The sequence below is a fragment of the Liolophura sinensis genome, chromosome 6 (genome assembly GCF_032854445.1).
Source record: "Liolophura sinensis isolate JHLJ2023 chromosome 6, CUHK_Ljap_v2, whole genome shotgun sequence".
NCBI lineage: Eukaryota > Metazoa > Mollusca > Polyplacophora > Chitonida > Chitonidae > Liolophura > Liolophura sinensis.
The window spans coordinates 24,674,921-24,747,009 of record NC_088300.1 but is presented as its reverse complement, the minus strand read 5'-3'; the positions used below and the strand labels follow the sequence as shown (position 1 = coordinate 24,747,009).

At 39.1% G+C, this 72,089-nt stretch overlaps 4 protein-coding genes across 5 annotated transcripts; 2 read left to right on the top strand and 2 right to left on the bottom strand.

Moving 5' to 3' along the window:
- The first annotated feature begins 28,908 nt into the window (after positions 1–28,908).
- LOC135468245 (ankyrin repeat and EF-hand domain-containing protein 1-like) lies at positions 28,909–37,249 on the top strand. Of its 2 annotated transcripts, XM_064746391.1 has the most exons (9): positions 28,909–29,064; positions 29,478–29,876; positions 30,205–30,404; positions 30,627–30,897; positions 31,517–32,324; positions 33,456–33,682; positions 34,416–34,597; positions 35,005–35,038; positions 36,364–36,469. In XM_064746391.1, exons 2-8 carry the CDS (start codon positions 29,531–29,533, stop codon positions 35,026–35,028), a joined length of 2,058 nt encoding a protein of 685 aa, XP_064602461.1. In that variant the 5' UTR covers positions 28,909–29,064; positions 29,478–29,530; the 3' UTR covers positions 35,029–35,038; positions 36,364–36,469. The 2 variants fall into 2 exon arrangements, with proteins under 2 accessions (XP_064602461.1, XP_064602460.1); XM_064746390.1 differs by lacking the exon at positions 35,005–35,038 and having other exon boundaries at positions 36,364–37,249.
- A 1,167-nt stretch (positions 37,250–38,416) lies between these two features.
- LOC135467031 (5-hydroxymethyl-dUMP N-hydrolase-like) lies at positions 38,417–41,367 on the bottom strand. The gene is made up of 5 exons (XM_064744788.1): positions 41,337–41,367; positions 40,313–40,471; positions 39,833–39,901; positions 39,130–39,240; positions 38,417–38,574 (listed from the first exon to the last, which is right to left on the bottom strand). Exons 2-5 carry the CDS (start codon positions 40,446–40,448, stop codon positions 38,417–38,419), a joined length of 474 nt encoding a protein of 157 aa, XP_064600858.1. The 5' UTR covers positions 40,449–40,471; positions 41,337–41,367.
- Positions 41,368–46,345: 4,978 nt separating this feature from the next.
- LOC135467030 (free fatty acid receptor 4-like) lies at positions 46,346–47,476 on the top strand. Its single transcript, XM_064744787.1, has one exon. The coding sequence runs from the start codon at positions 46,346–46,348 to the stop codon at positions 47,474–47,476; it is 1,131 nt and encodes a 376-aa protein (XP_064600857.1).
- A 2,330-nt stretch (positions 47,477–49,806) lies between these two features.
- LOC135467029 (uncharacterized) lies at positions 49,807–65,794 on the bottom strand. Its single transcript, XM_064744784.1, has 11 exons — positions 65,777–65,794; positions 65,528–65,585; positions 63,868–64,047; positions 59,713–59,875; positions 58,190–58,283; positions 56,155–56,279; positions 55,346–55,472; positions 53,765–53,950; positions 53,180–53,302; positions 51,281–52,682; positions 49,807–50,006 (listed from the first exon to the last, which is right to left on the bottom strand). Exons 1-11 carry the CDS (start codon positions 65,792–65,794, stop codon positions 49,807–49,809), a joined length of 2,676 nt encoding a protein of 891 aa, XP_064600854.1.
- Between the last annotated feature and the right edge of the window lie 6,295 nt (positions 65,795–72,089).

Sequence of the window (72,089 nt, the reverse complement as noted above, 5' to 3'; positions counted from 1 at the left end):
TTAAAGTTTTTACCTGTATATTTTAGTTAAATATTTTCCTATTCAGCGTGAGAATTATACGTTAAATGATCTTTATCCGTTGTTACTTAGCACTGATCAAAGAGATACAAGTCGCCGAATCATCAGATAACATGCCATGTGTCATCAAGCGTTCTAAATATTCACCATAACACACGTTTTAAGATGTGCTTAAAGGGTCTTTACAGCCTGTATACGGAATTGATTTGATCAGTTATTGCTAAGTTTTCCTTTGATCTTCGTCGGTCGAGGAAGCTACTCAGGAGAGATAAGACGTTTCACGAATTTCTCTATATAATTTACATATTTCTGTGTAGGTATGTTCTGTGATAGGTGGAACGTGACTAATTCTGTCATCTGGTAAGACTCGAACAAAAGACAGGGGCGTGAATTTTTACGCTGTCTTACATGAGATATTTATAAGCAGAGGGCATGTGTTTTCAATAAAAATGCTACCCATAAAAAATGCAAATCTAAAACACTTCTGCTATACGCTTTATAATTATAGCACGAGATTGTAAAAAATACAAAAATTTAGCGTTAATAAAATCCCAATCAATATATATATATATATATATATATATATATATATATATATATATACAGAAATATATATATATCATGCAAAAATAACTCATGTAGTTTGAACCTGGAACATATTTTAATTATAGGCTTTTTAGTAACTGCCTAATTTTACAGTCTTTTTCTCTTGTTCCAGTGGAAATAAAGCAGAGCTAACTTAAAGAGAACTAGAATTAATAATCTTAATGCATATAGGTTAACACTACATATAACTTTTTGTTTACGGCAAGAGATAAGATCGAGTTATATCCTAACCTAGTGGTAACTCTTTCTGGCGCATTTAGAATGCATGCACAAAGCTCTGCACGAAAAACCAAACGAAGTGTTACACAAATGTTTAACTTCGTTTGCTTTGTAGTCAAATTGGAAGCAAATGATCTCGCGACAAACCCAGTTAAAACGAATGAAAAGAATGAATCAACAGGAAGACGATTGAAAACTTCAGAAGAGAGGCCTACTATACAGAGGATATAATTTTGAATTAAGAGACTTTCTGAGTGATGATGGTATTATATTAAAGGGAAAGGATACCATAATGACGGTATTATATTATAGGGAAAAAATACCGTAATGACGGCATTATATTAAAGGGAAAGAATACCATAATGACGGTATTATACTATGGGGAAAGAAAACATATAAATTAAGTTAGCATCAGTAGAAAACCTGCAGCGTCTTCTAACTTTTTTAGATTCTTTACTAAATTAAATGCATTCAGTTGTTTGGATTATAAAATGCGCTTTATGGAGCATATTATAATATAATTTGTCGCCACTGACAACATACTACATTTTCTGCGCCTTCATATGTGCAGGTTTCAATAAAAGTCTTGTAAATTGTACATATATGATGTGTGTATGTGTAAAGGTACCTTCAAATACAGTGTTAAATGGTCTTTCTAATGGTGCTTACTTAACATACACATTCCCCCCTTTCCCTTTGGCTTTCTCCAGAAGGCGTGTTCCAATTCAATTTCCCCAAGTTTGCCTGCAGGAGGTTTATCGGAGACTTGGTGTGGTTTCCACATGCTTTTGTCCTGTAAGGAAAACATCGTAAATGGATCAAACGCTGGAGAGCTTTTCAGGGTGATCCAAGAAGTATACCTGGTCAGTCTCAATCTAACTTGCCGTCATTGTTGTGGTTCAATGGTAAGATGATGAAGCCCACGATAACAACAACAGCACCATTACTGCTCATAACGTGCTGTGGTTTTCCCTGTTCGGAATTCAGTGCGATCTTATCGACCAACAAACACGAATTACCTGTTCCATAGGGTGACATCTCCGGGGCTCTCATTCTTCTGGGCATGTCATTGTGTGAACTGAGACCAAGAGCCTCTGAAAAGATAGAGCAGTGGGATATCTAGGATCATAGACAATATAGGGGGACTTTTGGTTATACGATTTTCTCTGAACAATGCATAAACAGAAAAGTAGATCATGTACTATTAAATATTCTGAAAAACTATGACAGGAAAAGTTCGTGGACAGTGTTATATTGAAAATTGTTAATGATTATTTCAGTTAAATTAAACTAGATGTTGGAGGGTTGGGAGGCATAGGAAAATTCTTTAGTATGGTTTGATCTGGCACTGACTATTGCAAAGATATAGGCGAAGAAATTAGATTTAAAAAAAATAGTTAACTATATAACAGTTCATGTCCTATCGACTGATGTGGTAAACAGCCAATAAGGCGTCATAGACAGCAGGGAGCTTAAATCACCTATACCCACCAACCAGGGTAAGGAATACACTAAGGAGAATTGTGTATTAGACGAAATTAAATACTGGTCGTAAAATAGTCCGATTTATTTTTTTGTAAGTTTTCAAACTTTGTCAAATGCATATGAGAGTTCTACGGTTGCCTTTTCTGACTTTATTAGTACCAATGACTTCAGAATCACTTTTTTTGCAACACAACACACAAACTACTAGATTTCATCATTACAATATGCATGTACGTATATATCTATGAATGCACACGGCGAACGGACCTTGAATCTATCTATTCAAGCAAAAAAATATACAAATGACGTCACTGATACCCCTGGGACACTGCAGACGACCGTAAAATCTGATGTTTTTAAAACCATTTTACCTTGAAATAGTTTCCTGAACAGTGTTTCATGGTCTCTCATCTGATATTATTCACCATTTTAGTGTCTTCTTTGTCTTAAACACCTCTCAACACACTAGAGTTTAACAATTGTCATAACTTGTATGACGGCTGTGCCCAGGCCTTTGCCGGCTGCCTGAAATCACCCGTCGGATCATCCAATCAAAGTAGGATTTGAACGAATGAATGATTAGCGTATAATAACACTGCATAGGCCACTTTTTAGGTCAAGCTTGCCTATTTAGAGGGTGAGCTGGATTCGAGCCTGCTACCTCAACATAATGGTTAACTGTCAATGAGGTGCGTTCCATAGTCGATTGAACCATCGAAAACGTTCGTGTTGGGCAATAAGACTTATGATAGGATTTCATAAATGCGGTAAAAAGTTTATAAATACCTTAAATCTATCTTAAAGACTTTTATGAGTAAATGTGGATGAAGTGTCCAGGGTACGATGCCACAAAATCAATTCTGACTTCAAAGCTGCTTACGATGCGTAGTTTTTGGTAAGGGAACTTAAAATTTGGACACATTTGCCTTAAAATAAAATAAAAATAATTTGTAAAGCTCTAAAAATATGGATTAAGATTATATTTAAAATTTTGACTTAAGTCAGAAATGGCTTTGTGGAACTAATCCCAGAGTGTAGCGCTCAGCTTCATCACAAACGCTTTGCTTTAATTTAGGGCTAGGGACTGTATATGCATCGTGTACTTTCTTCTTTTATGTCGAACGATGTTCTTGGAAATTGGATTAATTTCCCAGGGCGTGCATTGTGGTAGACTACTGGTATATGAATGTGAGATGCAATGCAAATATATGATTGAACATTATGTCAATTATGGGATTATACAACAGCTGTGATACCAGAGCACCAGTCATCTTTCTGCTCAACATAAAAACTCCGATGAGCCGGCAAAAAGTGGGTTTGAACCTGTTCCGGTTTCTCATCGGTTAGAAGTCTGGATTCGAAGAAGTCTGGACTCGACCAGGACAGCCTTCTAAAATAAAACTCCGTGATTTCTTGAGGTGTGTGTCAGCTATTTCACCAGACATTTATGAACGCTGGGGTTTTACAGTCAATGAATGACGACAGACATTCGTTTTGTATATCTGGCGTACATAAACATTCCTGAAGGCGATAAAGTAAACAAAACAGCCCAAAACTTAATCTCCGCGGGTAGAATAGATGTGAAATTACTCTGGCGATTCGCGAGCCAAACGTCGCAACCTTAACCCGACCTTCGCACGACATTGGTAGATCATAAAAGTTTAGTGAATGGAAACAGAAGCGTACGACTTTGTACCGCATTCTGCTTAAAGAAACGTGTTGAACAGGACCATATAGTGTTACCTGTAAATATATAGTTTTATTTTGCCCTTAGATTTGCTGATACATGGATGAATCAAGCCTGTCAGCCTTAAGACCATATAGAATTGCTAGGATCAATGGGCCTACAAGCGTCACGACGTGTAGCGTTTTATTGAGGTACAAATGATGTACTATCTAGGCGTTCGTACATAATCAACACTGTTACATAAAATAGGTAAAGCTAGACACTGTTGACTCAGATACTTTTGTCTGGAGTTGATAGCTTCTGGGTTTTGAAGGTAAGCAGAAAGAACGGAAAGTTTAGCTCCATAGTTGAACTTTAAAGATTTAAGCGATGCTATAAATCATAGAAACAAATGACGCCTTCTGTGCGACAAATTCAATATACCGGCGACAATATGAGGCATCAGTTTCAGAAAAAAAAAGTCATACATGGTAACACGATTTGCCCTAAGAAAGCATTCCGCCAATGATTGAGTTTTAAACCTGATTAATTGACCGGTTGGATATTTGAGTTCAAAATTATTAGCTTAGATAAGGGCATTGATGAAAGCGTATCGTCCTCTAGCTCGAATCATGATGTCGATTGCTCGCTTATATGTTAAAATTAAGGGCCCTAAATCTTATTCCACTATGGCAACTCATGTTAAAAACACAGTCAACTTATTCTACAACTGATATGCGGAATCAACAGTGCCTTGTAATATAACTGCTAAGTCTCGACGGGATGATTTCAAAACATACAGTCTGTTCCACGAAACATAGGAAAGAAATAAAGGAAATCGATGCAATCCCGAGAATGAGATACAGTATATATATATATATATATATATATATATATATATATATATATATATATATATATATATATATATATATATATATATATATATATATATATATATATATTATATATATATATATATATAAATGATTAAACCACTGTGTGTAACATTATGTATAATAATTATGTACATAATATTGCAGTTAATAATGGCTGACGATTATCTTATAATAGACAAAGTCCTATTGTACATCTTGTCGTGCAAGCTTTGTCAATGTATGCCCTGCCCTGTATGGTTTTTCCTGATATATATTATCCTGTATGCCCTGTCCTGTATGCTTTTTCCTGATATATACTGTCCTGTATGCATTGTCATGATATACGCCTGGTTCTGTATGCTGTGTTCAGATGTACGCCCTGTCGTGTGTGCTCTGTCCTGATACATGCTCTGTTCTGATGCATGCCTTGTGTGTTCTGTCCTGTATGCTCTCTTCTGAATTATGCTCTATTTTGTATGCTGTCTTGATGCCCTGTGCTGTACACAATGTTCTGATGTATGCCCTTTGTTGTATGCACTTTTCTGACGTATGCCCTGTGCTGTATGCACTGTTCTGACGTATGCCCTATGCTGTATACACTGTCATGATGTATGCCATGTGCTGTATACATTGTCATGATGCATGCCCAGTGCTGTATGCACTGTTCTGATGTATGCCATGTGCTGTATGCAGTGTTCTGATTATGCCATGTGCTGTATACAATGTGTTCTGATGTATGCCCTGTGCCGCACACTCTGTTCTGATGTACGCCGTGTGCTGTATTCACTGCTCTGATGTATGTCCTATCAGTAAGCTCTGCATTGATGTATGCTGTCCTAATGTGTGCTTTGTGCTGATATATGCTCTCTCATGAAAATTCTACTTTGATGTATGCCCTGCCCCTGTATGCGCTGACGTATACCTTGTCCTCTCCCCTGAGGGAGCATACAAGAGAACCATGAGAGAGTGGAACGGGAGAACGATTCACACGATGGAGGTACTGTGGACAGTAGGTCATAAGGACACAGTTCAAATCTGTTGAGCGCTGCTTTTTTTTTTTTTTGCTTTTTTTGTTAAAGTGGTAATTCAAAGTTGGCTTTGAAAGAATTAAACGTTTCTTTAAAATGCATTGAAATGGGTTTTTAAAGATATCCCTGTTTGTAATCTTATAATATTCAAGTATGAAATATAACCACTGTGGATAGATTCAACTTTACTGAAATGTGTGTTTATTGGCTTATTCCTTGAGATAGATGCGGATTTCATTTCATCCTTGTAGCATGAACGTGTTTCACCACATACTTATTTCCATCGGGGATAATGAGATTGTTTCATTAAAAATGTACAGCATTGCTGTAAAATATGTATCTGTTTACAAATGCCTCCGTAAACATCCATTCATTTCTGACAGTATTGCTACACCGGCACACTTCCTGTAAACTAGGGTTGGCAAAAGGTAAGTCAGAAATATCCTTATCCACATGGCATGTGATGGAGCTGCCGAGCATGGGAATTATATATAACTCTCTAAACCCGCACCAGTAAAGCAGATACCAGGTTAACAGAAGGGGCCGGTATCAACATCACGCAGGTCTAGATTAAAAATTGTAACCAAATGATAATATGATGGGAAATGCTTGTCGCGTCTAGCCAGCAGAAATCATTAAGAGAGGCAATTCCTTAAATCGCTCTGACACTATTCCATGGACAATAAATCGAACTGGTTTTTTCTTAATGGTTTCCCACGCCGATTGAATTTGTGTATTTTTTTTTCACACGCTACTTTCTTGTTTTTGTAGGTAGGTTTATAGATTAACGTCCAAATCCCCTTGTCGAGCCCATGTATTTACGGTGAATGAGCCTTTAGCTAGGGTGATGAATGGCGTAGCAACATGGAAATGACAGACAACAAGGCAAATCCGTTTTGGGCAGCGCTATCGCAGTCTAATCTCGTTTTAACCGGCTGATCAAACGACAGCGGGGTTTGACTGGCATAGCGCTATATGTTTGTTAATGTATCTATACTCCCAAAACTGAGGTCTCGCTCATCCTCTAGATAGATAAGTAGGCGTGCCCGCGGGCACACACAACTACTCGATCTCATTATTACAGCTCACCCGAGAACTAAAGACTCTTCATTTAGATAAGAGAAAAAGGTGTGAAGTTCTGCTTTGATCTACATGTCAACGTAAGGTGCGGTCTAGATTGGAGGCTGGGAGGAGGCGCTGTGCAGGTGTGAATGGCCGGCGGGGTTATGTACGTAAACGCGGCCAGAGCTTCCCCCGGGATATAGCTCTGTCTGTTCAAATATTTCACCGAGATTGGCTCAAAGTATTGCCATGGCTTATCTTCAGTGGCAAAGCAAGCCAGTCATTTGGAATGTAAACCTACTTCACAAGCAACCATGCTTACAAAACACCCATAAATCATAGTACATCACAAACTTAGCGTATAATCAAATCGCTACTGGCAAAACACATTTGTTGTTGCTTAATGCATTATTTCACACCACTTACTTTTTTATTTATCTTAAATGCGAAATCGTGTTTGTAAATAATTGTGCCTGATGACGCCATTGGAGCGTTTGATGCGGTGCTTAACTTTGCTGGATGCCTACTCGATTTGGCGACTAAACACGTTTCAAAATATTAACCATTTCCGAGAACAGGTCAAAGTAACAGAGTTCTCCATTAACCAATCATAATGGTCAATATGGATCAGAATAAGAAAAAAACTCAGTTTGCTGTATGAACATCCCGTTCAGCACAATTTCTCCTACTGATGTGTGATTCAAAGCTGAAACATTTCACTATTCGGGTATTTCCGATTCACGCCGGACAACATAAAAACAAATCACGGAAACCCCGCGGTGAAGAATATATAGGTTAATGTCAATGAATGAGCCAGGCCAAAGGAATTGAAATGAGCCAGGCCAAAGGAATTGAAATAAGCAAAAGACGCATATCTGTCTATATTTATCTACTCCAATTAAAAGTATATTAAAATAGTTTACATTCCTTAAAACCGATAATTTTTGAATATACGAATAAATACATAATTGTACCCAACTATTAATCAATTAACCAACGATTTTAGCAGCAAATAAAATGTCATTTATTTATAGATATATAGTAATTCATGTATTTTTACAATACTAGTATATATGCTTATTTTAGAGCACATACTGACGTAAAAGCTAGTCACGCACCTTCCTCATATATTGTTCTTGTTTTCCACGTAAATTCGAATTCACACACACCGGATTATTTAATATACTTACTTCTTGTTTTAGCCCACCGTTCAACATGCACAGGACAAGCTTAAGACAAGTCACTGCACTAATGTCAAAACGATTATATACAAATAGCAGTAGAATATATAGAAAGATTAATTGGGCGGATAATTAGAGCTTACACTGGGGCTTTTTAATCAGGATAATCTTATTTAACCTGTTAAAAACAAACGCTTTCTCTCTGAAATAGAAATATAATTACCATAATTTAGACCACATGAGTTGAGATTTGCACGTGGTTCAGTAAAGGCCAAACCTTTTGCTTTTAGACAGGAGTTTTTGTCAAAGAGAAACGCGGCAAATTTCAGAAGGAAAAGATAAAAAAACCCATGTTGCAAGAAATCAAGCGTAAGGATGATGTATGCTAAAACCTTGAGACAGGTAAATCAGTCATCCGTTTGGTCGTTTATTCGCCCCTTACATCTGTATCCCTGTGTTCTTTTACTAGAGTCGCTAATGAAACGTGAGAGATAGCACTAAGGAACATCTAAATATTGTGTATCATATACTAGTATCTCAATTCACACAGGTGTAAAACTGTCGATAAAGATAATGACAGTATACCTATATAGCCCACGTCGTACTCTTAAACAGAAAAGCTAATTATGTATGCAAATATCTATTTAAAATGCAAATGTGAAGATAAAAAGGCCTTTGATGAGGCCATAAGTAATTAGGATCTTGGTGAAGGGCTAGGGTTAATTTAGCTGGAGTTATGTGTCCGTACAAGCGTGAGACAGAGGGTTCAACTGAGCCTTGCTTAATATATCTTCAAAAGTAGACTGACGACATTGAAGACAGTAGCATATAGGGTGTACTGTACTTACTCGTATCAGTCTTTTAGTTAAACTTTTATCTGTTCTTTTCTTCTTTGTTATTCACGTAACGAATATACTGGACATACGAAAAGAAGAAAAGTCTATTTTATTCACTGAATTGTATCTAGTGCATTACATTCGTAACAAATATGTAACGTGAGGGCAATGAATTTGTATATAACGAGAAGCAGAGTGATTATAGAACCTTGCGAGACAGGTATATGTTCAGTTCCCAGTGAAGATATATCTTCGACCTAACTTTGGGTAACAATGGCACTTAATTTAAGTTGACATAATAAGGCTTGTATATTGTGGAGCTTCGTGTGTGTTGTATTGGGCAGGTTGGTCTAGTGAGGAAGCATTTTGCATGTACGCAGCCAGACCTAGAGACTGGCCCACCATTTAAGGAAACACTATACACGCGTAGTGCTATGGCTGAAATAGTGTCGAAAGTGACGACAAACCACTGAGAAATAAATTTAGCTTAAACCGATGACTCCTTGACGAATATCTGCAGAGTTTGCTTCATCTGGGTTTGAACCCATTATGGTGGCTATAAGAAAAAAAAAAGGAAAAGAAGTTCAACGATGTAGACAAACGTATATATTATACCGCTGTAGAAGAACAAAAACGTTACATCATTTATAACGCCAAGTTTTAATTTTTACCTTTCATTTGTCCATGCAGGGCTTTAGAAGATCATCCCTTGAAATCACTGATACCTAATATACTCATCCTCATGTCAGTTCCATGTGCATAGACAACGATTACTTCGGTTTAATTACACTCTTAAGAAGCCTTCATTGCTGTATGAGAGGAGATCTAAAGGCAGAACTATTTACCGGCGTTTACTTTGTGATATACCGAGGCTGCATTATTGGCATTAATATTTCAGTAGATAAGAGAGATGAGGCCGAAGAAGACAAGCTGGAGAGTTTAGATGAAATAATGCGTGTAGAATTTCTTGTAATAGGATTACACCATGGCATGAATTCCAGGCCTATCTTTGTTTATGCCTTAGCCATAAATTATTGCACGATGAGCTGGAAGACGTACATGGATTCCGAAGGATAGAGATCAGGCGAGAGACCAAGAGTGTGACAGGAACAAGATATTATTTCAGTCACTATTGTGTTTTATAAGCATTCCTGCAGTTCACTTAGCGTATTATACTGTCAATTCATTTTGTACTTTTCATCCGATATTTGTATTTATTCATTCATTTGATTGGTGTATTGCACCGTACTCAAGAATATTTCACTTATACGACGGCGGTCAGCATTATGGTGGGAGAAAAACCGGGCAGAGTCCGGAAGAAACCCACGGCCATCCACGGGTTCCGATATTTGTATCACATTCATATATGCATACAAATAATTTGAATTCGTTTAGATCATTATCTCTACGTCCATTTGTTTATTTTTTTCAATTGTGTTAAAACCATGTAAATGCGCTTGCTTTCATGTGGGGGAGTTAACAAGGATTTGTTCTATTTCATTTTCAGCAAATTACATTTCAGCGTCTTTCTATCACGCAATGTTTACTTAATGGATTTTTTTCCAGAAGAAAGGTTCCAGATATTAAAGAGAAGTGCTTAATTCATTTAGTGAAGTGGAATAAAGTTTTACAGTTACATCCTTACATTCTCCATAAACTACACGCTGTGATGGTTGACATTTCATCCATGGACAACTTGAATCATCCAACGTTGCCGAAGATGAGCCGTAAGTAGGCCTTGTAATGAGTTGAATTAGGCCGGAAAGCGCACCAATATTACCTCCTACACAAATCACAGATAGATTCATCACAATCTCTCGGTTTGTTTTAACTGTCCTCTGACAATCTTATCAGATGTTGGAATTGTCACAAACCATCAATCTCACCTGGCTCACGTGATCATCTCAATCAGGCTGGCGCATGCGTAAAACTTACCCTATGCCATGATTCGTGCTATAATGTATTGTCATTCTGTACAGCCTTGTTTGATATTATTGTTCTACTTAAAATTTTCTGCCAGCAACACAACAGTGACTGATTCCTTTCTGTAAGTTCCATCTTCTGGGTTCTTTGGAGTCGTCTTGTCCATTAGATATGAAGTATATAGTTTTGTTTTGTAGTTAACTTTCTCTTAATCAGAAAAGGAAGCGTGTTTTGAAGATCAAACGGGTTTGCGAGACACTGAAAACACCTAGTAATTGAAGCCTTTAGCTGTGTACACGATAATCAAAATGTTTGCGAATACTGAGTCAGATATCACAAGCATCGCTTACGTCGTCACTGGGTAAAACTATATATTGTCAATGTCCAGAACCCAAACCTATACTCTCCTGACGAGATATATACGGCGGAGAATTTAACTGTTCACTGTTATGTCCAAGAGAGGATGTTGAGGATATATTGAGATAACTTTTTCAGCACCATTGAATCACTCCAACCCAGACTTGTGATAAATACGTACTGTATGTGTTACCAGTTTACCCGTTACTTGATAGACAGGCATTTTACAATAGACTATTTACATGCAGCATGGGCAGTGAAAAAGGTTCCCGATTATGTATGTCTGAATAGCAAAAAGACCATGTGAAAACCGTATGTATATTCCATAGCAAACCTGCATGGTATCGAATACATTGCCCTGCCCGTCGATGTACTATGTGGTGGTTATGAAGTTCTAAAGTATTCGCTTCATGAGCATAGGGGAAACTAATACCAGACCTCATCGGGTCATGCCATGGTAATTTCCTTATTCAATGGCGTTCAGCAGGAAAGGATTGGCCATCTGTTGGTCGGCCTGGCCCCGGGATCACAAAGCGATTTTAGACTTAAGTGAAAAGTTTCAATCATTAAAGTTGGTATAATCCTTTCCTTTGTTTTAGCTGAAATTTGTTGTACAATAACTGATCGAGAATTTATGTTGTTAAGGAATATTTTGACTTTGTTGCATAAGAAATAACATTTTTAAAAGTGATTTGAAACTTTGACTTAAGTCTAAGATCGTTTCGTGATATCGGGGCCTGATATCAGAATACAGTGATTAATCAGGACATGGGGCGTCTGTTTCATGTCTTTGGAATGGCATTCCATTGAGGTAGAACTAAATCTATGTCTGATACAACATCGGCCTGATACACCTGATACATAAAACTGAAAAAATGATTAACCTCAACCAAACGTGGTTACGATATGATCGGGTTTTACTGTTTTGTTACTGTTTCGTGGACGACATCAGTAAGAACATACATGGTCAAAGGGTTCTTCCAACATATTTGTCAGATAACACCCAAACATTTTGCCATATTGTCACTGTGTCAATTCCATTGATTGAAATTATTTTAAACCTCTTTTAATTAACCGTACATGGAAAGGTCTGTCAGCAACCTGCGGATAGTCGTGTGTTTCTCAAGGGCTCTGCCCGGTTTCCTCCCATCATAATGCTGGCCGATATTGTGTAAGTGAAATATTGTTGCGTACAAGGGGGAAAAACACCAATCAAATAAATATTTATTTATTTATTTGATTGGTGTTTTACGCCGTACTCAAGAATATTTTACTTATACGACGGCGGGCAGCATGGTGGGAGGAAACCGGGCAGAGACCGGGGGACACCCATGACCATCCGCAGGTTGTTGATTTATTATTGGTTTCTATAAATATTTGTATCGATCCGTGAATGTGATTATTAAATTTGATTCTTAATAATGTGCAAAACATGCATAGATGAAATATCCGTAAACCTCTACACGAACACATTACTCTAAAATATACATTGCAGTACACTGGTTGCATTAAGAATATGGTTCACCTCTGCAGTTAAATACTCTGAGCGTGAAATCTACTTACTTACGGCGAGCAAAAACAGCTGAAGCACATAATCTCAACGTAGGAAAGCACATTTTAAATTGCTAATCTTTTTTCATGTTGATCTTAACAAAGGATATACGCCTTGGAAACAATTGCTGCTAACCAAGCGAATTAATGTTGTCACGTCAGGATTAACACGAACTATATGACCCGAATGAGATTAGATGTTTGATGCCAGCTCGAACCACCCAAAATACGAGATTTACACATCGCGCGGTTTCATCTTCACAGCTATACAAACCAATGGGGACAGCCATCAGACACATTATTTGTCTGACAGATTGAACAGATCATTTACAGATCACAATTAAAAACAATGGAATAGTTATCAAAACTGTATAGTACCTGCTTGTAATCTGAACAACTGATGTATATGTCAGCTTTCAGAGGCTGAAATGTTATGTGTACAATATTACTATAGGCATTTGCTGCCTGTTTTAATTGGTGAGTATTAACACATTTAGAGTGCTTGTTTGACGATAATTTAGGTTCTTTATAATGAATACTGTGTATAAAATTCCAGCAAGTTGAACACATCAGTTCTTCTACAGAAGTACGTTGTAAAGGTTCTGTGGAAGAGTTCTTGTGGAGACAACAGCCCTTTGCTGTCTTTGATTTTGGTGAGTACCATTAAACTTTGGACTATATTACATTTTTATTATTATTATTATACAGTCAATCAACGAAAATCCAACGAGCTTTGTTGCGCACACTATAGTTCTTCTATAGAAAGTTCTTGTAAATATACTGGGTAAATTTCTATTCGTGGCGAATTTGTATGTCAACAATATTACGTAAGCTATGTAAATGCTAAATGAACGGGAGTAATTTGTAGCTGTGCGTGAAGAAGCATGCATTCTCTTATGTCACGCCAGCGAAGGAAAAAAGTTGGGTAATAAAAGTACCTAATGGTTGCGTAAGACGTCCTTAGCTATAGAATAAAAGAGAATGAGAGAATTACTGCCAGTGAGAACCTGATCACCGGAGTCAGGGATAAGACAAGGCATGAAAGCCCATTACGCTCATGTGATTCAATGGATGTTCCTCCAATAAAGCGATTACCTCTCCCCCTGTACGGACATCAATCAGGGTCTGGCTCTACGTTAACATCCAGGGGATAAGTTCACAAAGTCTAGACAAAAAGAGTACCCGATTCGTTGCGGATAAAAAGCAATCTAAGACAATAGGAAGTCTTGGTATAGGATTGCAAGACTTTACAAGTCATATGGGATGAGTTGAGAAAGATAGAGGAGTCCTTTGGGCAACAATTAAGATCTTTAGACAAGTGAGAAGATGTTAATGCACAGATTCGCTACAAAATGCAGCATTAAATATTTAGCCGAGTGACTTTTGCGGTTCCGTTAGATTTACGCTAATGAGACGTGCCTTCCGCTGTAAATTCACCGTATAAAACCTCCATTACGCGTGGGACGTCAAAATAATCATAAAAATAAAGGACGTCCAAGAGGACATTTCACCAAGCACGTAGAACTTACCTGTAATGCATTTTGCATGGCATCACCCCCATCATTATAGGCTGTTATTTTTCCGGGTATCTTTATTCCACCGATATTTCACGTTGTTTATTCTTTTTATATAAACGTGACGTCAGAACACGACACTATGTGTGAAATCACCAACAAAGGTCTAGCCATCAACTCTATCAAGCTTGTGTTCCCGTGACATAAAACCAAATGCACGCAGAGCATTACAAAAGTTCTAGCAGCTTCATACAGAACAGCGTTGAGACGAATGATGACATAGTTCAAATCCAAGGTACATAAGCGAGAAAAAGGACATATGTATCAACCCCACTTTAGCATATACAAGAATGTGAACCACTCTCACTGCGGTATAAATACAGTGACTTTAAGTCGGTAATTGCATTTAATTATTTATTGCTTTACACTGTTCCCACGACTATCTACAGGCTGTTGTCTGACTTTTCCACGTGTTACTTGAGCCGAAAGGGATCATGCTGTTAAAAAGGCTATGGACTACGCTATAACCATTTGGGGGGCCTCCGTGGATCAGTCGGTTAGCGCGCTAGCGCAGCGTAATGACCCAGGAGCCTCTCACCAACGCGGTTGCTGTGAGTTCAAGTCCAGCTCATGCTGGCTTCCTCTCCGGCCGTAAGTGGGAAGGTCTGCCAGCAACCTGCGGATGGTCGTTGGTTTCCCCCGGGCTGTGCCCGGTTTCCACCCACCATAATGCTGGCCGCCGTCGTATAAGTGAAATATTGTTGAGTACGGCGTAAAACACCAATCAAAAAAAAAAAAAAAAAAAAATAACCATTTGGCCATACGCGGAAGATCCCAAGAAGTTTGCCAGGTACCTGTCGAAGCGCTTTGGTTTATCATTGCTGTATTTTTTTGGCAATTAGCACTTTCATCAAATAGGTCACTTAACGTTTCTGCGATGTCACTGTGCATGTCTTTCAAATTCCATCATTTGGAATTATTTTTACTAATTATTTTTCTGGTACGTAAGGAAAGAGTACTTGTGAATGATGAGCATTTTCTTTATTTTAGCATTTACAAAATCTGTTGTCCGCCTCGAAGTCGGGGATCAATCCCGGGTAGGGTCATACCTAAGACTAAAAATGGTACTTGTTACTGCCTCGCTTGGCGCTCAGCACTGAGAGGTTAGAGCCAGCAAGCATGGCTGGTTGGCTCGTTGTCAGTATAATGTGACTTTGTGCGGTGTCATGTCTGGTGTCTTCGGCATAATACTTTAGTTGCTGCAGCACTGGCGGCATGGATTAGCCCTACCACAAGAAGACATAGTATATGCACACATAGCTAATGACTCCTCGTCGTCATACGACTAAAAATGGATAAGTACGACGTTAAAACTCAAGCATACATACATAAATACAAAATCTGTTCATACAATGTTTGTACTAAACGGAGTATTTACAGGATGTGAAGACATATATTTCATTAAATATTTCACGTTTCTGTGCATTATAGGTACATTTAAAATATGCACGGTTCGTCCCTCCAGTTATCAATTTACAACGTTATGTATTGATTTATTGATGATATCTTAGCTATGGATGTAATCTGAATGCCACCTCAGCATACGAAAATAATTAAATGCCAGCACGACGGGTTAACCCAGGAGCCTCCCACCAATGCGGTCGCTTTGAGTTCAAGTCCAGCTCATGCTGGCTTCCTCTTCGGCGTACGTGGGAAGGTCTGTCAGCAACGTGGGCTTCCTCCAGGCTCTGCCCGGTTTCCTCCCACCATACTGCTGGCCGCCGTTCTTTAAGTGAAATATTCTTGAGTACGGCGTAAAACACCAATGAAATAAATAAATATGTGATTAGCTTTCACTGGTTGAACTACGGCTTTAAGGGGGTTGTCTTGTGCCTGCACGTTGGAGCTTTACTCCACCCAGAAACCTGACAGAGAAGAATGAAATCGTAAGATTTATTTTGACAATTAGAAGTCGACATTCAGCAAGAAGTCTATTTATGTAACATCAAAACAAGAATAAAATATATTAAATACACTGCGTGAATTTTAAGTGATGTTTATACCATTTTTGATTATTAAAATTTTGTTGTATAATCTAATATATTTTGTCTATTAGATGGAGACTCCATGGAAGAAAATAAAACAAGTGTTTAATTTATTGCGTTATGCTTTTTTATTGTTCGCTTAAGTATCCACCTGTAAATTATATTGTAGACGACTCGTGTTAATAATTCTCCACACTTACAATATTTCCAGCAATGAAGAACATGGCGGCTAATGATATATAGACAGTGGAGGTGTGGCCTAGCTGATTGACATGTGATGAATATTCACGAAGAATGCTAATAAGCGCTTCCGCTTTTCAAATGATTAATGACAAAGCATGTGGAATATTACCGACAGGAGAAAAAAGGGAACCTTTGTTTGGCTTACTGAGATAATGCGAAAAACATTATGAGTTTGTGTTTTGTGTTTAGAAAGGTGTGAAACATGAAAGACTTCAGTAAAGAGCTTTTTCTCATAAAACAAGTTAAACTGCCGCGGGCTGGCATATATCTGTTCTGTCTGTAACAATGTGGTTATTGGTGTAGAGAGAGCAGTCGGACCTGGTCTTAGCAAAGGTCTCTGTATACACACACACTTACGGAGATCAATACGCGCTATAAAACCGTGCTGGGGGCTCTTTAAACAACCAATCCGCGAATAGTGTTATTGTGTCTTTTTTTCCCGCTTCGAGACAACAGGCAGGCTATCGCATTCAATACCACAAAACGTGTTTTTCAGCCAAGAGTGTCTGGCTATTTTATAGCCGGGAATATAACATCAGTGCCATGACAGAAAATTCAACCTATTACGCTCCTATATAACAAAGGAGCGAAAATATAATTCATCACCGAGAACAATGCGAGTGATCAGCCACTATTACGCATATACATACATCATTCGGATGCAAGCAGGGATTTTCACCACTAGCCCTAACCCATTATTGTATACATATACATGTGTAACGTTTTGGAAATCTGTGCTAATTTTGCATGCATATGTAAGATCTCAAATGCGAACCGAATCAACCTTCATTCAATTTCATGCGTATTATTTGCATCAGCTGTCATATTTCAATCTGAGATATTGGGTTAATTTAAGGATTATCAACTCAAATACTCATCCCACAAGTTTTATTGCGGATTCCCATGCATTCGAGTGTGGAAAACTCGCATAATTAAAAGCAAGAGCTGAGATCAGATATAAATTTTAGACAGACAGAAAGAATGGCCGACAGAAGATACTGTCACTGGATTGAAGAAATTAAAAACACATAGGACTTAAAATACCGAGAAGAGCCAGTGGTTGAAAATAGCAGAAAATAACATCTTCGACGGAACCTAATACTCACCGATTTTTTTACATGCATTTGATGGTCAAGGCCATTTAAAGTTGATACAGTTACATGACAATCTGCATGGAATGAACATTTTCGAAGATCACATAACATCTGGTAGTTTGACAAAAGTTTACAGCTATATGTATGTATATTACATGTATAAAAATGAAGTCAGTTCTGGATTAGTATGCTCGTGTGAAGAGACTGGAGTAACGGAAATATTGACCTCAATATACGGTCTGAACGAAAGCCTGTATAAGTACATTACATGTACATGTAATACTGAAAAATCCGCAGAATCTTTCTCATTATTCGTTCATTAGTTCGTTGACAATTCAAGCAGTCTTTTCAACGCGTCTATATCTTACACTGTATCTCAATACCATGGGACCGTATATCACAAGTTAAAGTATAGGCCTACTTAAATTCGGATGTTGGTTTACTAGGTTTGTAAAACAAGGCCCACTTCAGCTGAGTTGGGCTGGTTGTGTTCTTAATTGGACATGTGGGAATGAGTGGATCGGAATTCAAAATGCTTGCGAATTTTCTTCAGGATTTTTTTTTTATCATTCTATCATTTGTCTTTTACACTTCTATATATATTAAAAATATAAGATTTAACGACCATATTGCTATGACGTGGCATATCAGTATGTATGGGTTCTGGGGAAAATGTACATGCTTTTCAATATTTTCTGAATTACTTTATACTGATGAGAAGACTAAGTATTCAATATTTAATTAGCAGTAAAATCTCACATTTTCTCAATGAAAAAAATCAAGATAATATCAACACATACCGATATATTATATTATAGTATTATTTTCGGTGCATAGAATAAAAAGATGTCATTATATGCTGCTTCTATCGAAACATTTAGAACACGGTACAATTCGTTGGAAAAAAAGTGTATAATAGATTGAAAATATGACAATTCCGCGATTCGCATCGTGTCAGTAAGACTTACGAAACGGAGATTGTGCTATTTTCCTTCGACCAGTCAAATTCGACGAATCAGTACGACATATCATGCGACTTAACACTGAGTAATTCAGTAAAGATTATAATTCAATAGTTTGTAAAAATCTTGCATAACATATGCACATATTTGTAGTAAAAGATGTAGGGATGAGTTTAGTTCAACTTAATACCATCTACAGTCTTTTACACGTGGCCTACATTTCTACTCCGCAAATGTGCATTACACGCATTGCCTGTTTTGGCCAGCATTCATGATGACAGTAAAAACCATATATTTCAGAGTCCGAACAAATCAATCAATCGATATCACAGGAAAGATCGATTTCTAACAAAACTTGTCCACCCCGTAGTTTTCAGTAGGCCTATATAGCTGAAGAAGGGGCGACGATAGCAATGAAGGTTGGCCTATTTAAGTCTAATCACCTCCAAGCCCACACTTTACGCATACGGCGCAAAAGAAATGGTCCATATTTCGCTTAATGATCTTATAGCTGTTTGCCTTGGGTAAGAGATCCGACAGCCGATTGCGAGTTTGACACGGAAGTTGATGATATCTTTACGACTGATCGCCTCATTCCAGCGACACTTTCCAGTCATTTTCGCCCCATCAACTGGTTTGACCACATGTCCCATTCTTCTCAACTTTGAGGAGATCACCTGTATGAGTCCGAGTAATGGCTTCTGGAACTTCTCAGCCGCCGTCCTATGACACCGGAACAATACGGTCGGCCACTAATAACATGCGGCTTGTGTCACTGACAATACCGCCCCAAGCTGGCCGCCAGCGCTCAGCCATATTGTCACAACCGTCCGGAAACAATGAAGTTGTTTGGGATGTGGCAGGGAAGTAAATGATCTCTGCTATAATGATATGAAGGAACAACGAAAGTGTATATATATACACAGAACAGGGTTCTACGCAATATTTTTTTTCCATCTTACCTTTTTTGTTTTGTTCCCCTCATTTCGTTTCGTCGCATCTTTCCTACTTTAGTGTCCGAGTAGTTTACCAACAAATGTCTTCTTTATCTGTTCTCCCTTGCTTTTCATCAGTTCGCATGTGCCAATTTGCCTTATTTATCTTTTGAAATTTATTGTTTTTCTGAACTGTTCTCATTTCTCCTTTTCTTTTTCTGTTTTTAATCCCCCTTCTTACGTCAACGTTAATTTCTTTCTCTGTCTCGACTGCAGCAACCGCCTTTTACACCTATAATTTCCCCAGTTGTTTCTTTCCGTAGCCTATGATGTCATTTCTCAACATTCTCTCTATATGAAGATAGCTCCAGACACATACCGGACCGACACATCATCTGACGCCATGCCAGTATAGTGAAGTAGACACGAATATCTGCAACATTCTTGATAGAAACGTATCGTTGCATGAAAATACTAACATTAACATCGATATTTAAACACTGTGGTCAAATATGCACCTGTGCTACTTTTTACAGGTGTTGGAACGTTAGGAATGTGTATGTAAATCCCACCTTTTCCGTGAATGTGCCAACATACCTTGCACTTTTTACCGACATCTCTCAAGGCAGTGTCAAAATTAAGTCCCCTACCACGTAATATGATCCCGCGGGCGCAAACCTATCTGGTCATCAAAAGGCATTCTTTACACCTCTCTTTGTTCACATGTTGAGTAACGGCACTGTAGGCATATTGCAAGTCTGTGGCATGAGTGTGAGTTATGACCCCGGGTGAATCGTGTTTAACTGGTCACTGTCACCAGCGAATCCTTTGACCAACTGACCCGTCTATTGTGCTCGGGTGACGGAGCACACATCCATCTGGCACTTCGATCACCTACAAAGATGCTATCAACCTACATGTGTTATGCAAATCTCTCCAGGCAAGCATTTTAAGGCGAGAAATTCTCGTTTTTTAATGATTTCTTGCAAACAGCTACAAATACTTGCAATACTGCCAAAGGCTATGGAGTCTATCAACATGAAAACTGCGTACAGCTACATGGCTTAAATGCTATAACACATGAATATACATAGCTACAGAAAAAAATTATTCAATACTAGGGTGCATTAAAGTATTAAAGAATGATAATTGCCACTTGCATAAAAAGGGCACTTCGATCACCTACAGAAATCCTGTCATCTAATATGTGTTATGCGAACCTCTTCAGACAGGCAAACATTTTCAGGATAAGAAATTGTAATACTGTAATACTGTAATACTGCCAAAGGTTATGGACTCCATCATGAAAACTTCAGCTACTTGGTTAAAATTCTCTGCATATATATCAAAGAATTATTCAATACGTGCAGTAAGGCATTAAAGAATAAATATTAGTTATTTGCATAGAAAGTCTAAAAGAGTGAAAACAGCTGGATTTAAAACTTGCAGTTCGGGCCAGAGGCTATATTCTCCATTAACCCTGTAGTGTGTATTGATAATGTATATAGAGCCAGACTACTCGACTGCTTTCGAGTTACATAGCGCCACAATATATAAATGAATATTTAGGTGGTATTATAATGGCGATTCAGTCCCTTGAGATTGATAAATAACTTATTTTGAGTAACAAGTTAACGACAACGTTTTGTTCAGATAGCCTGCTCAGGTCAGTATACATTAAAATGATGTGGTTACATGCAGTTATATCATAAGTGCATGTACATGACAATGCACCACAAAAACGGCGCCGATTTGAAACAATATTAATATTAATGACCTATGCAGATCCATGCATTGTATATCCATTATTTCCAGTCAAACAACCATGGCAACTTTCCCTTTTATATTACACGCAATAATAACCCAAAGAGAGGTTTGGGTAACGGTCTTGCATAAGCCAGGTATAAAGAGTTTTAAACCACGTGTTTAATGATTTATGACGTCCTCACGTGCATTAAACGTTTGGCAGATTTGGGGTTAAGCTGTTCGTATTACGTAGCGCAAAACAACCGTGAAAACGATAAAGTAGGTTTCCCAAGAATGGATTTCGTCTATAATGCACAAAATGTGAGGCAGAAGTCTGTATCAACGGATTAATTCTCATTTCCCCCACGGCAAATGAAGATTGCTCCGCGCGTGCATGTCCGAGTAAATATAAGTTTGTTGAAACTTTAAAAACAACATACATAATATATACATACAGAGATTACAAGACACAAATTACACAGACTTACATGGTAAACATGTCTATAACACTGGCAAAAACACATAATGTAAACAGCATACATGCGAAGAATTATGTGCAACAAGCACACATAGTAAACAGTATACATACAGAGAACATCAAGTACACATTGTAGGCAGTACATAAATTAACTAAAATTCTGGTACACATTGGTGACAAAATACACATAAATAGAACTGCAGTCCTCAAACACACACTGTGGACAACATACACAAGAGAATTATGGTCGTCAAATACGCATTGTAGACATCATACACAATTATAATTCTGGTAGTCAAGCACACATTGTAGACAACATACTCAACAAGAATCCTGGTAGTCAAACGCACATTGTAGACAACATACACAACAAGAATTCTGGTCGTCAAGCACGCATTGTAGACAACATACACAACAAGAACTCTGGTAGTCAAGCGCACATTGTAGACAATATACTCAACAAGAATTCTGGTAGTCAAGCGCACATTGTAGACAACATACTCAACAAGAATTCTGGTCGTCAAGCACACATCGTAGACAATATACTCAACAAGAATTCTGGTAGTCAAGCACGTATTGTAGACAACATACACAACAAGAAATTCTGGTAGTCAAACGCACATTGTAGACAACATACACAACAAGAATTCTGGTAGTCAAGCGCACATTGTAGACAACATACACAACAAGAAGTCTGGCAGTCAAGCACGCATTGTAGACAACATACTCAACAAGAACTCTGGTAGTCAAGCGCACGTTGTAGACAACATACACAACAAGAATTCTGGTCATCAAGCGCACATTGTATACATTTTACATTAAGAGAATACTGGACACTGGGCACAGATTCTACACTCTGCATACAGGCAATACTAGATATTTGGTGTACACAGTATGTGCGTACATGTAAAAGTGCTTCGCATCGACTACACGTTGCACAGCTGGCATGCTGCGGTTTTCATATACATACCAAGGATACTGGGAACCAACCACACATTGTGCATAGGGCGTCATCAGAGAACACTTGATACCATCTACACTTGTACATCTACGGAGAATATTGGGCACCAAACCACATTTTGGACATAGTACACATACAGAAAATACTGGGCACCAACTGCACTTTGTACATGGTATGCAAATTGTTCATGGTAGCCATGCGAAAAATGCTGGTCATCAACTACACATTGTAGGTAGTATGCATTCGGGTAATGCAAGGCATCAACCATACATTGTACATAGTGTGGATGCAGGGAATACAGTGCATCAACCATACGCCATGCAAAATATGCATGCGAAAAATGCAGGGCACCAGCTAACATTATGAAGAGAATACAAGCTCATAATTCTGGGCACCAACCACATATTGTGGATAGTATATACCGTATGCATGCCGAGGATATTGGGCATATAAAACTATTTATTTATGTCATTAGTGCTTAACACATACCAGGTATATGATGACGGACAGATTTATAGGTGGAAGACCTGGGTAACTAAAAAACTTCCTGAGTTAAAGCCGCAGCCGAAACAACAAGCGCTGGATTCGAACATGCCACCTCACTGGCCAAATGCCTGATAGTCGCGGTGAGCCAGTGCTTTAATCATCGGATCCGTCGATACCAAGCAGTGTAGGCTACGTTGTATGATTGCAGAGAATGTACCCGGTACACCGTTTGCATGAGTGTGTCTGCAGAGAGCCTACATACGGAAAATTATGTGCATCAGTAATGTATATACGTACCACTAGTAGGCATATGTATATGCTGCAATGCACACGTCGCATTAGATGCTTACGACAACTTTCGGCGTTGGCCAAACTGAGTGAGACTACCTTCACAGAAAGAGGAAATTTTAAAATGTTGGGAAGCTTTAGACCTAATACATGTGCCTATCTTAGGTCTACATTAATTTGCTTGTTTCGCAGAATGATCATATACACTAGTATTAGCCCATAAAAATAAATTCAATCACCGACCTCGGGTAAATAATGTCAAAAACACAAACGAATATTTGGTATTAAAGCATATTTCAAAACCATGGCACATGTAGGCCTACAGAAGGTTGGCGATTGAAAAACTTGCAGACATTTGTTATAATCACCAAGCAGCATATGCTCACTGCAACTCGCTGTCTATTATTATAAGCTTACGATTAACACATTTCCCGTCAATAAGAACAAATGACCTGCAAAATTATTCAACTGAAGTCGCACCATATTTAGGCTACATGCCCATGAACCGATAAGTTGTAACCGATTTATTGCATTGAGAGGTATACCTATATCAATGCTGAATTTTATCCGATAGCTGTGTTAGCGAGCCCTAATATTATAATTATAACACATTGAGATTTATTATGTTCACTGTTCTGTGATATCACGACTTTCGTATGTAATGCTCGAATTGCGTTCGTAGTTGTTTTGGTCAGGGCACGGGGCGTTACAGTGCAAGGGGAGATAACCCCACAGTGTGGGTGCAATGTGTAAGATTTGTCCCCCCTAATTTTGTGCAAAATATCAAATTAGGGGAACATAAATCAGTATATCTACCTATTTATGTGTTTGATTTGTGTTTTACGTTATGGCGGGACGAAACTTTGTCTACATATACAGGCATGAAGATGGTATAGCATAACTCAAATAAAGCTGTGTCCAGCGCTAAAAAAAAAAAAAGGAAAAAAAAAAAAAAAAAAGAAATAAGTAATGTTTATCTTTAGTGTATAAAATTACGGTGTTTAGGTGGTTTCCATCCAGTGACTGAATTGAGGGTCAGACGTGGCCTAGCAAATTTATAGACCAAACTTTGACAATCTTAGACAAAACTAATTTCATTTTGTGTTTTATGGAGGAGTCAACACTAAAAAAGAATCCCAAAAAGGAAAAAAATTAAATTCCAAATTCACCCTTCTATTTTGTCCGATATTAACTGAATGGTTTAAACTAAAATACGCCCTGAACATGGGGCCTTTGTCATCGGTTGATGTGTATCCATGATTGCATGGGGACCTTCGTGGTCGATGGGGTTCGCAATGACCCAAGAGCCTCTCACAAATGCGATCGCTGTGACTTCAAGTCCAGCTCATACTCTCCGCTCATACAGGTCTTCCACCGACCTGTGGATGGTCGTGGGTATCTCCTGGGGTCTGCTCGGTTTCCTCTCACCGTAATGCTGGCCGCCGTCGTATAAGTGAAATATTCTAGGGCGTAAAACACCATTAAATAAATAGATAAATGATGGCATGCCCCAGAAGTGGGTACTGAGTTAATTCCCCTTGTACTGGAGCTCTTTATCTTTAATTCGAAAATCTGCACGTCCGCACGACCTACAGATCCGGAACAATCGGGACAACTGAAATCCAGACATGCAGGTAAACGTGATATCAATCAAAATGTTGAAAAGAGTTATGTTTCCACTGACAGTACGTAAACAGAGGCGTTGTACTATTTCTTGCTTTGCAGACATTGCATCAAAATTACATCCAAAACAACAACGACACGTTGCTTTGAGAAGTTGAGTGACGATGAAAACGAGGGGTACGAAGTGGTAATATTCACTAAGGCAAAGACGCTGTGGGGAATAGTGACGTTGAGGGATCCTAGAAAATATTCCACATCATCTGACAGTCACTTTAAACAATTTAAAAGGACCACCGTTCAGCCATTTGTTCATTGAATTAAGTTCCATCTCCTCTCCTCTTCATTAGGCCAGATTGCTAAACTGTTGCGATACCGCACCCTCTTAACCATCTTCCATATCATGTTCTGTCATCCACCTTTAGTTTTTATCTATTATGAAAGCCTGACTGAATAATCACATGTTACTAGTCCATCTAGATGGAGCAATTTCTGCTGCTGAAGATGTCCGATCACCAACTCGATGGCACTGTTGTCACCAACATTCGTGATTGTGACACATTCTTGTTCTGTCCTCGGTTGAATTATGGTTGTTTTAAATGCCATAGCTCGGTTGCATTTCAAAAAACCAAATGTAGGTCACGACTTTTAAAAGTGGCTGTCAACAGCGAGCAGTTTATATCTTCGAAGCTCTCACATTGAATGTAACCACAAGACGGCAAGTTTACACCTTGACATCTGTATGCATGACCTCACTTCAACACGTGGTGTCAGGTCATCAACACCATTATCATATACCTTTTATCCACAGGTTACTATCTCCATATGTGGCAGATTATTGTTGCAATAAGCATGCAGCTTCCATTAAAAGAATTATCTTGCACCTAGCATATGAATTGTGTATCAACAGAGTTAATTGAATTACAGAAATTGGAGCAATGTCCAGGAGGGGTTTTAAGCAAGAAAAAATGCCTGACACATAGCACTTTAATGCCTTCTGATTTTCAACTTACAGAGCTGCAAGGTTTTGGTCCGAGGTCTGAGTAGGTCGGCAGCCAGGCCAGCTACCAAGAGACTTACATTTGAAAACACATCTCACCTTGCAGAGGTTCCAAGTGCCCAAGGGTACAAGAAAGTTATGGATTTACAGAAACTGATGTGTGTAAGTACATGTCAGTGGAAGCTGATGACTGACGAGTTCATACAGAACACGTGACATTGGTGTGCTAATATTGTAAAGCTACATTTGTAGGCTTACATGAAGTTTGCATTCCACTGAGGCAGCATTCTATGTACAAGCCATTTTAGCATGCTTGCTTTAATGAAATCCTTATTGTGATATGACCTATTTGATGTTAAAATCAGAAGAACTCTGTGTGGAATACGGTGTTCATTCAAGTGTCTGTTTTATTATTTCAATTTAGTACAGTAGACGAAGGGAATAATATTTAAAATTTTAACACCAGATAGGTATCACCCCTTTTATTTAAACTGTACAAAATGTACATGTATGTTTGGTTATTAAATATTAACATACCTATGCTTTGCACATATCAGCGTTACTTGAATGTGTACGTAGGGCATTTTTTTCTTTTCAGGCTGACGATGGCTTATTGGTATGGCAAAAGCGAGGCATGCGCGACCTCATGGGCTACTACGGCACCATGCTTCTCATGACTGGAGGCTTGGGCCTGGCACTCTATAAAGTATATGTTTTGTCCATGCCCAAGAAATAGAGTTAGAGACCTTATGAGCTCCTTGTGCTTTGTTTGTGATAGTGCTTTTTTAGTGACACTTCCATACTCAAGAAATTCTTAAGCTGTGTCCTGAGTTGAGCAGTGCTACTGTTTTCATTATGCTGGGCCTCTCCAGCCTACCATGCCACTCATGTGAAAAGTTCCCAGTGTTTCTGTTGATAAAAGTGAAAAGTCATATCTCTATCATGTCAGCAAGAGCAAAAAATTCATGAAAAATGAAAATGGAAATGATTTGTTTTCATATGTAGTTGCCCAAAGGTGTTAATATTGAATAATAAAAGAATGACATTTATAGACTCTCATTTTCTGACTTTGAGTTGACTCTCTAGTTTGTAATTACTCTAATATGTTTTATCCCTACCAATCCAACATTGCATGTGGGGCCTTTGTAAATAGTCTGTGTTGCATGTGTGATCTTTTGTACAGTCTTTGTTAAAACACAGCTTGTCTTCCACCAATATAGTGTTCATATCTGTATGTTACTTGTGGGAAAGTTAATTTGCAAAAGGTTGGTGGTTTTACTCCAGGCTTTTCAGTTTTCTCTCCAGGCTTTTCAGTTTTCTCCACTCACAAACAGTCTTTTAAGTGAACCATGACAATGGCTTCAGTATAGCATTAAACATCAGACATGTACATGTATATCAACACATTTACAATTTTGTTTATTGGTTTATTTATTTAACTGTTTGTTCTTTAATGTGATGCTGAAGAAAATAAGCCAGTCTTATGGTTGGGGGAAATCAGGGTGCCTCATGTAAGTCATCAATTTTTGGCAAATTACTGACAGCTTCCTCTTTGAGACATAGAGATATGTTCATCAGGTGAACTTAAAAGAGCCACACCAAGGCGGTTGACCATTACCAAGGCCCCACATGTAGAGAAAGTGTGAGAATCTACAAATCCCTTGACCATGGTCTGGTTTGAACCTACATGTTGTGTGACCTAATAATTGAAAGGCTAGCACCTCTAACCACTTCACCCTGGCTGGCTCCCCAATTATTCGTGTATGGTGTTGGACCCACTAGAACATAGAACATTGCTGGTTTGGCTTGATTTGATACATTGTTCTATTGTTTTATGCCACTGGCCCATACCAAAAAGATTTTCACATTGTGGTGATGGTCAAGTGCCTGTGGTAAACGAATGGCCTTTGGCAAGTTGTATAAACTTTCCCATGTGTTACGTACACTTTTGCATTGGCAGAAGGAGAGTGTTTGGTTAACTTTGGTATGTGGGATACGGACATCAATCAAATACATGCATATAAATAAATATTATGTGTATAGATTTGTACATGTACCTATGAGAAGATATCCAGTGGCTGGTTAGGATTGAATTTATTTTTATTGTTGCTTAACGGATCACTGAAGAAGTTTTCACCTTCTTCCATGAATGATGACGTTCAAGCTTTATTGCCTCAGTACCAGTATCGATGCGTTTAATACATAACATTATATGTCGAGACATTAGCCTGAAATAACTGACGGATTTTCAGACCCTTAGTTTACTGTTGAAGGAAACGAGTATGCCAAGGATAAACCAGATAACAATACAATATCCTTTTCGCAATTTCGCACTAACCAATTTACAACTTCTGAACTTCACTATTTTAGCAGACGAAAGAAAATAAAACAGTTTTCCAAAAGCTTGACGAAATATGAAATCAAACGTCGCGCAAACTGAAAGCTTGGTTGCCAAGCCGGCAGGACAGACTTTTAGCATACGGTAATAAAGACCTTTAATGATTTTAATGGTGACTGAGAAAAATAGGACTAGATAAGATGAATATTAAAAATTGAACACGGTATAGACTATTGAATGAGTCTCTCGTCGGCATTGGCCAAGGAACGATTGCCAGGGTTGTGTCCCTTACCCATATGATAGACACGTAGGCAGTTATACATTTCGCCGACAGAGGTCAGTCGGGCATGTCGCCGCGCGCTGCAAACAGCGCGATACAACACCATGGATACGTTTCACAACATTCGAGCCGGAGAAGCCAGTGTCAAACACGTTTTAGTTGCGATAGTGTTGGATAATTGAAGTTGATATGTTTCCCGGTGCTAAAAACAACTGTGGTGGAAGTGAAATGAGCATCACCCAAAGAAAACACTGTGTGGAATAGGTATGTTTGTTAGAGTCAATCGGAGAGGGATGGATTTCTTAGGCCGGCAATTAGCCCGAGGAATGGTGGCTTATATACGTGTATATTTGTGTGCAAACAAAAAGGACTTTATGGAGATTGAAGAACAATGAGAATATTTAACTGAGTACAGCATGTCGTCAGTGTTGTGAGATTACTCTGTAAACAAGTTAGTATCATTTTTAAAAAGTGTTCGTACCTTTGCTTTTGCTATTACCGATACAATGTTACCGGTAAGGTTGTTTCTATCTAATATGTTTCTGTGCATACTACTTCACGTCATCCGCTTATTGCGCGTCTAAACTGCAAAATCTAAACATACTACAGCATCATATGTGCAAATAAATTCTTAACTTAATGACCATATCTTATACATCAGCATCATTCTTTTACAGTTATGCAGTGAAAAGTCATTTGTGAAGTGTGAAGAAAATTTCACTGCCTCAAAATGCCTTTCGCTCAAACCCGGCTCGAGAGTCTTCAGGTCTGCAAACTGCTTCAGTGTGTGAGAGAGCAGGACAGAGTCCAAATAGAGAAGTTAACAACAAGTGGGATACCTCACCTGGTCAATTATAATGACCCGAATGACGGAGACACTGCCCTGAGTGTGGCAGCGTGTGCTAACAATGATGACATGATTGAATTCTTACTGGGTCTGGGGGCTCATCCAGACGTGATGGACCTGAAGGGACGGACGGCTGCAATGAGGGCAGCTGAGTACGGCCATGTTCAGTGTCTGGAAAAACTGGTCAAGGCTGGAGCTAACATGCAACTGACTGACCTTCAGGGAAAAGGTAAAAACGGTGCATATTGTCTGCATCAAGCCAAACTATCATTGTTAACTTTAATAGTGAACTTAAATATTTCACAAATGTAAGCATCTTCAGTACAGGATGAAACTCCTAAACCAAAGCCATCATAATGAGAAAAGCTTTCAAATTCGCTCTATGTACATACTAATATGACGTGAAAATATGATATTTGTAAACAAATATTTTGAGCCTGTAATTTTCAGACTGCTCACTGAGTCTTCTAATACATATTAATAATGCAGAATAACAGTAGTGTGTATTGTAAACTAGTATTATTAACTTACAGCCTGCCTGTTTCTCTCTCGTTTAGGTATCCTATTTTACTGTATATCGCCAACCCAACGTCACGAGAAGTGTTTTGAGATAGCACTTGCTCATGGGGCTGATGTCAACAATAAAGCCAAAGATGGAACACATGTGTTCTTATATGCATGTCTAACCGCTGTTGAAAATGCAGACATGTGCTGCCTCATGCTGAAGAAAGGAGCAGAACCAAATGCCAAAAATGATGTTAGTAATGACTTCTTGTCACTTTTACATATAGATGTAGCTTTCATTCATTGTAGGAAAACCTTTCAACATGGTACTGTAGTTGCAATTTTGCTTTCACCACCATGTAATTACATTTGAAAATGTCATATAATGCACAAATTACTACCAGTACTATCACATTTTCAAAAATGGAAGCTTTTATATGTGATTAATTTTTTTTTTTACTCTTTTGTTTCACAGAAAGGAATGACAGCTCTAATGGCTGCTGCAAACAGTGGTAGTTTGGCAGTGACCAAGGCTATCCTGGATAAAGGTGCCAATGTGAATGCATTAGATGGCAAGAAAAACCATGCTGCTCATTTTGCTGCCAAGGGAGGGTTTTTACCAGTTTTATGCTGCCTGTCAGCCTACAGTGCTAACTTTAACTTTACCAACAACGAAGGGAATAATGCTATTCATGTAGCAGCGAAAGAGGGATTTGGTGCTTGTTGTCGATTCCTAGCTCAAAGAGGTGAGACATCTGTACATTTGTTTAGAATATGGACAACATTTTGCGTTTTTAATTGTGTATTCATTGATTTTCAATCTACTAAATTACCCTAATTCTTCAACCTTTTCATCTGCCTGAGAAACCTTTCCCCGATATATTGGAACATTCTGAGAGAACCATGGGGTATAGAGAAATAATCTGCACAGTTTTATCCTTTATAGCATGTTTTTCATAATATTTGTATGCCAGAATTCCACTGAAAAAAAGGACTGTGGTGGTTAAAAATGTTGAAGATTTAGAGTAAGTGATATTTCCTGAAAGTCAGAAAGTATTAGTGTTGTACATGCAGCAGCATGCTACTTTGGACTCCAGAATGCCCATGTGTTAAGTGTTTAAACCATTATCCTAAATGATCTAAAATTGCATCCACAGCAGTGCATTTTTAGAGGCAAATAAATGTCACAAAATATTATTTTAACACAGAAATTTACAATTTTCCAGTTGAATATCATCCCATGTAAATTCTAGCAAAATAAACTGATCAGAGATTTCATCAATGAGCTAAGTTTGATTGCTTGTTTGATATTATTATGATCAAGGCAGGATAAAGGCATGACTGTTTAATTTCTGTGCTCTTTAGGTTGCAATCCGAAGATCAAAAATAATGAAGGTGAAACAGCTAAATCTCTAGCAAAGGAGAATGGCAGCAAGGAATCAATGAAAGAAGTTAAAAAAGCAGAGAAAATGTTTGGGAAAACAGGGAAGAACAATGACCCTTGGGTGTTATTATTGTATGACTGGGTGTATGAGCGGCAGCAGAAAATCATGGACATGTTTACAAAGTTTGACCCCGACGCAAAGGGCACGATTAACACGGACGACTTCATCGACAGTTTACAGGGATTGAACGCTCCGGTGGAGGAAGAAGAGCTCAAAAAGATTGCCATTCTGCATGACAAGAATAAGGATGGCACTGTGAACTATAGTGACTTTATCGCGGGCAAGAAATATGTCAATAAAAACTATCTTATGAGCTCATTTGAAGGGAAAAAGAAGAAGAAAAAAAAGGGAGGTAAAAAGGGCAAGAAAGGCAAATTTAAACTGGCAATGCCCATCTGCACGCTCCCTGAGGGGGAGAGGACGGCGGGTGGGGGACCACCCGAGATGTTCATAGAAAGGCATTTACATATGACGGACACAGGGCGCTTCAACCGTGACCAGCCCCCGTCACACCCACTACAGGATGACTCTGCCTGGTACATGCATCAGCCACAGAAATCCTACATGAACTTAAACGAAGCTGCTAAAATGGGAGATTTTGATTCACTGAAGGGCGCCCTCCAGCGGGGCACCCCGATAGACACCAGGGACAAGTACTACAAGACACCTCTGATGGTGGCAGCAAGCTCTGGCAACCTGGATATGGTCAAATTCCTACTAGAGAATGGGTAAGTCATCACCTAACCAAAACATTGACGAAGCTGCAGTTGAACACCTATGGTTAGTATATCAGTGTTAACTTACATGCATTGATGGATGATAGACAAATTGGTCATTTGTAAACAGGGGTATTTGATCTTACTTTACTGTTCTTATATAGTTTCTGTTTTCCGTCTTATATTTTTGGTACATGTAAGTGAAGTGTTTGACGTCCTATCTTTTAACATGGAACAGTCAGTCAGGTTTTTGACATGGGCTGGTCGGCCTAGATTTAGCCTCTCCCATGTTAATTTTGTCACCCCACTGGCTAACCCTATGCTGATCGGTCAAATTTTTGACATCCTATCTTTGAGCACTGGCTGGTCGGTCAAATTTTCGATGTCTTATCTTTTAACATAGAAGAGTTGGTCAAATTTATTACATGGGCTGGTCGACATAGATTTACCCTCTCACATGTTAATTTTGTCATCCAACTTGCTAACCCTATGCTGATCGGTCAAATTTTTTACATCCTATCTTTTAGCATTGGCTGGTCGATCAAATTTTTTACATCCTATCTTTTAACATTGGCTGATTGGTCAAATTTTTGACACCCGATCTTTTAACATGGAACGATTAGTCAGGTTTTTGACATAGGCTGGTCGGCCTAGATTTAGCCTCTTTCATGTTAATTTTGTCATCCAACTTGCTAACCCTATGCTGATCGGTCCAATTTTTGACGTCGTATCTTTTAGCACTGGTTTGTCCATCAAATTTTGACATCCTATCTTTTAACATGGAAAGGTCATTCAGCTTGTTGACATGGGCTGGTCGGCATAGATTTAGCCTCTCCTATGTTAATTTTGTCACCCCACTGGCTAACCCTATGCTTGTCAGTCAAATTTTTGACATCCAATCTTTTAACATTGGCTGGTCGGTCAAATTTTTGACATCTATCTTTTAACATGAGCTTGTTGGTAAAAATTTTAATATCCTGTCTTTTAACATGAACCGGCCAGTGAAATTTTTAATGTCCAATTTTCATAGGCCATTCACAGTGAGTACAGTCAGTTTTTTTTTGGAGGATGTCATATGTATTGTAAATTCCCTTGTCCTTACATGTGTGATGTACAGCATTTAACCTTTCTCTCCTCTTGTAGTGCCAAAGTTAACACGAGGGATAACTTCAAATGGACGCCACTGCACCATGGCTGTCATGGAGGCCAGCTGGATGTTGTGCAGCTGCTACTGGACAATGGCGCTGAGATGGATGCGACAACGATGAATGGCGGTACACCAATCATGAGGGCTATAGAGAGCTCCAAGCTGGATGTTGTCCAGTACCTCATTCAGAAAGGAGCCAAGCTACAAGTAGAAAACAAGAAAGGTGAGAACATAAATACTAGAGGCTGTATAGCTTAAATATTACTTGAAATTTTTGAAAATAAAAAAAATGTTAGTACCGGACAAAATGAAAAAACATTCTCAAGCAATGAGAACTTGTCAGATGGCCAGCAGCAGGCCTTGATGTCATTTTATTGATGTCAAATGTTTCTTTCCCAGCTCATCATGATGACGTCACAATAAAGACAGTACATTACAATGGAAACTGATACATTGTAATGGTGTAGACGTTACCCTTCAATCCATTCCTGACGTAACATTGGCTCGAGGTCCTGCTTCACACTAGCGCCACCTCACGGGATTAAAAAATATGTCCTCTCTCCATTGAATAGTGAAATTAGTGAGTCAGAGTTTATATGTATATGAAGACTCGTTATATTTTTTGGCTGAAAAGTTCTGCAGCAATTACATTTGGACTACTCACTTTCTGACAGTTGCATGAACTAGTGGTCTGCTGGCTCATTCATCTAAAGCACTGTTCCCACCACATCCAGTGTGCTCCAGACCAGTGAGGTCACAGGATCAAATCCAGCTCTTGATGCTTTGGATGTTACATTAATGAGATCAGGAGGTGCCTATGATACCTTGTGATAGAGCTGTGGCCTGCCACAGTCACTTCAGCTTTTTTCCATATATCACCATCATATTAGTGGAAAATTCTTGAGTACAATGATAAACACAAATGAAATACATCAGTCAGTTATCTTCTGCCGCAGGTGACAATCCAGTAGACATTGCCATTTCCTGGGCAGACATCAGAGTGCTGGATGTTGTTCAGGCCAAGTGGGATAGCTTACCAGCACCCTCAGACAAGAAGAAGAAAGGTGGCGCTGGCGGAGGCAAAAAGGGAGGCAAGCGGCCAACATCAAGTGCAGCCGATGGCAATACATCTCCAAAGGTAAGCGAAAGTTGGTTTTGTTCAGTTTTCTGTTAAATAAGGATTGAGGGTGAACCAGATCATAGAAAAAGCTGGAAAGATTTTTTGGCAGAGTTGCTCACCTCAATAATGATTGACATTTAACACCTGTCAAAGTGTATGATGTGTCACATGTGCCTGCAGTTTAGCATGCTTCACCGACCTGAAAACTTGTCTCCTGTCTTTCTGTTCTTTGTCTTACTTGCACTGATATTCATGGCGAATGTTAGACAGGTGGCACTTATCCCTCTCAATAAATACATTACTTTTATAGAGTTAACTCTACATGAGCATATCCTTTGACCATGTTTCATTGCACCTGTATGGAAATTTTCATGGCTTATTCATTCAAGTATTTGGTAAAAATTCTTTCACATTTCTACCTACAGCCTGATGTTAGCGACACAGAATAGAGGCAGAGAGGTATTCAGCGTTTCACCTGCTGATTATTAATTTATCTCCTGCAGCACTAACTTAATATCCTTATATCTACTTGAGTGTTACTCCCTCTGCCTACTTTCCCAAAACTTGCCGTGGTAACTGTATTTTGCTCTAACCATGACCAGCTCATTTATGGAAAAAAAAGAACTTTGATACAAAGTTTTGTGGATATGGCCTGTGCTTGAAAAAAAAGTTGACATCTCCTCTTGGTTCGCAATTCTTTTACTTTCCACATATCAAAACTGTGTCTAAGAATTATTCCACTTCCTATTAAGCTGTTCAGCACTGAAACGAAATCAAAGAGTTCTGAACCAAGAACAACTAACCAATGCTATTCCATATCTGCATCGTGTACCAGTTCTTAAGACAGCTACCTTCTGACTCTTAACTTCAATAACTGGACTGAACATACATGTATACTCAAACACTTTGAAAACACATAACTGACAAGCCACCAGTAGACACTGGGAGGTGTTTATTATTAAAGGAAAACATGTTTATTGTTCGACAAGCCACATAAGAATTATTCCGTCAAAAATTCACCAACTTCTATCGTACGCAACTTGTTAAAATGTGTCACTACAGTAGGACCCTCTTACACAGAAAGCTTTGAATATGAGATTTTAAACTTTAATATATTTACCTTGTCTTCGGCAAGAAAAAGGGCTGCTTCATTTAAAAACAATTATTAAACTCACATTCACATTCTAGAAGCAGAAGTTAAGTTTTAGGCTAGGCACAGATGACTTTACTAAAATCTGTCACCATACATGTGTAATTTATCGGTGTTTAACATTGTCTGTCCTTCTTACAAAAAATGCGTTTCTGCCTATATGTAGATATTGTCTGTTTTTGCTTTGTAACTAGCAGCTTTCTGGGACAACCTGTGCGATATTACTTCAGGTTATTACTTCAGATATTCCCACCTGAGTGTTTTAAGACATATTCAAGTATTTTTGTAACATGAATATATGTAGGATTACTAAACATTAAACTCTGGACCTTTTCCCCAGTTTTCTGCTACACTTCAGCATTGGCAACACTTATAACATCTGCCTTTGAAATGATAATTCTCATTTCGTCGTATAGATAAATGCAATCTTCAGGAGAAACAGCGCTTAACACAGGAGAATTTATTTGACCACGATTTTATAAGATAGCTGAATATTTTTAAAAGCTTTGATACAAATTATTGCTTTCATTTTTAGGTTGGCTTGAAAGAGATAAGTTCAAAATTAACCAGTACCCTGCGCATTAAGAGTTAAAGCTTTTAATATTATATTTGTAACATGTTTCTTGTGTTATAGTTTGGTCAGAACATGAGGTCCCAGATGGAGATGCCTCCATTACAGAGGAAGGGTTCTATCTTGAGGGCAGCGTCTGCATTGGCTGGGGGTCTAGATGACCACGAGGACATCACCTACGTGCCTCGCAGAGCCTGGACTGAACAAGCCACCACTGAGCAGCTTATCCACGCCAGGCAGGTTCAGCGAGAGCGATTTGGCTGGGAGGTTGACTTTGAGGACTTTAAAATGCCTTTTCTGAAAAATGTGTGTGTTCGAGCAGCTCAGATTGAAGCAGAAGATGATTAACGTGTGCTATCTTCATAGGTCTGTATGTGGTAATTTTCGTATAATATAGAGTGGCTGGCCTCATGGCCTCATTACTTGCTCTAAGATGAGATTGGGAAACTGTCTCAAAAAGCCCAAGAGGAACTGGATAGAAACCCTCATGCTCCATAGAACACAAGCCGTGTAAACCAAAGACAGCCTTTCTCCTCTTAACAGTGGATGTAAAACAGAGAGTGAATAGAGAGACAGTATCAGCTAACACCAACTTTGCTCTCAAATCCCTGTTTACATGTTCTTGGGCAGACCATGTCTGAATCACGTCAGACACTATTCCAGTGGTTTTGATGAAGATTGCTTTTGTTCTTGAACATGTGGCAATGTTGCTTTTGTTCTTGAGTATAAGGATGTTGCAACATATCTCTATGTTTCTGTTGACTGAGCTAGTTTCCATCATCAAAACTAAATTTACTCTAGAATTGACGAAACCATCAGCAGAAAACTAAGACAAAGTTTGGTATCAAAGAAGAAAAATCTTATTTTACACCAATTGTAATTATGTAATAGGATGACAAACAATTACTACAGATTGGTTGAAATAAGCATCAACATTTTGACTGGGAATGCACAGCTGTACATACATTACTGTGTGTGAGAGTGTGAGAGTGTATATATATATATATATATATATATATATATATATATATATATATACACCCATACATATATATATATATTGTTAAGAATGAGTCCCAGACTCAAGGCCATTGGGTATTTACATGATGTGCATGTAAAATAAATTTTGAAATCTTTTTCAAACGAATTTCTTTGTGTTGTTTATCATACAACTGATAATTTACAGTAAAATTTTTAACTGCTATTACTGCCCCCTGCAATATGTTATTTATATTGCATAAATAGATTGGTGTGTTAAATTCAGTACAAAACAAACTGTGTGAGATAAAACATAAATGCATAAAAAACATATGTACATCTAAGAACAGTCAAAATAAAGACTGATAACTCTCAGCTACAGAAAAATTGATAAATCTTCTCATACACTGACTGATATGTAAACACCATACTAGACAGAAAATACAATAAACTTCACCTTCACTATGTCACGGCATGTTTTCCGTGTTTGTTAGGTACTTACCTGAAGGCCTAGGTAAACCTATACATAAGACAACCTGCAACTAAAAAATCATTGGTAAGCGTCCTAAATTCTGAATGATAACATGGTTAAACGTGGGGTATCTTGATCACATGGTTAGTTATGGGGTACCTTGGCCAATCTTAAAGTGCCATCTTCAGCTCTAAGAGAAACCAGACTAAAATATTAAAATAATATGAAGGATACCCTATGGAAAAGAGCTGACACGAGAGTTCACTAAGGATTTTTACCCCTGCAAACAGTCCTCAAAAGCAAAATTTTTGACAGTTTCTATAAAATTTCCTTGATGTGATGATAAATATTCCAAATGCGATGATGAATCACGCAGATATGACGTCTAGGAAGATGACTGTGATGAATCTCTGAAATGTCTTTAATGACACGAGCACCGCAAACTATTAAAAAACTGTCCCACGAGTTAAATGAATGAAAATGTGTCTTTGAGTGCGAATTGAAAGCAATGGTCACATATGTGATACTATGAGAGTTCAATTCTCCGAAGGAATACAGGCATCAAACAGCCCGAGAATTCTGACTTGACAGGCTTTATAAAGAATTCTGACCTCACAGGCAGTATAAAGAATTCTGACTTCATAGGCTTAAGAATTCTGACTTCCACTACATGCCAATGCTGCCTTCAGGGCCACCCGCTGTAGTGTTTTTTCCCATTTTTTTCCCCAGAAAGTCCTTTAGAATATCATCCACCTCCTTTTCCTTATAGTCTTTCACAATGAACTTCTCATCGTCATGAGCCCCACTCACTAGAGCAGAAAGACCTAGAGAAAACCAAGCAACATATAAGGAGTCATTAGGTGTGTGTACGTATATTGTGTCTTGTTGTAGCAGGCTGAGTCCATGCCAACAAATTTCTGCCGCCACTGAAGTATCATGCTGAAGACACCAGATATGACACCCCACTTAGTCACATTATACAGACACTCGGCCAACCAGTTATGTTTCCTTGCTCTAATGTGAGAAAAGACAAGCTCTGTATTCCTGTTACAATTACATGTATATTGACTAAGAAGAGTAGATAGAATGCTGTCATCTATTACAAAAGTGCGTCTACAGATGACCTAATGACTCATCTTCTTTCTGTTACGACCCTGCAGTGAAATAAATTACTAGTACTTGCATGTCAAATCTGAAAAGTTCAGTTTTTAATACCACCTTTTTTTTTCTTAAACTGCTCAGTGTGAATATATAATTTCTAAATGTTATATAATGCTTTAGATTCACAGGCATATGTGGCTCCAAGGATAACAGTGAATTCATGGCATCACCACCTCAACATTAATTATCAATATCTAAATTTGTCTACTACTACTCACGCTTGTCACTAGAAGGTCTAAAGAGGCACAGGATCTTCTTCCCCAGGGAGAGGGCCTTCCCTAGCTCAATGCCAACCCCTAAGGACGGCTGGGTCACTTCAGCAACAACCACTGTGATACAACCAGAAATGACAATTTCCAACTGTTGTTTGTGAACTGAACTGATGCAGGTAAAAGCTCAAAGGGAGGCTGCATATGACATCAGCTGCAGTGATGTTTAACCCCAAGCATACAAACTTACATCAGGATACATCATACATGCAGAAAGAAGCAATATATACGCCCCCAAAGTGGCCACTGATGTCCAACAAAAAAAAAGGTATTCTGTCTACTACGGTACATGTATGTTTTTGAGGCTATTCATATTTACTGTTTACTTTACCATATAATCCATAATGTTATACATGGTTAGTTTGTCTGTTTGTTCAATTGGTGTTTTACGCCGTACTCAAGAATATTTCACTTATACGACTGCAGCCAGGATTATGGTGGGAGGAAAACGGGCAGAAGCCTGGGGAAACACACAACCATTCACCGGTTTCTGCCAGGCCTTCCCACGTACGGCCAGAGAGGAAGCCAGCATGAGCTGGACTTGAACTCACAGCAACCGCATTGGTAATGGGCTCCTGGGTTATTACGCTGCACTAGCGCGCTAACCAACTGAGCCACAGAGGCCCCTTGTGATACATCATGAATACTTTACCATCACACTGATCAAGCCACTTCATGTCCCTCTCATAAATTTCTCTATCAGTCAGTTTTTCCTCATCATCTGTAATCATAGGAATGAGACAAAGAATAGTAAATCAATGTACATAACATCCATCAGCCCAATATACCAGCAGTTTCAAGGTGGTTCATACATTCATATGCGTTTTTCCACTCTAAACATAGCTTTTTATGTTGAAACGGCTCTTCATTATTACCTATGCTTAAAAGACTATTTAAGTTCTGAAAAAATGTTCTTCACACATGTGTGAAGTGGGGTCATATGTGATGTCAAAGCGTCATGCAACTGGTAGTAGGGCTCATAAAGCCCACTTTACAATTGAACATTAGATTTACTTTAGTGCAAAAAAATCTAAGCATTATTTTTAAGAAATAGTTTTACACGGTCTTTCTCCTGAGGCTTATTTCACTTTCAAGCAGTTCTTTCCTTTAAAATTCAAACTACATGTATTACCATCCACATTTGGATTCCCAACATGTTCTGTTAAAACATCACCATAAGCTTTCAGCTTCTCAATCAGTCGTTGGTATAATTCAGCATCTTGTCTTCCTCCACGAATACTGCCACAGAAATATATGAACAGGCCCATAATCTTATCTGTATTCTCAGTGCCTGAATAAGAATGAATACAAAACATACAGAATATAGGGTAGCTAGATTCCATGTGACATTTGTTTACTACATACAAGTATCCTCTAGAAATCACAATTGGTATTAATTAAGAGCTAATCTACAATAAAGCTTAAGAATATTTGAGTAGAACAGCCAGTTATGTTAAACTGACACAGAGTACTGGTAGTGAATTCATCTGATTCATAATTCTACATTTTCCAACTGACCGACTTTATGCTTGATCTGCTATGTCAAGTTTAAATTGTTCAGACTATGCTAGCAACAAGTAAGGCCTAGTTTTACAAAACGTCACTAAAGCTCTGCAGAAATACTCAGACTATCTGAAAAAGTCCAACGGGTCCATGGTCGCTGACAGTGATTCAAAAATAAGCATTTTCCCATGAAATAACGTTGGGACGACCATTTCCTTCACCCACACCGTTTGTTACTGAGGAGATCACGGGGTCTCCAGCTTCTGATCCGTCTTACAGAATTGCAGTTAGTGCTCAAATGCAATGTACTAGCGACAGTTGTGGATACAGGCGTAGCTTTTATTTGAAGAAATCGCACAAAAATATGCTTCGGCGACTAGGACACATCAGCAAGCATTTAGCAGTGTACCTTTAGAGGCTGCGCCACTCGAATCAGAGTTACTTATTTACGACTGGAAACCGAGCATCGAAAACTGACCCCCAAATGAAATCCTCATCATACAGCGAATCAAACAAACGCGTTTAATCAAGTTATTAATGGAAAGAGTCAGAACTACTGCTATCAAATGTTTATTACTAAAGAGTTTATCACAGATTTTGGTAAAACAGGACTCAAAATGCAATATTTTACTTTACTAGCGCTCGCAACTTACCCGCAACAACCCACAAGTCCTTCGCGCTCAATTTTTGTCTGCAACTAACTTTGTTCCTCCTTTCCATGAAGAGCTCCATCTCGCAGTAACTTTCGCAGCAGGCTTTGCTCGAGATATCTGATCACATGGTTGATGGATCACGGTTGTGGTATTCACAGTGTTAGTTTTATGGAGTTGTGAAAAGTCGTTTAAGTTTTCATAAAAGAAAGAAAGGAAACGTATGTAACAATAGTCCATCTAGTTATAACTAAAATATTATCTACAAAGAATTTGTCAAATATGTGTTTGTGTTGTTGCATGTGGTGCATTTCTCCATTCTTTAATTTCCACGTTCTTTAAACGCTGTCTGCCAGATTATTGTCAGGGAAGAGTCTTTTGCTTATAATTGGCTGTTCCATTAGCCTCACACCCTTCTACAGCATGGATAAATAAAACAATAATTTGAGTATATATTTATTTATGTGATTTCTGCTTCATGCCGTACTCAAGAATATTTCCCTTTATTCAACGGCGGCCAGCAATATGGCGGAAGGAAACCAGACAGACCTCGGGGAAATCCACGGTCTCCGCAGGTTGCTGAATGACCTTCCCACAGTCATTGAAATGTGATGCTAGAATTCTAGTGAATGCATCACATGATATAAACCTAGTGAAAACATAGATTTTTTGCTTTGCAATAAGAATTTGTTGCAGGCTGTGACCTCATACTGGTAACACCCATGTTAAACTACTAGCTCCTATACTTATCAGTATGGATTGTTTTATACCTTAAACTTGTGTGGCTGATACTCTTTTCTGGCTTATAGCCTTATACATCAACGGTGATTACTGTCAATGTTTGTAGCTCTAACAGGAAACTGTGATATCCTTAATTTGCACATTAATGTTTTTAGATACAGAGAGCATACGGGAACTATATAAATAAAACTGAAGAATGTGTTGCAAAACCTGTAAAAGTCTTCTGTATCTGGTCTCATATACCCTTAAGATTGACCAACATCATGTAAGTGAACAAATTTTTAAGTACGGCACAAAAAAACAATTGCATAATTAGTTTAAAACAAATTTAACAAGAGGTACCACATAAATTCGTTGCAGGTGCAAAACATAAGCCTGTGCATTAAACAAAAGAGTTTATAGTGAGAACATTGCAACCTCTGATCATGCCGACCATGTGAACATAAACCAGATACATGTATACACTTCAAAAAGGTTTTATTAAGTTATAGTTGCTTCTAATAGATAATTATTTGTTACTTGATTTCAAAATCTGTAATGTATTTTCCTCCTAAAATTAAGCAAACAAAAAGAAAAATAAAAGGAACAGGAAGCAGGAGATGAAAGCAAGTTGTCATAAAATAAAATACATGTATATTATATATACCGATTATATAATGGGTGTGTTTGATTTATTTATTGAATTGATTTTTATGCTGTGCCGAAAGTTGTTGACCACCACAATGGCCAGCATTATGACGGGAGAAAACCGGGACATTTGTCTGAAACTGTATCATATGCAACAGTCGAGGACCCTGTCTAGTACGCATGCGCACCAAATAGCCAGTAACCCGTGTAAGTTTCCCATTGAATTAACATGCGATGGAAATATTAACGGTTTATTTCAGCTATACGCTTCATGCTAGATCCAGTGCCGCGATTGCAATATACAGTATATTTGGACTTTAAGTAAAACATCAAGAAATCAAATACACCCATTATGTTCTAGTTAGTTCCATTTCGACTTAAAATTAGGCTCGATGCTTTCATGTAAGTCCATTTAACTGTATGTAATTTTAACTTCTTCACAACATTTTAGGCGTTACTGAGCTAATTGCTAGCCACCTAAAATATTTGCCGCGATGCATTACGATTGTACAATAATAGTACACTGTGATCTCCAAATTTCCTTGAAGGCTTGAAAATGAGGAAATATCAATCAAATTTCTAAAAGTCCTAGAAGAAATGGCCACTAGGAACGACACATAACTAGCACCCCTCACCGGAGGATTAGCCCTCCCCCAGAAGAAATGGAGAGCGGTTTTTTTTTAGTGCAGATTATATGCGACACACCTCTGTCCTGTGATCATGCCAATAGTCAATCCTGACAGGGCAGACCAGGTACAGGGACACTGCATGCATACATACCAGTTCATTGATTGATCTAAACATTTCGTATCTGTGATATCAGTCCTAATTAAAGCTTACGTGCACGCCTTATCTCATCTTTGCTAAGTAAACCATGCACAGGCACAATTTAGACATAATTAGATAGTTTTAGCTCACGCTTTGCGCTTGAATTTATTTTCACCTTTTCTACAAATACCACACAGGAGATATCGCAGTTCAAAGTAAGTAAAATCGCGCACATTGAGGCAATCGAGAGCGCAGCCATGCTATCAGTTTTAACGAATTCGCCGGAGTTATTTCTATGACCCGAGGACGGTGTTGGTCCCGCCTGCGTGAGCCGAACCCTCTTTCGCCTTTCAACCGTATGGACGTTGGCACGACATCGTTTCTTCTCTAACATCCCATGACCTTGTATGGATTCCTGATGTAAAGTTGATTCAATGAGATAAGAGTTCTGTATGTACACCTTATGGCTTTATCGTAACAAACAGAAAGAGCATTTCCTCTGTGACTAATAAATACTGTGTAAAATATATCTAGTAAAACTTTCCATTCCAAAAGCATCAGTTTACTTTCAACGGAGCCATGTGAAACTGAAAGTCCGTTGTAGTTATGGTATACAGACTGAGCCGATTGCTGACTTGCACGTGATTGCCAGGATACCTCGACGCTGTTACGCCGTACTTAAGAATATTTCACTTATACGAAGGCGGTCAGCATTATGGTGGGAGGAAACCAGGCAAAGCCCAGGGGAAACCCACGACCATCCGAAGGTTGCAGACAGACCTTCCCACGTACGGCCGGAGAGGAAGTCAGCATGAGCTGGACTTGAACTCACGGCGACCGCATTGGTGAGAGGTCATTACCAATGGCTAACCTGGGTCATTACCAATGGCTAATCAACTGATCTATAGATCTTTAAACATGGCAGCTGTCATAAAAACCGGAAGTTCGACGGCCATATTTACCTTGTCTCATAAATATGACAGGTAAATGAATTCAACTTACACTTGTAGACCTCTCTTCGCTCGGCTCGACCTTCGGCCTCGCCTCACTACGTTCGGTGTCAGTTGTGTATCCATGGATGGTTAAACAATGGGTTTGGGATTTTCAGTAGTCTTACCTGTGGATAGGCGTATTCAGTCTAAATTTTAGGCACCAGACTTGAAAGATCCAATATTTGTTCATGATTTGTAGGTTTAAATTATGTTGAGCTACTTTAAGTTTCTACCCTGCATGATATTCGAAGAAAGAACGGTTGAAAATGTCAGTTCCCTTTTTAGCAACACTAGATCAAATATTGCACCAATAAAGTATACCACATTTAGTTTTTAAAACCCAACCTTTTTGTTTTTGTGGTACATTCACAAAATGGAGATATCGCAGTTCAAAGTAAGAAAAATCGCACACATTGAGGCAATCGAGAGCGCAGCCATGCTATCAGTTTTAACAAATTCGCCGGGAGTTATTTCTATGACCCGAGGACGGTGTTGGTTCCGCCTGCGTGAGCCGAACCCTCTTTCGCCTTTCAACCGTATGGACGTTGGCTACGAGTGACACGACACCGTATTTTCTCTAATGTAAATGATTCCTGATGTAAAGTTGATTTATAGAGTTAGGCCTATCAAGCACGTTATAAAAAATGTCTATGGCTGTTTAGGTCTGTTTCCACCTGTCATCCTAAATAACCCAGATTATGCTATTTGTGGTCTTTTCTTTGAATACCATGGTTATACCGGTTATACTGATGGTTTAGGCAGATGGTACAAATCCCACTGGAAGATATTGGTCAACATCCCTCATTAATCAGCTTGGAATATCGTGCTGATAGTGTATCGTCCACTTGAGCCATGACAACAACGGCGGCACTAAGGATGTCTCGTCTCGCAAACTACACAACTGTACAAACAATGTTTCCCTTGTTCTGCTGAGTTCGTGTCCTCAGATCTGTCAGCGTTTGATTTAGAGACTAAATATGGAAGACTGCAAATGTTTGTGGTTTGCTGGACTTAATAATCGGGTAAAGCGTGGCTTAGTAACCGGATGTGTGTTGATCAGAAAAGCATTACCCATCTTTTCTGCTTCCAGAGATAAGGTAGAAACGTTAACTATTCCACCTGTAGGGAAACTACAGGTGGAACAGTGTAGCCTTATATATGTCAACTGTCTTCATTACGTTCAAGCGTTGTTCTCAAGTCGATAAAATAAGGTCATAGTAATATAATGACACAGCGCAGAGAAGTCGAACAAGAGCAACCATATGTCGTGAGTTTTATTCTGGGGTCACAGTTTCATGGGATGCCATCTAGACTAATTCGGATGCTGAGTGACATGGATTACTACCGATGTATTTCACAGCAGTAGGAAAAAGTACAGTGGACAGAGAATTTACTTCAATAGGCCTACACCAGTGAACATAATCCGTTTGGACTACTGAAAGTGTGCATTCAGCAAAAATCATCATTTGAAACTTTCTGTTTTATATGAACACTATACCTAGGCAAGATGCAATATCTGTCTAAACTTTGAATCCAGATGGAACTTATTTGTATCTTGTGAGTATCAGAAAAATGAAGTGACATTCCGCTGGGGCCTGCAGTATAAGGTTGTTTTTGAATTTGTGAGCGAGTGCCTTCTTGCAACATTTTTGTCATCGCCTTTACCAGTTTTTCGTCCCTTGGCTTTTCCATTAACCAAGAAGTGAACTATCCAGTCATGCTTATTGACGGCCGGTATCTAATGCCGCATGGCTGCTGAGGACCACCAGTGCAAAACCCAAACCGTATTGACGACAACGATTCCACTGTTGTCTTCGAAGAGATATTCCGAGAGACGAACAACTGAACGTGTTTGGAGAATATTTTTTAACAATTTCAGGAAAAATGCGCAAGAAGCAAGAATTACTGAACAGCTCCTATTTTGTTGGAGAAGAAAATGGGCACCAGCAGCGCATATACTTTACGTTTTTTTCCGAGTTCAGCCGAACCGATCAGGTGACGCCCGCAGTGGAGGCCACAATGATTGGCATTTTGTGGCTGATAGCTTTTCTGGGCAACACGACCATTATTGCCAAAATTATCCGAAAGTGTCGTTTTACCAGATCTACGAATTGCTTCATCTTGAACTTAGCGTTGTCTGACAACCTGTTTGTTCTGACAGCGCCGCTGATCGCCGCCACACGGATCACCGAGTCCTGGCTTCTCGGCAAGTTTCTGTGTCACATTGTGATGTACCTCCAGTGTGCGTGCGCAGTCGTCTCTATTTGGACCATGACCATTATCAGCGTGGAGAGGTATTTCCGCATTGTGAGGCATCATCCTCGATTTTCTGGCCCACGGGCGATCAAAATTTTCTTTGTGACTACCTGGCTTATGTCTTGTATCTCGTTTTTGCCCTTAGCAGTCTATTTTGACACGCGCCATTTCAAGATCAGAGGTTCAGACGTGTACATCTGTACGCTAGTCTGGCCACTCGGACCTGTGGATTTACCTCTTCTGTTTTCCTCGGTTCTGTTTGCTGTGGGATTTGTTATCCCCTTATTTCTCATAGTGGTTAATTACCTTCGGATTTTCAGGAAATTTTGGCGATCGAGAAATGTCGTGAGATCCAGCGAGATTCTCGGGGTGAGTAGACTGACGGTAGTGACGAATCACAACATAGCAAGCATGCGCAGGAGGGACGAACGTGACTTCCGTGTTGTGAGGATGATGTTGCTGCTGGTAGGACTGTTCTTGGCGATGTGGACGCCAGTATTTGTTTGTCTGCTCGGCATCGAGCATGATGGAACTTCCCACACAATGACAATGCACTCGCAATATTTGTTTGCTGCTACTTGCCTTGCTTATGCCAACGCGGGGATTAATCCTTTGATTTACGGATTAATCAACAGAACATTGGTGGCTAATTGGTGCAAATGTTGTAAATGTTTGTCCAAACGAAGACAGAATGATAACAACAGTGTATTTACAGTACAACCGATGGAAGAGCGTGGGAATCCTGTTCAAACTGCTTGATAAGTATTTTTGTTTGTCAAGATCATGTTTTATATAGAATGGAGAACCTTTCGCGTATAAAGTTACTCGAGTCTGTATAAGCGGTGTAATCTGTTGTTCATTCGTACTTTGCGATGGCAATTTGAGAGTCATCTGGTACAATATAGTATACTAGTGTACTTATTCACTGCACTAAGCTGTGTATTCTATTTGTTTATTCCTGTCTTTGCAATGACATTTTGAGGCCAAATAGGTGAGGTAGTAATTATATTTATTCTATGCACTTAGCTGAGTAGCCAGTTGTTCATTCCTGCTTTTGCAATGGTATTTTAAGGGCAAATTGGTGCCGTGGTGCTTATTCACTGCAAGACAAAAATGGTAGGTTCAGGTTGCATTCTCCGGAGTCACTTTTTATATGAGAAAAGGTGCCCCGTGGTCTTAATCCGCACGGTGGTATTTATATTATTACATGTACATATAATACAAGGTAGAAATGGTATCCCATAAACCCTACCCAATTTTCATTTCGTGTGTCAGTGTTACATCCGAAAAGACGCCACTACCAAGCGCTAGTAACACTTTGTTTTACATGTCTGTGTGGATTGTATGCGATTTTAGTGATTCTATGAAAATCCGAGTGAAAAGAGGTCTACCATTAATTAAATGACCGTTGTCTTAACTCTGTCTTGACCACGTATTTAGCTGATGCACCAACATAAGTTTCCCATAAAGCCCAGCCCTCGCAGTAAGTATTATAGTACATCGTTGAAGTGAATCATATTTTAATTCCTGCACGAAGAACTTTACAATGCTTGATGCAGAAAATTGTAACATTCCACCGCTCTGACTGTTCGTTACGCCCGGCATGTTTACAATAACTAGCCTGCCACGAGCTATAGCGCACTGTGCATATCTGTACGTCAGAGTTGCGAAGGTTTGTCAGCAGTTTGCCAAGGGTCGGTGGTTTACCACGGGCAATCGGGTTGCCTCCACGCCTAAAACTGACCACCATCAATTCAGTATAGGTGTTGTGTAAATATTGTGTCAGTTTATTTATTTGAATTACGCTGTACTCCAGAATATTTCAACTACACGAAGCTGACCAGCATTATGGTGGGAGGAAACAGCCCGTGGGAAACCTATGATCATCCGCAAGTTGTTGACAGACCTTCCTATATTTATTTATTTATTTATTTGATTGGTGTTTTACGCCGTACTCAAGAATATTTCACTTATAGAACGGGCAGAGAAACCGAGCAGAACCCGGGGGGAAACCCACGACCGTCCGCAGGTTGCTGACAGACATTCCCACGAATGTGAAGCTAGCATGAGCTGGATTTGAACTCACAGCGACCCCATTGGTGAGAGACTCGTCACTGTGCTACACTAACACGCGAACCACTGGGCCACTGAGGCCCCCATTAATTGTCGACATAAAAGTATACAAGCTTTGCTCAAGCAATTGTCAACACAAAAGTTGACGCCAATGTGTTTGACAGGCTAAAATCTCTATATACGTTTAATTCCTGTTGCAATTTTTGTTTGTTTTTCACACGCCAGAACACAAAGTACACAGATGTCGGGAAAATAAACTTTGAAAGGCCTATCTTTTTCAGGTTTTTAAAGCGTCCTTTCAACTAAAGGGAATGTAAGAGAAGATGAATGGCTTGGGATCAAACATCTAAAAATGTTACATGTTGCTACCTCGCTTGGCGCTCAGCACTGAGAGGTTATAGACCGGGGAAACGTGACTGGTAGGCCCGGTGTAAGTGTAATGTAACTGAGTGGGGTGTCATGTCTTGTGTCTTCAGCAGGGTACTTCATTAGTGGCATCTGACTGAGAAAATCGTTAAGTACGACTTTGAACCCAAGCACAAGACTTTTTTATTTATATGACGGCGCTCAGTTTTGTAGGTAGACGAAACCACCGCCATTTGCTAAGTACCTGACAAGCCTACTGACTTATAGCCATGACCGAAGCAGCGAAAGATGAATTCGATCACACTGCTTCATTGTGCAATTAAGGGTATGATACTTGCAGTTAGTCAGCACCTATGTATCTCGGTCAGCGAGGTCTCTTACATGAATAACGATCGCACTGATGATCTGAAAACTTAGATTTACTTTATTATCACAAGATCAACAACGACGTCACGGCATGTTTTCCGCAACAGTGTTCGTGAGAGGGAGAAAGAGTGAGTGAAAGAGAGAGCGAGAAAGAACGAGATATTTACGCCATATACAAAACGATAATCCCAACCATAACAGATACACATATAACAATCAATAATTTATAAACACGAACACCTATATTATTACCACATTCTCTGGAGACAGGGTTTTCTCCTGAGTTAATCATCACACGGTATCATGTACTCATAGTTACACACTTTGAGATTATCGTCAAATCTCGTACCCGAGGGACAGTCCATCTTGAGGGGTCCAAGGTGCCATATTGTCATGGGCACACACATGATGAAGTGAATACAAGACGTGGGGTCCTTGTAGATACCCAGTCCATGCTCGTTGCAGTCAAAATCGTATATGTTTTCTGTGAAACATAAACCAAAAACCTTCATTTATCTACACTGTTATCAGAAAGTAATTTCTTGTATATACAGGGACGATTATTTATTTGTTAGATTTTCGTTTGTTTATTCATTTATCCGTAGTTTAACGCGCACAATGTTTCACTTACACGGCTGAGGTCCAGTTATGACTGGACGAAACACGGTGTGTTGATTTTGGTTCAACGTTTCACACTGGAATATTTCACTTATACGACGGCTGTCAGGATTTTTGAGAGGATAGAAGAGAACGAAGCTCAGGGAAACGACTTCCATTCCCAAGATACCCCACGGCCAACATGACTAAAGCCTCAGCGAAATCAGTTGGACTGGGTTCGAACTCGCGACGTCACGGGTCAAGGCTCAATCGGCTGTGAGGAGAGTAACACTTTTGGTCAAATGAACCGACAATCACCCTCAACTATAAGATAATAAGGTCGGTTCTGAACTACACAGATCATTTGTTGAACTTGCGAAACGATTTCAATATCAGTCGGAATTTGCTAGATGGAAATAGCTATTACACACATATGGAGTGTCCTGTTGTACAAAGCGATGTAAGTGTTAGCATGAATATTCTGCTTTTGGGAGCCCCGAATGATGATGACCTATACTGTTGATTTATATAGGTTTCTTGAAGGTTAATACAACTTTTCAAGTCCATATTAAGTTTATTTTCCACACATGCAATTGGTAATTATCTTTTAAATTAAAGATAATGCAAAAACGCTTAATTACCAAAATAATGAACTGTACCGATACCAGAAAATGGCCCTTGTCGTGATGGTCCACATCATGACACTCTGCGAAAAGTGGCAAAAGGCACAGTTTGGCTCTAAATCGGCTTAACCTGGGGCTAGGGGCGCTATATTCATGGTGCCGAATCAAACTGCCACGTTCGATATTTGAACAGTTGCAATCAAAACACAACTGAGATGCATATTTTGTTATCGACAACTGATATTCTAGCATGGTACTCGATTTGAATGCTGATTTCACTCAGTCGGTCAGAACATACCTTGCAACATTATTGAAATTACTGTTACTGCTTCTCTTAGCATGATTCCGTCCTATTTTCACACTTTATACACTTTCTTAATTCTTTGGTGGTTTGTGTTATACGTCGTTCTGGGAATTGGCCATGCCATTATTTTAAGGAACGTCCTTATTGGTTGACAGCTGCAATACGAATGTCTGTTTTGACACATAGGTTAAAATATCAAAATAACTATACCGATACTAAACGAAAATAACTCACCGTGATGGTCCACGTCGTGACTCTCTGTGGATGTCGACGGCTCTTCTTGAAATTCCCCGGGTTCGCTGTAGTAATAGTCCTCAGAGCCGTAGTCTGAGTCGTAATACTCAGAGCTGTAGTCGTACCAGTCGCCTTCATGAGAGTAATCGTATTCGCTATCGTAGTCACTTTCACTCCAGTCTGAATCCTCATGTTCAGAATCCCAGTAATCATACCAGGAATAGTCGCTGACATCACCATTGGATTCACTTTCGCTTTTCTCAAGGTCCTCGCTGAACTCTGGGGTTTCGCCGGGTTGCTGGACCTCTTGCGGTCTGGTCTTTGTTGAGGGTGTCGATGATTCGCTCTGATTCGATAAGATAGAATCTTCGATTATTGAATCGACATTTTTGTCCATATTATGCTTATCGTCCGATTTTGATGTAATGTTTTGAAGATTATCAATCTGAGACGTGTCATTTAGCTTTATTTCTATTGTGGTTGTGCTGTTAAAAACGTTATCAATGTTGTTGTTGGAATCATTGTGTTGATGGTTGTGTCTTTCCTGTATCCTTGCGGATTCTTTCTTGCCTTCGATTTTATTTTCCTTTTCCGGGATTGTTTCGTTTTGAGGATCATCATCTTCCTCAGATGTGTTAGTCTCCGGCCACCCAACGTTATCGAACGTTGTCGTTGTTTCGAAGTGAATCTCGCCTGGCGGCCCACGTGACATGTTCCGTAAATCCTGAATGTTCGAACTGTTAAAACTAGGAAATGTCTGATTTTCGCCCCACTCCGAAAAGTTTGACCGAATCTGTTTGAAATCGCCATTTTCTGAGGATAAATTTGTATCTTGTCGATTATTTTTAGTCTTTTCTTGTGAGTTTTGGCGGTTCCATGAAGGAGGATATTGCGTAATCCAAGGGTTCCAGAAAATCGGAGTCTCGCTGACCGCCGTGGGAGGATATTCTGTGGTCACTGGGTTTGATCCATTCCTATCCGTGTCATTGCCCCAAAACCTTCTCATTTCGTTTTGACTACTGAGACCTCCTTCGCTGGACGTTGGTCCCTGTTTCTGTTTGCGACCAACAGAGAGACCACCGCTTTCCAGCTGCTGCGATGACCCCTTCGGTCGACCACCAACTTTGTTTGAACCTTTCACCTCCGTGCTTTTAGGCCGATCTTGGACGATGTCCTCGCTTTTTTTGATGTTCCCCAGACCACCCTTACCCCTTGGCGGAGAGCCTCTCGGCGTGTTAAGTCCGTCGTCAAGGAGATCGTCTGAATCATAACTAGGTTTCAGGACGTTGTTGATTGCTCTTAAAAGTGGAAATCTGCCTTCGTTACAATGACCGGTAAAGTCATCCATCTCAATTGACCAGACCAAGACGCCACCCAATCCCCTCTTCAAAACATCATTCATCTGTTGTTCCGAAAAGAAATGCCACTTAATAGCTTGATACTTGCTCTTTATTTGTTTAGCAGAATTTTTGTGCACATTTCACGCATGCGTGTATGAAGAATTCACTGTCACTGGCCAGGCGCCTGTGGCCTCCAGTTGAAGTTTTATACGAAAACTTTACTCGTAAACCATAAAATGAGACTGGAAACAGTATTGCCTTTCTGGATAAACTTGTTCGTTATTCCAAAATGGATGTGAATGAATATTATAAAGAAAGCTGGATAAAAATCCAGATGTCACAAGCTATTTTCACCCATGCATTTAATTACTGTTTATGAAATGCATGTGCCAGAAGAAACTATTTCCATATGCGGTAATTCCTCAAGATTTTCACCGATCGGGTTTCAGATTTGAACTCAGTATCAACTGGTTTTGGCCGCGGCATTAATTAACCATACGCCGATCTTCATGCAACTTTTTGACCTTGGAGATTTGTTAAAACGGCTATGGGGGCATACCTTTATGATTAAGCTGTCTTGATTCTCAAACCCCACCCAATCTCCTTGGCCGTGAGCGTAAGGAACATACTGGTCATCAATCCACTCCAACTGCCATCCTCTGTTTTCCAGGGCGTCACAAATCTAGAAAAATGTTAATGATCTGTTTAAACGAGTATCATAGATATCCGGATATGCCTGTCGAAATCTCTGTTCCTCAACATCTTTAACCGCTGCCAGGAAATATTGACAAAGCGGTGTTGCAACGAGTATATTAGTATATAGTTGAAGAAAATATTCAATTGTAAACTGACCGCCTTAGTATAAGTTACAAATTTTTCAACAAGAGTGAACAAAGAGAAAATTCCATTTTTACACTTCCTTTGTTTCTGGACTATGTTATATATGATTTCAATATAATTCTAATTTTGATGTGAGATTAAATAAAGAAAAACACAATATCTACACAATTCCGTTCCAAACTGTAACCATTCCATGCTGAATCTACATTATTAACATAAGTATAGGGCTTTTTAATTGATCGGAAATCAGTTGTAGCATGTCGGAATTCCTTTCAGACCGCGATGAACATTGAATGTTACTGACCTCATAATATGCCAGTATCCCAGATTCATTTGTGTGTGGGCCTGGTGATCCGGGACCGAGCACAGGGGCCCGGACTCCGTGATGTTTGGGATCTGCCAACTTGAAAGATATGCCGTAGGTGGCCAGCCCAACGCACAACTTCTCCGGGGGAATGCCACTTCTGAGCCAGTACTCTACTGACCATACCTAAAGAACACGTTTATATGTACCAGTATTCAATCCAGGTATGGCAACTAAAGACGTCCAATAATATCCTGAAATCTTATTACTGTATTTATTTGATTGGTGAGGGACCTCTGTGGCTCAGTCGGTTAGCGCGCTAGCGCAGCGTAGTGACCCAGAAGACTCTCACCAATGTGGTTGTTGTGAATTCATGTCCAGCTCATACTGGCTTCCTCTCCGGTCGTAAGTGGCAAGGTCCTGCAACAACCTGCGGATGGTTGTGGGTTTTCCCCGGGCTCTGCCAGGTTCCCATCCACCACAATACTGGCCGCCGTCGTATAAGTGAAATATTCTTGAGTACGGCGTACAATCTAATCAAATAAATTAATTTTATTAGCGTTTTATGCCGTGCTCAAGAATATTTTACATGTACAACATTATGGTGGGAAGAAACCGGACAGAGCCCACGACCATCCAGTGGGCTGGCAGACTTTGTCGCGTACAACTGGGGAGGGGGGGGGGGGGTAGCAAAAGCTTGAGTGAGTGAGTGAGTGCTTGGGGTTTAACGTCGTACTTTAACAATTTTTCAGTCATATGACGTCGAAGGAATCCTTACAGAGCATGTAATTTGCCTTCATGTTGCAAGACGGATTTCCACCCAACTTTTAGCTAGTGCTGCGTTACTGAGACGCCTTGCCGAAGGAAAGTAATTCGCCCCGCCCGAGCCATTATACTGATATGGGTTGCACTATCCCCTTCATGCTGAATGCCAAGCGAGGAAGTTACAACTTCCTCTTTTAAGGTCTTAGGTGTGACTCGACCCAGGATTGACCCTGGTTCTACCACTTTGTGCTATCGGGGCCAGTACTGTGCTATCGGGTCGGTACAAAATCTTGAACTCACAGTCATTGAATTGCATAAAGCGTCGCACACAACTGAGCAAAGTAATTCACGTGATTAGGAAAAAACGTTGAAAATTTGTAATGAAAAAAAAAACACTTAAGAACCATAGTACAATTGTGTATGATTTCGATTTCTACATAGGATCAGGATAGTGAATATACCAAACAAATGGTTTGAAACCATAATTTGTAAAAGAAATTACAGCAGAGAAAACGGAATAAGCCTTCTGCCATCAACGCATACTGTTGAATAAGGGTTTAATCCCTGTGTTCTTATTCGTAGGTAAGCAGTAACGTATAGGTTCGATCTGTACCTTTAAATAGCATGACTTACGACCGGTATTAATCTGTCATAATTTCAGTAGGTTTACATCCTAGGACTTTATATAAAGCACAGTTTGACGAAAATATGATTTAGAAAATTGGGCCAAATGTCACATTTCGGCTCTATTTTCATCAAAAAAAGTCTCTAGTGACTTAATCAGTTTGTGCGCATGTGTACTGGAGTTTAACATACGAAGTTATGTTGTCGATCCGCATCTTTGTCAAGCCTGTGAGGGAGCAGAGCACTGTGATGACCGGTCACATTCTCCCAGTTAGCTCCATGGTAATTGTACGTCATCAACAACACGTAGTCAACATACCTTCAACGTGAAGAAAAATAATAATGCAGACTTGTAATTAGCAAAACGGCTAATGTACATGTAATTCCCGCGCATTATCCACTCCGGAACAAGCTGAACTGATCACAGTTTTCGTGTAAACTTTGAATATCACAAATACAGGAATGATAGGAATAGATAGCTTGGGATCAAATTTATTCAGGCGGGAAAGGTTCCCATTATTATGCTGGGCTATGTATGACAAGAATTTGCAGTCTGGAATTTCATGTGAACACCGTACACGAAATCAACATACTTTCCACATTCCTTACAAAGCATGTTCCGCTCTGTACGAAGGTAAAGTGCGGAACATGCGCTGAAATAAAAGTATACCTACTTTTTTTTTTACAAAACAGCGTAATGAAGACATGCAAATGTGATCAAATAGCACCCAGCTCTAAATTTACTCCCCTGCTCATTAACGACATGACAGTAAGTCAGCACAGAGATGTAATCAACATACTTCCAGTGGGAAAAGAAATAACACTCACATGAAGACAAACACAAAGAAACAGGTAAATATCTGTAAGTATCTAATCTTACCGTCTTTGAAAAAAAAGTATAGGTATCTGGTTCACTTTGTTATGAATAACGTTTCACCTCATAACTGTGGCCGATTTAAAGCGCTCTGACTATGAGAATGTATTTATGTTATATAACTCACAGCCACAGCTTGTCCTGCTCATACGCTATCTCTGCGTAGTACTTGCTGGCCGCCGCCGCCATGGTCAGCAACAGTTTGGGAGCTCGCCGCCTGAGGGCATCCACTTCAAATGCTCGTTGTATTGTCTGCTCACATATATAATCATGCAATTAAACATATGATATTTCATATGAAAAGTGGATGAAACTGTAATATACTGGCACAATTTCTCTGAATATTACAATTCCACTGGATCGCCCGCCTCCGGCTTCTTTACATTCATGTATGTCCCCCTTATTATGCCGTGCTCCAAGTGACGGTACGGATTGCTTATTCCAACTTCGGACCATGCCATCGTCCTAGCTCACATAAGTCATCACTGCAGCTATGATTCATATTTAAATTTAAAATCTTACTTATTCCCAAAGAATACTTTTGCTCTCATACTATTTGGATAATCTGAAAGTGTACAACTTTGTTTCCCAGTTATGACATCGCTTTGTTTTAAGGAACTCTAACCTTCTTTGAAAGCTGGAGGAGAATAAGTGTGGAAAAGTATTGGGTCGCGCTTGAAAGCGGTCAAGAAATAGTTATCTCCCTTACTCCAGTCTTTACGAGTCATCCTAAACCCAATTCCTTCGAATCTATGGCTCAGTCAGCTGTAGGATGCATGAGCGCATTGATATTTCTTATCATTTGTGTGGTAAACTCGTCAACTTCAACTGCCAAAATATATATTCTCTAACTTCCAGGAGTTACCTTTTCATAGTATATTGTTTTCTATATTCTTCTTTATATTTTTCTATAATATTCTAAAATTTTCCTTTGTAGAATATCTCGTTGAGTATTACATTTACCCGATATGAAAGTTTTGTATCTCTTTATATACCATTGAAAGCAAAAAAAAAGCAATATTATAGTTTTTAATATCTATATACCGTAGGTTTAAAAAGCGCTACCATTAAATGGAATAATATGATTTCAGATAATTTAGTTCCACACAAAACGTGGTATGTTCAACAGATTAGAAAATATCATTTGTATGTTTAAAATTGTAGTTTATGCCAATTAAGGCTTAGGGTGTGCGAAATTCTTGGCAGAGTTGGTGGTTCCATGGTAAACAGAATGCTAAATATGGGTAAATGTAGTTGATACTTGCAAAGCTGTAGATCTGATGCATGTTTGTTCTTTATTTTTATAAAACAGATTCCCGCCAGTACATTAAGTAAAGACACACGTGTCAGCTTTCATCTATAAAATAATAATAATAATCCACGGCTTCTTTTGACGCATGCTCATTCACGTGTGTGATATTCCACTTCCGGCCGTTAGACATACATTTTATAGAATGCTCATAAATACAGTCAATATTTTCCAGAGATTTAAGAAGTATCTTTTACAGCATAGTTTATTTGCTTAATAAGACCAAGACATTTTACCTATAAAAACAGAAAGATTCTGTTTCTGAAAAAGGTACACATCTATGAAAAAGTCAGTATGATAAAGGTGAAAAACAATCACTTATAATATACACGGTATTTAATACACTTCCCAAGCTGTCTATTTATGACTGTTTAACTTACTTCAATTAAATGAAAGAGGATATGAATATGTTAGTTATAACAAAATTCTTGAATTGATACCTAAGTCTATTTTAACAGTATCTTAACGCCGTACTCAAGAATATTTCACTTATACGACAACGGCCATCATTGTGGTGGTAGGAAACCTGAGCCCGGCGGAAATCCACGACCATCCACAGACTGCTGCAGACCTTCACACGAACTCTGTTTCAAGAGGTGTTAAAATATTCGGGTTGGAAAGGTATATACCAAGCCTGATCTATTTATGGTGTCCTTTTTAAAAAACAATTATTTAAAGAATATTTCCTAATGTAAGCATTGCTGTAAGGCCGTATCGAATATTATATAATAAATCTACAACAACAACAACATAAATTTTTTTCAAAATTGACTTAAAATACATGTAATACAATAATTGGACAAGTTTACACATATTCTTTAGAGATAAATCGCCGAGGAATTCTATACTATACCTTCATTAGTTCTGTAAATTTGTACTTATCCTCCGCTTGGCTACCTCTGATCCCGGGGAATTCCCAGTCCATGTCCATGCCATCAAATCCATAACTGCAAACACAGCCGTGTGCAATAATAATAAATTACAATAACTGGTTCAAACACTGATATAGCGTATACAATCCTGGTTTCAATCATTTTCTCTTGTGGAATTTGTGGTAATTATGGCTTACATCAAGGTGTGACCTATACTTCAAAGGATCATTGTTCTAACGTCTATTTCCTAAACTCTGATAAGATGCGACAAACAAACCTAGTCACGTTTCGCACCCGGATTTAGACACGATCCGTCTTCGGATGCCTACCAGTTCCGTTTATTTAAAGAATCTCACAGCTAAACATATTTGGAATAAGACAAACTCGGAGAGACAGTACGCGTTACATCTCTTCACATATTTGTTCGAAACTGATTGTTTACTGAGCTATCTTAGTCCGAGTTAGAAGCGGAACTGTTGGCCCGATAGACAACGAGTGGATACTAGAGCAGTAAACGTAGGAACATCCAGTGTTAGGGATGAAATCGATGATGTAACGTCAGGTAGCTCAGTAGCTAACCCTTTGGAAAGCTAGCGTAAACCTCCTTAAGGTCACAAAAGCCGTTATGCTATCGCGGGTTACCAATATATAATGGAAAAAGGCTTTAAGCACCCGTCCAGTAAAATTTATCACCATGGACAAGGCTTTCCGGTGGACATTCACATGTTAGAGGTCGAGTAATTCTTGAGTTATCGTCAAGACAGTAACACATACCAAGTCAGTTGAAACAGAACGAAGGGCCCATCTTAATAATTCAGTTCAATAACATAAAAGAGTAGGAAAACACGGAAATGTCTTAACAATGTGAAAGGAATATCTGAATATGTTTGTAATGTAAATGAAGACGTATTCAGCATTGAGAGTAAAACCAGAGCAACGACGACTCGAACAGTGTGATAGCTGGCAAATGGTCACCCTTAACCGGTGAAATACATAAAGACGTATTCAGCATAGAGAGTAAATCCAGAGCAACGACGACTCGAACAGTGTGATAGCTGGCAAATGGTCACCCTTAACGGGTGAAATACATAAAGACGTATTCAGCATTTAGAGTAAAACCAGAGCAGCGACGACTCGAACAGTGTGATAGCTGGCTAATGGTCACCCTTAACCGGTGAAATACATAAAGACGTATTCAGCATTGAGAGTAAAACCAGAGCAGCGACGACTCGAACAGTGTGATAGCTGGCTAATGGTCACCCTTAACCGGTGAAATACATAAAGACGTATTCAGCATTGAGAGTAAAACCAGAGCAACGACGACTCGAACAGTGTGATAGCTGGCAAACCCTTAACCGGTGAAATACAGCCTCTTGTTGATTTACAATGCATTTTTTTTTTCTTTACAACAAAGGTCGCGTGGACATAATAATACCAGTGAGAAAACAGTTGGACTCTCTTAAGTGCATAGTGTCAAATGTGTTGGAGAGAAACGAATACCTACTGCCGCAAGTAGTGGACTACCCTCGCTGCAAACAGCCGCATTGATTCCAACGTCGCTATTACAGGCAGGAAGGGGAGAGAACCGATCCTCCAGCCACCCACCGCCAGGATCAACTTCAACTTGGGATTTATTTCCTTCAGCTTGTGAGTGCGCATGTACAGACCTGGAAACAAAAGCAGTATTGGTAAACATGAGCTAGTACAGCATTCGTGAACAGCAACAAAACACACCGACAATGGAAAGTTAATAACAATATAAGAAGTTAATAATAATAATAATAATTTGGGACGTGTAATGATGACAAAGCGATTCTGCGGAGCATTCGACGCTATATTTGCGTCCAAGTACTAGAGTGAGTGAGTGAGTGCTTGGGGTTTAACGTCGTTCTCAACAATTTTTCAGTCATATGACGACGAGGGAATCATTAGGGTGCATGTACGTGTAATGTGCCTCCTTGTTGCAGGACGGATTTCCACCGCTCTTTTATTTAGTGCTGCCTCACTGAGACGACTTACCGAAGGCAAGCAAGCCGCCCCGCCCGAGCCATTATACAGATACGGGTCAACCAGTTGTTGCACTATCCTCTTCATGCTGAACGCCAAGCGAGGAAGTTACAACTTCCTCTTATAAAGTCTTAGGTGTGACTCGATCAAGGATTGATCCTGGATCTACCGGTCCCGAAGCGGACACTCTACCGACTGTGCTATCCGGGCCGGTCTAAGTACTAGATGTGTGTACACAAAAGAGTGAGTGAGTGAATGAGTGCTTGAGGTTTAACGTCGTATTCAACAATTTTTCAGTCATATGACGACGAAGGAATCCTTAGGGTGCATGTACGTGTAATGTGCCTCCTTGTCGCAGGACGGATTTCCACCGCTCTTTTATCTAGTGCTGCTTCACTGAGACGACTTACCGAAGGCAAGTAAGGCGCCCCGCCCGAGCCATTTGTGCAACCAGTCGTTGCACTCTCCCCTTCTGTACACAAAAAAAGTGTCGTTGAGGCGTTAGTATCATAATCCAGTAGGCCTACTCCAGCAGACATCTGAACTGTTGTCACTGAAGTCAGATCTAGTAGCTATCACCTCTAATTTGACTTATCGGTAACTAGATCTAAAGAAATAGACCTACCCATACTTTCAAGCTACCTATTAAACGGTGAGACGTCAGTCATTTGTGCATTTAAACAACGATTCTGATTAACAATATAGTATGACTTTATCAATCGCAGAAGGGTAAACGAACGAGCTGTACACAGGTTTTACCTCAGCCTTTTATCATTTGTGGATTAAAACCACGACTTTTGATAAGTGTATGACTTTTCCCACGAAAGATGTGTAATCGGACAAACTCGGAACAGACGCCATATGTACCTGAATTCTAATTAACAACTAAGGTTCAAGTCATAATACAGGGTGATGTTTCTAGACCTGAGTTTTTGGGTGCCTGAGAATGCTCAATGTTATTACCTTTCCGAAATGTGGAAGCCGGTTACTTAACGGGAGTGGCCGGCGAGGTTATTGTTTGCACATGTGTTACTAATCTTCCTCGCCAGAATTTTCCGGTGTGATATGATATAAGTAAAAAATGTCAAGAAGGAAATTTGAAGAACGCCCCTAACCCTGATTCCACAAGGTCCACGGCAAACAACCAAGTAAATGATTAACTGGAAGGAGTTCCCAAAATGTGTGTAGAAAGTTTCTCTCTTGACAAGGCGTCGTGTACAAGAGAAAGGGGCTATGACGTAATCATAGCACATACAACACATAAGAACTTCCCGTGATATATATGCATGGCATGACCCGTTAACGTTCGAATTTATTCCACCTGCGTTCGATAACCTACAAAACTTTCAAGGTCCATCGATAGACAGATAATGTTTTCCAATGCAGGACCGGTCTTCTGAGAGCCGTCGAGGCAACCTTTTGGATTAAAGAGCAGTCCACGTGTGTTGACACAAGTGTTTTCTGAGGCCAAACAATGATGGATAAAAATAAATTACGTAATTTGAGTAATTATGTTTGAGTGATTGCAATACGTCAATAGGGTGCAAAATGCAAAGAATTCCAGAGTCAATAGGCCAGAAAAAAGGGTGATCTGCAAAGTGATCCAGTCCAGAACAAATCATTCACACTCGATTGTGTATAAACAAGAATGTTTCTCTTTTGAGGTTACAGCGGTAGTTTACGCCATGTGTCTATTAATACTTTAGAACGCAAAAACCTTGTGATAAATTGTATCTGTACACAATACTTGAAAGAGTGGAATGCATCAAAAATATGTCAGAAACGAAATTTTCCGGTATGTTGTTAAATATCAAATGTGATGTACGAGGCCTTACATGCAAACTTACCAGCATGAATGCTTGTATCTGTTGGTGGATAAACTGTTCAACTCAAATTATTTATGTATTTATTCGCTCGATTGTTGTTTGAATATTTTTTCCACTCATATCATGGTGGTCAGTTAAATGGGTAGGGCTCATTGCAGGCCCGGAGTAAACAACTTACTGACGGACTTTCCACAGTGCACAGTTTGTGCAGCATATTTTTGAAAGAAAATTGGTATATATTGTATAAACGACCACAAGACTGTAACCGTCCGCTTTTTGTCACCAAGGCCCCGCACAGTGAGAGCAAGAAAATCTGCTAAAGCAAGGTTCGAACCTTCACCTCGTGTTGCTTTGGAATTGAAGGCAAGCACTTCGGTCCTCTCACCAACTTAAATTAGTATGTCCACATGTCATTGTATAATAATATTGGACGTGAGTTAAGGAATACTTGTTGTGAATACTTAAACGTAGAAAAGAGCTCTGCATTATATTCAAAGCACACTCACTCGATAATGAAAAATATGTCTATAGAGAGTGCATGTAACATTGATTGAGATATCAGAGAAAAGTCAACTAAAATTCTCCCATCTCGAATCAAACATTAATTCAGTTTGCTTAATCAATATTCTAAAGCGTCTTAATATTTCAAAATCGTTTCATAATCCATATTTTATTTTAATTTCTTTTGCCACGCTGGATAGCAGAATCGCCTATACGTTTGGTGCCAGGTAAGTATAAAGTACATACGTAGATGATTGCTGCGTGAGCAACTCACAGCAAGCTTTACGAGCGCATACAGACATTCCCATGAATTTCATTACATTACATCACAATGAATGTATTTTGTCTTAATAAAGCTCTATACGGAGGCGTCATGTACATCGTCTATAGTCTTGCATATAAAGGTGCATTGGCCAACGCGAAAACTCCTATCTAAACTACCTATACGGAAATAAATATAGCGGAATTCAAAATGGGAGTGAGTGTGTGCTTCGGGTTTAACTTCGTTCTTTTTTTAAGTCATATGACTACGAAAGGAATCCTTATAGTGCGTTTAATGGTCCCCCTTTGTTTCAGGACGGATTTCCACCGCTCTTTTATCTAGTGCTGCTTCACGCAGACGCATTACCGAAGGCAAGTAAGGCACCCCGCCCGAACCATTATAGTGGCACGGGTCAAGCAGTCGTTGCGCTACCCCCTTCACGCTGAAGTTACAGCTTCCTCGGTTAGGGTCTTAAGTGTTACTCGACCCAGGATTGACCCTGGATCTACCGCCCCCCGAACCGGACGTTCTATCAAATTGGGAATAAAACCGTTTGTTCCACGCTGTTTTTTCACAAAATCCGATTTTCCTGTGTCTGTAACGTATGTCTGGAGGGTTACTGGATGAATCAATATTCTGTTCGAGATTTCTCTTATTTTTGGAAAACCCTCATCCTACACAAACTTTGAAGCCATCGTGAATACGATGTCATGTAGCTTTTGTTGTTTGTAGGGGTTAGTCTACAGCCTATACTTAATGCATTTTTATTGTCATGAAGCCCAGATTTTGGACACACGTATTGGAAGGTCACATAAATCGACTCACAAATACGAAATCCTCGCTGCAGCATTAAATTTAAAAAAACTATGAACTCTTCGCTATGAGAGGAATGTTTTTTTCTGAAATCTTTCTTGCCAAATTAAGATTTTCGGAAATCAGTATATATAAACGGATATAAGTTGCCTTGGGTTGATTAACATGACACAACAAAACACATTTTCATTTTTCCTTGTGATGACACAGGACAGAATAGGTTCACCGTACTAGACAGTATTTCACGTACCATGTTTGCCAAGGTCGTTCCAGTTGTTGGGCTCTAAGCCTTTGCCACCCTCGGCGATGTCAGCAAAGGCAAATATGAGATGAGTACATAGATACGGGTCGATATTTTCCGGCCAGAACTTCCCGATACCACCCCGCGCATTCGAAGAGCTAGAGAAGTAACAGAAAACCTTTTTTCCCGCTAAAAAGGAATTTAAAAGAAGGCAAAAATATGAACAATGCAAGATCAACAAAATGGACATATTTAGATAGGAGAGAATTGCGTAAATGATAAGATAAAGCTGTATACGTGTATCTGCGCCTTCAAGTCAGAGGCATCTCTAACAAATGGTGATAGATATATGGTGCTTTATTCATACATACAGAGCACAAGACTAAATTCAGCCTTATTCGAATGATGTCACATATGAGATGTTTTTGATTTTGCTAAAATGAAATTATATTATAATTATAACGATAAAATTGTACCAATGTATGGTCCATAAAATGTTTAATATTAGATTAGCTGTTACACAGGTTTATCTGATATACTTGCTTCATGAATATAGTCTACAAAATGTAGTTTTGGGGTAAAAAATGCCCTCACTTCACCATATACATGTACCAATTGGAAATATGGCCGATAAGGCACACCTTGTTTGGACTGAGTACAGTAGAGTTAAATTTTCAGCCTGTAAGGCAGACGTATTTTAGATATATATTTCAATGGTCTTTATTTAATATTTACTATTCCTTTAGGCCGTGCTCAAGATAATTTAACTTGTACGAGGGCAGATAGGTTTGTGGGCAAAGGAAATTCAGGCGGTCTTTTGTATTTGTGGAGGAAACCGGGAGTGCCCAGATTATACCACACACCCACGCGTCATTGACGAACCTTCTTTCGTATGACAAATGCATGCGCATAATATTGGAGGAAGAAGAATGGTCTTCACATACCGCTGACCTGCGCAAACGCACACACAAGCGTTGTCGACTGTCCAGTGTATACGAAGTTCCCCAATAAAAGCCACATCGATTAACTGGATCTGAATCCATAGACTGTGTGCCGTGTGGTTGGAATTTCGCTAGAGAGACGTAACTGTCAGGAAGACGCATACTTCAGAGAAATGTCGCCTTAGGAACTTTACATTTGAATTAAGCTACACCCCCTTCGCAAAATGGGCCCCTGGATGGCCAGTTAAGTGTTTGAAATCTGAACTGAAGCAGTCCACAATGCTCAACCGGTGAGACACGTTCAGCCAACACTGCCATTACTTTTGAACTGTATCTTAGCATTTGTCTGTTTCTGATCGGGTTGTGTCTGTTCTCAAACAATGACCAGCTGTAATTTCTGTTGTTTTTATTTACTTTGTATATTTTTCTCTTTTCTGTGAGGCAAAAGACGCGACACAGTTAAAAAGAGAAGAAAAGAGTGGAAAGGGTCAGAAAATTCTACCTACCAATGTGTTTCATTATCGGTTGATTAAGACTTGCTACCAGAACCTATTCCCATTTTATGTAGTATGTAATGATCTCATTAGACAGATAACTGAAGTGATATATACAATATATGATATCTGTTTTGGTTTCGCACAACTCATGGTGTTGTTTTAGAGTCCAGTCTATACTTCTTGTATTGAATTTGTCATCCTAGCATAGCATTTTGACCTTTGCAATCTTACCTTCAGCTCCTTGAAGAAAAGCCAACCCTAACACAATCAGAGTATAAAGCCCCATTTCCTAAAATAGAAAAATAAAAGATTACACAATTCAGATGAGCAAACATTGGAACTTGAAACTTGTAAAAACGAATGCCACATACCACACCTCTATGTAAGTGCAGATCGAAATAATATTGCCCGGCGCTCTTTGGTTTGCACACTGATTCTAATGTTTGCTGAGTACATATTTTGAAATAAACATTTACTTACATTGTCAAATATTTCCATCTTTACATTTGCGATTCTTTTATTTGATATTATGAAGAAAACACATAAAAGCATGACTTCCATATTCATTTGGTGAACACAGTCACGATAATTAATTATGTGTCTAGGCAATCTGCGAAAAGTTTTCTTTTTAACATTTCCACATCTCGTATTTTATTTGGTAAGGTAGAGAGGTAAGAGGAATTCTATGAATTTTTCTGCCTGAATAGCAAACGTGCATTTTACTGAAAACCAAGATTTTCGCCAATCAATACAAATAAATAAAAAATTTAAACCAGTTTATCAGGAAGTAAACACTGGTTAATATGTGCCGATTTATTTATTTATTTATTTATTTATTTTTTTAATTTATTCAATTGTGCTTAACGTCCAACTCAAAACTTTTTCTTTTGTACGATGGCGGTCAGTTTTATGGATAGAGGAAATCAGAGTGCCCGGCGTAAACCACTGACCACAGTCAAGTTACTGGCGAATTTTCTCCCCTGTGACGCACAAATATGTATACCATATTGGTGGAAGACAAGTGGTTTAAAACGGAAGTTAGACTGTCTACAAATTCTTTGTTCAAGGCCGGGATTGACCCCGCACCATCTGTGTCCTGTTTGAAATCCAGCGCCTGTACAACCACTAGACCAGGGCCCGCTCCCACATCGAAGACTGAGGCGGTACGAATATGGTATCATAACTGCTAACATGCATCATAGGCCTATGTCGATGCCTTCGGTCGCGTTATTTATGATAATCTTCCATCAGTGCTAGTGACAACCAGCTTGAGTCCACGATAGATATCATGATATGCATTGCATGTGCATGTTAAATGCATGTGCTACGTAATAAAATGAATCGTCTTCGTTAGTTCCATATTATGTTTGTCCAGTGAAATAATGGAAACAAACCATCAGTTTAATATTAATGGCTTATGACATGCATTATTAAATAATGCGTGGAAACAGACATACGTATATCAACCGTCAGCCATTAAAGACGTTCTAAGTCAACAATCGCAAGGTCAGTTCTCAATACGACGTATAACACAAACCACCAAAGAACTTAGAAAGTAATAAAGTACGAAAAGAGGACGGAATCATGCAAAGAGAAGCAGTCGGTAGTTTTCAATGATGTTGAAATGTGGTAAAGCATGCTCTATGCGACTGAGCGAAATCAGTATTAAATCGTGCACCATGCCAGAAAGTTGTCGATAACAAAATATGTATCTTAGTTGCACTTTGATTGCACTCTTCATATATCCAACGCGGCGGTGTAATTCAACACGATGAATATAAATTCCCTAACCCCAGGCTAAGCGGAATTAGAACACTTAAGAAGTACAGTGCCAGAGATTCTGGACGGTCTGTCCATATTTACTTACAAGCGAATTATACTCTTTGTAAAACTTAAGAAGTCGTTTGATGGAATAACCTTGACCCACTAATTTTTGCAGAAAAAATAAACATGCGTTGATGCTCAAACACCTTGTCCCGTTTAAAACAGACATCATATCTACAAACGTATGTATATACGGAACGGGGGTGGCGGTAAGGCTATACACGTAACACGTTCAAAAATATGAATATGAAAATATCATGAACTCTGAATATTTATGTTCAAATAGAAAGGCCTGTGTTTTCAGCACCTAACGATTTCCATTATTCCAATATTTCACTTGCACGACGGCGGCCAGCATTATGGTGAGATTAAACCAGGAAGACCCCGGGGAAAAGCCACAACCATCAACAGGTTGCTGGCAGACCTTCCCACGTACGGCCGGAGATTTATAAAATTGTAATTTACAACAACATGTTTTTGTGAATGGTAGTCATGCATCAAATGTTTTCTTACGTGTGTCTTTGGTCAGCTTGGGTTAACCAAACACTTCGCTGTTGTTTCCTAACGAACTTTATATGCAGAACAGCCACAGTTCAATACCAGTACTGGTAACAAATAGATTTACTCTGTACAAAGAATGAGTGATTAATAAATAGTATAAGTGCAAACACTGTTGATTTGTGGGTCTTGTCAAAGCTCAGTAAATTTGAAGTGCTATTATTTAATTCTAGGTGGTGTGTAATGTGCTTCTGTTTAAGTCTTTATCTGAAGAATTAGAATAAACCATTAGTAAGGTAAATTGACAAGAGGTTGTCTTCCCCTGGTTACGTGTGACCATTTATCACATATCCCACTGACGTTGCTGCTCTAGTATTTCTCTTTGTGCTGTAGCCTTATATATTAGCAATTTATCAACAATACTGACAAGTTAATAATCAGAGATACATGAAATACATATTTTATCCAGCATAGTTTGGATTACATGTATATTACATGGTCACTAAGAGACCCAGACAAGCTGTCAGGAGAATGATATAGGGACTGGGTAGATTGCATCCGGGTACATGTAGGTACAGGTTGGAACAGTTTTCCACAGTTGTTTTACTCTTCACATCATCCTTGATTATGATCGAGGTCAAAGTCAAGGTCAATCTTATTCACTTAATTTATGTTGCACTTAAACACAGCAAGGTCCATGTTTGTCGAAAGAGGATGCCAATGGGTACTGATTTTTCGTCCAGCCTTGGTCAAAACATATATGCACATTTCAAGTTTGAATATTTTTATCAACGCTCTTTCATCACCAAACACGACTAAATTAGACAACCATAAGGTTTAACGTCACATTGGCAATATTTCAGCTATATCGTGGCGAAAGAATTTGAACTCCGGCCTAAATGTGCATTCTATCCAGTTTTGACAAAACTAAGTTTCTAGGTGGAAGCACTTGCGTGGCTGTTACACTAGTTTCATGCGAAAGTTAACTGCTCATTTTCAATCATTTCATCTCCAATATTTGTACGACTTATTATCATCGCTGAGCATTTTATGATTATTATTGCTATCTAACGCGATTCAGTAATGATTTAGTGATACACCTTACACAGTAATGGTAACAAAGCAATCCTTTTTGGGGATTGAGCATGGAAGTCAATACATTAAGTTCAATAGAAAAAACTTTACGTATTGGTATTCTGCAGTACTTGTTTGTTACTGCCATGAGTATTCCAATATTCCAATAAGTCCAACAGCATGAGCTGGACTTGAACTCACAGCGACCGCATTGGTGAGGGGCTCCAGGGTCATTCCGCTACGCTAACGCGCTAACCAACTGAGCCACGGAGGTCCCCCATTTGTCTTTAATGTAGTTGCTTGAACCCTGAACGAAGCGATAGAGCTTCGTGCGTGTATGTGTTATAAAATAGCAACACCAAAATACATGCAAATGTTATGTTTGACGTGAGTGCGTGAACTCTGGGTCTAGGTACGCATATGTAGGTCAGACCATTAGTGGTGCCACGAAGGTAACGGGCACAGTTTTGATGTGATATCGCCGGATAATATATAACTGTGACAGGTTTTGAGTGCTGATTATTAGCTTCCTAAGAATTTTTATAAACTAAGAAGACCTCCTGCTTGCAACGAGCAAGTGGTGATTGTCGCTAGGTTTAGGATGGCTGGGATTAAAGGTATTCCCTCCCCACCCTGATGACCTTGGTTATAACCCGGCCACGTTTGCATATCTGTTTGCTAATCCCTCAGTGACCTAACGCACAACTCTCTCAATAAACACTGCAAAAAACATAATCCTGGATTTTTTTTACATGATAGTTTTATCTTGATCCATTGACTAGAATGGTCTGTAATATAGTCCCGAAACACGCTCGTCCGTCACGCTCGCTTCTGTAATACCCACGTAACAAATTATATTCATACCAACAGCTTGTGGGCATGGTTTGGATCCAGAGAAGACTAACGGTATCACCCCCCAGTCCGGCTGGTCAACGTCTCGAGCAAACTCCTGGGTTAATCAGTTACATAGTTCTGCGTCCAGATCCGATCTGACCACACGCTCACGTACATACAAATACTCAACTTTTGTGTTTGAACACCGGTCGTAATTTACACCGACTTCATGGCGAGCCGCTAATTTCAACAAAGCGCAACAAACAGAGGTCTGAAGTGCACGTTAGCAGTAAACCGGTGATATAGTAAAAACATTGTTTCTCCTTGTGGACGTTTCTTCCTCGTTGGACCCGATTTACTTCACGGATCACTGAAAGCTACAGAGTACGAAAGGTGCCAAACGCCAATGAGCAATTCAATATTGTTTTCGAGTATTGTTTGAACTCTCTAAAAGCTCTAATCAATCAATGAGGAAACGTTTAAGCTGAGGAAATATAAGGGGTTAATCAACTTTCAAGATCAACCTGTACAAATGTCAGGTCACACAGTATTTTTAGGGAGACATAATTACAGAATACAGAAAATTCAATAATTGATGGCAACAGCAGTGCGGGCCGTGCGGCTATCGGGGTCGAACAGTTCATCTTGACAACGGGTGCAGAAATTACTAGAGTTCTGTTCCTGAAGTCAATGCGGTCGAAAAAGATCTTCTGGGTTATCGCTGGCATATGATGCACTTTTGATAAGACACATAGCAAACAATTAATAATTCAAATAATTTCAGGACTAGTGTTGACAACGTCATAGTAGTCTCGCACTCAATGCGCAAAATGGAGTTTATAATGCACGAAAAAAATACTTTCACCACATATCATGCTACACATATACATGCATTTACAGCAACGTATTTTAAACAACAATCCGTTGAAGAAAATAGAACGTACCTTTCATATCAAAGATTCAAGCAACATTAATAACAATCAATGCAACTGTAAAGTCAAAGCTGATTAGCATAATAGTTGCTGTATTGTTGCATAGTTTTTTTTTTGCGTTAAGTGAAATGTCAAAGTTTTCAATATCCGCTATACAAATTATTTTCGGCTCTGAATTTCCAGATAATTTGTGGCAATTGGATCCAAATCTCAAGGCGTCATATTTTGGACGTAACAATGCACATCCTGGTATGTACAAATCATATATGTATTGACTGCATTTCCTTACATAAAGCGGAACTTTCAAACACATAAAATAAAAAAAAGTGTTGGAATTTGCTGCAAGTGGTTTTATGCTTCCCCCACGATGGGTGTGTTGCTGTAGGAAGAAGGAAGTATATGTCGATAATATATTTTAAGACGTAAGTTATAATTGAAAGAACCACATAAAAAGGAGCGGAAATGTTACGTTTGGAATAATTTGCCTTTGAGGGGGGTAATCGACAGCAACGCGGTTTTTGAAACAAATACTTGGCAATCCATGTGGAATAATACTAGATTGTTTTGTATATATGCGTCTCGTGTCCATTCAGCTTCCCGGACATTGTCCATGCCGTCAATAATATGTGTCAATCGCCATTTGCTCGAACAACACTGTGGTTTCCCCCCAACACAAACCGCCTACCTGACCACGAGATATATGGCTATATATAGTTTAGAAGCTGTTTATACGAGTAAAGCGGGTTGAACGTTAGTGGGACAAGCCATAAGCCATATATATATAATATATATATATATATATATATATATATATATATATATATATATATATATATATATATATATATAGACATTGATCGACGAATTGCTAATGAAATTTCCAATTGTAATACTCATATTTAATTTACGCCGTCAAATATGTCAATTAGATTACAGCTGATACAAAAATTGCTAACATAGATATGTATGTTGCCACGTAGGGCCATATGGCAAGAGCATTTGCAGATGTCTCGTGCGCAAATATGAAAGGCGGCCTTGCCCATGTCATTAAACGTTAATGTCATGTTATGGTAAGTGCTTCGTTCAGCGTAGATTATGTTTTCTAGACCTTATAGAAATAATTACATAATCCGGGCATTTACAGCAAGACGAATGCTCCTTATGCATACTGTTATGCAATGTAAATCAAAGTATCTTCTCATGAAACGTAGCTTGAACGCTTCAAGCAAAACAAGAGATTACACATATATGGAAAAAGTAAAGAACAGCCATTGGTTGAAAACGTGATTCCTTCGTATCCAGATAAATAGAGCCATTTCTGCATTGTGCTCATTACTCGAAGCTCATTTACGTTGATTCTGATTTTCGAACCTGAACCATAAAGAATAAATTAGTTGCACCTGACCTATGAACCATCGAAAGAGTAAACGAGTTGATTCTGAATTGTGAACCATGGAGAGAGTAAATGGGTTGAAGAAAAATGATTACGGTGTTGGATAGCGGATGTATGACACAAGGGCAGTTTACAACATTGGGATCGTTTCCAGTCAGTTATCTTATATACTAATAGTTTGTTGTCTCAGTGAATTCATCAAAAATTTCTACGGTTTAATTACCGACGACGAGTGAGA

What these genes read in the sequence shown, in the direction of transcription:
- LOC135468245 (XM_064746390.1), top strand. Translation starts at nt 29,531, where the DNA reads ATGCCTTTCGCTCAAACCCGGCTCGAGAGTCTTCAGGTCTGCAAACTG. An exon ending in GACTGACCTTCAGGGAAAAG is followed by an intron (nt 29,877 to 30,204) that starts GTAAAAACGGTG and finishes TCTCTCGTTTAG; the next exon opens with GTATCCTATTTTACTGTATA. An exon ending in AACCAAATGCCAAAAATGAT is followed by an intron (nt 30,405 to 30,626) that starts GTTAGTAATGAC and finishes TTTGTTTCACAG; the next exon opens with AAAGGAATGACAGCTCTAAT.
- LOC135467031 (XM_064744788.1), bottom strand. Translation starts at nt 40,448, where the DNA reads ATGGGCCTGTTCATATATTTCTGTGGCAGTATTCGTGGAGGAAGACAA. An exon ending in TGGGAATCCAAATGTGGATG is followed by an intron (nt 39,902 to 40,312) that starts GTAATACATGTA and finishes CTATGATTACAG; the next exon opens with ATGATGAGGAAAAACTGACT. An exon ending in TAGACCTTCTAGTGACAAGC is followed by an intron (nt 38,575 to 39,129) that starts GTGAGTAGTAGT and finishes GGTTTTCTCTAG; the next exon opens with GTCTTTCTGCTCTAGTGAGT.
- LOC135467029 (XM_064744784.1), bottom strand. An exon ending in GAACGACCTTGGCAAACATG is followed by an intron (nt 59,876 to 63,867) that starts GTACGTGAAATA and finishes TTTTGTTTCCAG; the next exon opens with GTCTGTACATGCGCACTCAC. An exon ending in GAGCAGGACAAGCTGTGGCT is followed by an intron (nt 55,473 to 56,154) that starts GTGAGTTATATA and finishes TTCACGTTGAAG; the next exon opens with GTATGTTGACTACGTGTTGT.
- LOC135467030 (XM_064744787.1), top strand. Translation starts at nt 46,346, where the DNA reads ATGCGCAAGAAGCAAGAATTACTGAACAGCTCCTATTTTGTTGGAGAA.